Raw genomic sequence first — 72089 nt, 5'->3', positions numbered from 1 at the left:
CACACAACATACTTTTTACAAAATTAGTTGGTTCGAAATCACTTGTATAATTTGTTTCGACAGATTTAGCCTCTTGTTTTAGAATACTTAAAGTATTCACATAATCCAGAAATCAAATAAAAATATGGGTTATTGGGTTTCCCTTGACACCTACTAAGAAGGATTCAGTATGGATTATTGTGGATAGATTGACGAAGTCGACTCACTTGCTACCAGTTTGCATTGACTATTCTTTACATAAGCTAGCTAAGTTTTACATCTTCAGAATAGTAAGACTGCATGGGGTGCTTGTGTAAATTATTTCAGACCGAGATCTACGTTTCACATCTCAATTTTGGAAGAAAATTATGAGGCACTAGGTACTCGTTTGGATTTTAGTACGACATTCTATCCACAGACAGATGGACAGTTTGAGCGTATTATCCAGGTTTTTGTGGATATGTTCAGAAGTTATGTGATTAAGTTTTGAGGTAGTTGAAAGGAGCATTTACTATTAGCTGAATTCACTTGTAATAATAGTTTTCAGTCCAATATACAGACGGTACCTTACGAGGCTTTGTATGGTCGTAAGTGTCATAGTCTTTTATGTTGGACTAAGTTGAGGGAGAGAAAGATTTGGAGTCTAGAGTTAGTTCAAGAGACTGGGGGCATAGTCAGACTGATTCAGGAAATATTGAAAGTAGCTTCGCATAGGATGAAGTCTTATACATATATGAAGCGAAGGGAAGTTGAGTTTAGTGTCGGCGATCGGGTTTTCTTGAGAGTGTCTCTATAGGAAAATGTATTAAAGTTTAGAGAAAGGGCAAGTTGAGCCCTAGATTCATTGGACCCTATCAAATTTTTAATAGAATTGGATCGGTGGCTTACCAGCTTGAGCTGTGAAACACCCCTAACCTGTATCCGTCGCCAAAATATGGTTATAGAGCATTACCGGACTTATTTCATATTTAATCATGCATTTCACATAGATTTTCCAATTCCAAATATAAATCATTCACAACCATTCATAATGTCCCTAATACAAGCCTACGAGGCCTAAAACATGCTGTAGAAGTGGTTTGGGACTAAACCGATATCTCCGGAAATTTTTGGAACACTTAGAAAATTTTTCAAACTATAGGGGACACACGTCCGTGTCATAGGCCGTGTGGGCATTTGAAATGGGATCACATGGTCGCGTCTTAACCCGAGTCTGCCCCGTGTAACTTTCTGACTTGGGTACCAACCACACGCTCGTTTGACCAGTCCTTGTGCCCTTCAAAATGGTCTCACACACCCGTGTGCCAGGCTGTGTGCTAGGCCGTGCCAAACTTGTAGGGTATACTGACTTATGCCACATGGCCAAGTCACACACCCGTGTGCTGGGCTGTATGGAGCATACTAACTTAATTTCTAATTAAACACTAGGGGACACACGGCCTGTGTCACACACGGCGTGTGGACAAAAATAGGCTATTTACCAAGCCATTTTACTCACCCAAATTTTCATTCACCTACACAAATCAAATGGCACATAAAATGACATAAATAGGCATTCAATTTCATACCAAATTCACATTCTCAAATCATTAATATGGTTACTATCAATTATGCATCACTTTACCCAAAACCACAAGCATACCAATCTCAAATTTCAACCATTTGGTACTCCAAATACCAATTCACAACAAGCATTTATATAGCAATTATACGCAACATATCAAAAGTCCATTTGAACATATATATACATCACCAAGCATGCCAAAATAAGCCAAGTCACATAGTTATACACATAACTATCCACTCATCATTTACAAGCCAAATCAAATGGCTAAATCTATTACTAACATATACTAAAATGACCATAACTCCTATACATGCCATATAACCAGATACATAAGTTCAAAAGTACCAAAGTGATAGCTTGATAGTGTGATGAGATCCCCACCAACTCCCAATTTGAGCTAGCTTCGGTACTCACGAAAAAACACGAAAAAGTAAATAGAGTAAGCTATAAAGCTTAGTAAGCTCGTATAGTTAATAAGTAAAGCTTACCATTCATTCACCAACTCAAGTAGTATGATCATAAAATACAACAAAATCATTAAATCATAAGGTTAAAATATATTCAATCAAATAAATAATCATGAACTCACAACTTTCATAGGTTCAATGCTCATATAGTTTCCGTATATACCTGTACTAATACATATCTATTTCTCACCGTTTCATATATTCAATATACCCGTTGAACCATTCGAAATAATATCGAATACTCGAGAATCTCGCATCCTAAGTGCCAATACATAGCCGAAGTTATCTCAATCTCATATCTCATATAATGCTCACTCTCGTGCTATCAACGGGTCTGCTCACACAAGTAACGGTCATGACGTAGCTAAAAGGTGCTGCTCACACAAACTGACATGAATTCACAACACATGCCAGATAATTCAACCACTAGTAAGACGTATGGACCAACACCCAAATCACATAACCCCTAATGACATGTCATTTGTATCCTAATCTATTCCTAAGGTTCAACTGGGATTTCACATTGCCGAATCTTTATCGAACATATCCGTAAGGTCATATACTCAATTAATTCAATAATAAAACATTTAAAACATAATTATATAAATGTTATTAACATACAAACTTACCTCGATCGCAAAAAACGATGAAATGGATCGACTAGTCCAATATTTTATTTTTCCCCTAGTCTAGATCCGAACTTCGCTTTTCTTGATCTATATGTAATCAAAATTAACTTATTCAGTTATCAATTTATTCAATATAGCCCAAAAATCACGTTATGACAACTTTACACTTTTGCCCCTAATATTTCAACATCATTACAATTTAGTCCTTATCTTATAAAAATACAAATGCAAGCAATTAGGTCCCTACCCATGCTAGCCAAATTTCTGTTATTATCATAGCAGACCATATTTTTCATTTATTTCACATTTCTACCACAAATTTTACACATTTCTCAATTTAATCCCTAATTGACAATTTTACCAAAAATCACTTTACAAATGTTGTTTATCTAACAACAACCATACATTTTCAATCATCAAACATTAAAACAAAAATACATTCATTAATAGAAAAACCCTAAACCTTTAACAATTTTGCAAATTAGTCCCTGGGCTAGCTAGATTAAGTTAGAACGATCTTAAAAATATAGAAATCATTAAAAACCGAGTAAAAATCACTTACATGCATAAAGAGACTAGGCCGAATGCTTCAAGCTATTCTCATGGCTTTCTATGCCCTAATTTTGGCTAGAAAGGAGATGAATGAAATAAAATGGCCTTTTGTTTTATTAATTTATCATTTAATTAACTATTTACTTAATTAACCTTTATAATTAATTCAAATTACAATATTGCCAAGCCATTATCATCCACTAACACATGAATGGGCTATTTACCACTTAAGGGCCTCCACTTTAAGGTTCCATAGCTATTAGACACCTTTAGCTAATAGAACTCAAGTTTTACGCTTTACACGATTTAGTTTTTTTATCAAATTGAGCATTCAAATGATAAAATTTCTTAACGAAATTTTCACACAATCATACTATCATGCTGTAGACATTAAATAATAATAAAAGAAATATTTTGACCTAAAAAATATGAACCCAAAACCACTATTCTAATTTGACTAAAAACGGACTGTTACAACTCTCCCCCTTAGGAATTTTCGTCCCCGAAAATCTTACCAGAAAATAAGTTAGGGTACTGTTTTCTTATAGCTTCCTTGGGTTCCCACGTGGCTTCTTCAATACCGTGTCGTTGCCAATGTACTTTCAATAAAACTATGTTTTTATTTCTCAACTTTTTAATCTCTAGAGCGAGAATTCTGATCGGTTCTTCGCTATACGTCACATCAGGTTGAATTTCAATTTCTATCGGAGAAATTATGTGTGATGGATCTGATCTATATCGGCGCAACATCGACACATGAAATACATTGCGAATCTTTTCTAACTCTATGGTAAAGGTAGTTGATATGCCACTGGCCCTATTCTCTCAATAATCTCATACGACCTGATAAATCGTGGACTCAATTTTCTTTTGTGACCAAAATGAAGAATCTTTTTCCACGGAGATACTTTCAAAAATGTTTTTTCGTCGATTTGAAATTCAATGTCCTTACGTTTTAAATTCGCATACGATTTCTATCGATCTAAAGCTATTTTTAAACTGTAGCGAATTACTTTCACTTATCTTCGGCCTCTCTAACCAAATCAACCCCGTGAATCTTTTTCTCACTAAGTTCGGTCCAATACAATGGAGTTTGACATTTGCGACCATACAATGCTTCACACGATGTCATCTTTATGCTCGATTGAAAACTGTTGTTATACGCAAATTCAACCAACAGTAAATATTTCTCCCGGTTGCCTTCATACTCTAAAACATAGTAACGAAGCATATTTTCAAAAATCTAAATTACTCTCTCAGAATGACCGTCAATTTGAGGATGAAATGCAGTACTAAAGTGTAACTGCGTACCCAAAGCTTCTTGCAATTTCTTCCAAAATCACGACGTAAACATTAGATCTCTATCCAAAATAATAGAAACTGGCACCCCGTGCAATCTAACAATCTCAGAGATGTACAATTCAGCTAATCTATCAAGCGAATAGTCTGCACATACCGAAATGAAATGTGTAGATTTCTTCAATCTATCAACAACGACCCAGATAGCATCTTACTTTTTAGGAGACAGGGGTAATCTTGATACAAAATCCATCGTAACTCTATCCCACTTCCACTTTGGTATCATCACAGGCTGTAGGAGTCTCAAAGGCACTTGATGTTTGGCTTTGACCTGTTGACAAACTAAGCATCTCGACATAAACTCTAAAATGTCTCGTTTCATACCTGACCACCAGTACAACTGTTTTAAAATCATTTAACATTTTAGTATTCCCCAGATAAACAGATAAACAACCACTACGTGATTCGTGTATAATTTTCTGAATAAGCTCAGGATTCTTTGGTACACAAATTCTACCTCAAAACATTAAACAATCATCGGATCTGATCTGATACTTTGAATCAATATTCGATTTGTACTGCACTCTTTTAGCTTGAAATTCATTATCACACTTCTGAGCTTCACAAATTTGCTGAATAAATAACGGTTTAGCTTTTTGATACGTGATATTCGTGACAGGTTTTAAATATTTATAATGAAGGTAAGTGTACCTATTGAACAGTAGTATAGCTTTAGCAAGATCAGATTATCAAACCCAAAGGAACTAAAAGTACTAGTATCAACTTTCTTTTTATTATCTAGCCTAAAAAAATAAAAAGGGTTTTGTTTATCTAACTAATTAATTAAACTAAGAAATCACAGAAAAAAATTTGGGGAAAATACTTTTTTGAAAAATTCGATTGATTAAGACAATACCTAAGGAAAAATCCACCAAGACTTCACTTGTTATTTGACTCTGAATCGAACGATTTATTCATTCAACTTGTTCCGTAGAGATCCGTAAGTTATATTGTTATTTCTCTCGAGACTAACAATGTCTAACCCTAGATTGAATAATTGAAATCTCTTTCTAATTAACGCCCTAGGGTTGCATTAACTCGATCTATGAATCCCCTTATTGGGTTTCACCCTAATCCGGCAAAATCTTGTTACCCTATCTCTAGGCGCGCAACCAACTCCACTTAATTATGACAAATTTACTCTTAGACAGGGTCTATTCCTCCTCTGAATAAGAGCTTAACTTGAATCAATATCCTGGAATATCAAAACAAGAATTAAGAACACATAATTAAGAACAAGTCAAATATTTATCATACAATTCAGATAATAATAACAAGATTCGTCTTAGGTTTCATTCCCCTTAGGTATTTAGGGGTTTTAGTTCATACTAATGAAAGAACACATCTCAAAAAAATAAAAATAACAAAACATAAGAAAACTTAAAACTCCTGAGGGAATCTAAAGGGAGATCTTCAGTCTTAATGGTGAATCCGGCTTTTGAGATGGATCAATCGGCTTTCCTTGAGCAATTCCTTACTTCCTCCTATGCGTCCCCCTCTTCTCCTCTTCTAGGGTGTATTTATAGGCTTTGGAATGCCTAAGAGCCCTCAAAAGTGGCCTTTTCCGAATAGTACTCTGCTTGGGCTCGACAGGGACACGCCCGTGTGCGATTACTTCAGGCCGTGGTCAAGCCTGTTAAATAGGCACGAGCGTGTGGTCTACCTATGTGAGTCGTGCTTCGATTCTACCAAATTGACACGGCCTTGTGGTCTACCCGTGTGAGGAAGTCCAGGCCGTGTTGATTTCGTACGTTAGCCCATTTTTTCCATTTTTGGCCCGTTTCTCGTTCCTTTCACTCTCCTATGCTCACCTAAGTATAAAACATGAAATTAAGACATTAGGAGCATTGAATTCACCAAATTTAAGGAAAAATCATCCATAAAATGTGTTAAGCATAGGATAGAAATATGTATAAATTACGATTTATCAAATACCCCCACACTTAAGCATTTGCTTGTCCTCAAGCAAAATCCTCAACTCATAATCAAAATGAATTCTTCTCAACTTATAATTTCTATCGATAATATCTCAAAATAATCCATAGGTAATCATACATTGAAAATTCAACTGAAAGAACATCAAAGTTTCGAACATTCCAAGTTAAGCATTTTATCATGAAAACATAGGTGTCTCCCCTCATCTGAGTAATTACCTTTGATTCAAAATATCATAGAGTTTCACATCCTTACTAAAGATTCAATCAAATCACTCGAGGTGTTTAAGGACAATAAATGAAGCACTCAATAGTCAATAATGAAAAATCATTACCATAGGCTTACATAAAAATCAAATCTCCCACTATAAATTGAGATGAAACATCAATCAAAAGGTCTTTAGAGGGTTTTAACGTGGCTTTGGTTAGAGGGTGTGGTTACAAACTGAAAGAAAGGGTTAGAATCGAGATTGAATTGAAAAATTGCCTAACTAGAAAAAGGACTAGTCATCAATTGCGTACAACAGAGCTTTTTCTCAGAATATAGAATTTAACTTCTTTAGCTCAGAAGATCACTACTACTTATATGTATAAATGTATATATATTTTTTATTAAGAACAAGTCAAATTACAAAATAGAATAAAACATAGCTAAGCACTATTCCAACTCAAATCTCAACAAAAATAGGGATTAAATTAATTTAGGGGATTTCAACAATAATGAGTTATGGGTTAATATTGAGAGTAAATTAATGAATGAGTTGTTAGGCTCAAGGGGGTTCACTAAGGGTTAATTGTGAATGTAGGCTTTTATGGAGTGAGTGGGTTAAACCTAAATGCTTTTATCATTTTGACATATCAAATCAAATGGTGTGGTCTTGACATGCATAATCAAGCAAGTTCTAGAATAATTATTCAGTACTGACGCGCTCATAATGAAAGTGAGTGTGAAAGAAATAATAGATGTTCTAAAGGCTCAAAATCTCACAAAAATTATGGCTTTTTTATGTTTAAACTTGTGAATTCCAACTCTAGGTAATACCTAAACTTGGGGGAAACAACCTAAAAGTTTTTAATTCTTCAAAAATCAACTTATCATGCTTGATTCTCTAATGTCTTAAAGTTTAAACAATCAATGTATAAATGCCTATGTTTTAATTCAAGACATATCAATAAAAATCATAAATTAATTAAAATTCATTCTAATAGTGATATGAGTAATGCACGTGAGAATCAGACAATATTCAGGGGTTTCTTAATGGTGATATAAAAGAACCCCCACACTTAAGATGTACATTGCCTTCAATGTACAAAGATAGATTTATAATCATAAGATAGGGAGAGAAGTGAAATTTCCTGAATGATGAATAAATTCCTTCAACTGGCGTTTTGGAGAATAATGAGTGGAGGAGGATACTCCGGTGGTGGTAGAGTTTCATTAGTCCATAAGTCCTGTGCCAAAAGAATATTATATCTGGTGGTAGCTATGGTCATGGTTAGTAGGACATGACAGTCGTGGAGAACCTTTCTCGGTGGAGTTTTTAGTTCCTATGTGATGATGAGCTGAGGAGCTCCTTATAAACGTGACAGAATCAGGAACTTTTTAGGAAATATAAGGAAGCATAATTACTTGTAATGGAATAGCCAAAATTGATAATTGTAAAATAAAAATTTTAAAATCTAATAAAAATACGCTTAAAGAAAAATAAAAACTAGTTTTAAAATAAAATAAAAATAAGAACATAAAATAATAAATAAAAGTTTTTAAACATCTTCATCGCTAGATGGTTCATGAGGTGGGGGTGGCGATGAGATGTGGAAGTGCTGACAAATCTACTGTAGAGTAGCATCAATGTTATCGAAGCGTTGAAAACACTATTGCTCAAACCGGGTAAGGCGCTCAGAGATGTCAGCGTATGAAGCCACCGCATAAACTGGATGAGAAGGAGGTGGTGGTTGAGACGGTGGGTCCTCATGACGTGGAGGGACATCATCAAAAATGTCCTCAGGGTCTCCCTCCTCGGCAGATTGGGCAAGGCGATACTGAGGAGGGTGGGTTCCTCGGCGCTTTTCGATCATCCTCATACTAAGCATGCTTGAGATGCATTGTGGGGACATCTGGCCAATAAGAGTAAGGGAGGATGATTGGGCTGATGTGTTGAGGAGCCCGAAGTGCCGTGCCAGTCAAGTCACGTAGGGGCCAATGGAGATGACTCCCCTCCGATGCCGCCCCGTCTGGTGGCGAATGGTGAGGGCAATAAAGTAGGCGAGGTCGAGTACATGCCCATTTTCCATGCTCTATAGAAAGTATGCGTCGTATGTGTTGACGACGCCGGTGCTCTCTCGACGTCCTGTCAAAGTGTGTGGCAAGATGGCGTGTAGGTACCTGAAAGAGAGGGAGAGAGCCGATGCCTTGGAGCAGCTCAGGTCGCAGGTGGCTGAACTGGTGACCAAAGCGTACCAGCACTTCGAGGGAGAGTAGTGGATGTGGTGACAGAGTGTGTTGAGGTCGTTCTCATCCATGAACTTTTCTGTGTACAGGCCCAAAGCTATACCGAATTCGGGGACAGTAAATTGGCGGACTAAATCACCGAGACGGAACTGGACTGTTCCAGGATCATCAAAGTTGGTCATGACGTCTTGGACATGGAACGTCGAGCAAAGTTCAAGTGTGAACTCAAGGTACATTAGCTTGATGATCTCAAAGAAAAGGTCCCATGGATCGATTGTCAGGAATGCTCGTACATCGTTAGCCAACTGGACTTGTTCAAGCGCTATCCAGTCAATGCAGCGACCTACACCTAAAGGCCAGGCTCGTAGGATTTGGAATAGTTCCTTCTGATTGCCAGGTGAAAATTGGAGGTATGGATGGTGAATTTCAGCGGTAGGGCCCTAGGAAGACGCCCCTTTTTGCTTTTTCGAAGCAAAAATGGTAGTTTTCTTGCCACATAAGCTTGACATGGTATACCTGCAAGAAGAACAAAGAATATAACATAACTAACTAACTCAAGAAGTAATCATGAATATAGTTAAACTAACCAGTCTAACCAACAATACTCAGCAGTTTAATCTAAATGATAGAAGTTTATATAGCAATTGACATAATAAAAGCATGATTATTTTCAACATAAAATTACTGAACTAGACTTTTATGGGAACACACGAAAAGAATGAATGTATCAGAAAGCATTGACTAAAATGACAGAAAATAAATGTATAAGCATGACTATAGTGAGAACTATGAATATAAATAAAAAATATGCCAAATAAAACCATAAGAATCATAAAATTAGTAAAAAAGGATGAAGAAAATAGAGAGAAAAGAGTAAACAAACGCTAAAAAGATGAGAATGGGTGTCGAAAATAGAGTTGGAGGCGGCGCACGGGCGTGGCAGAGAGGCCGTATGGAGTTGCAGCAACTAGGGCTAGGGATTTTGGGTGAGGAATATGATGAATAGTGAAGGGTATTTATAGATTTTGGGACACACGGCCAGGGAACATGCCCGTGTTCCCCAATTTTAGCCCGTGTTTTTCGCGTGTTTTTTTTTTGAATTTGGGCGCGTCTGACATTTGGCCCACGCCCGTGTTCCTTGGGCATTTGGGTGCACACGGCTGTGGCACACGGCCGTGTCCTGCTTCGTTCGCTTTTCCCATGCCCGTGTATAAAGTTCCACACCCGTGTTAATTCGACAGGTTCGACCACAGGTTCTGGACACGGGCATGGCGGACGCCCGTGCTATTTTTTCAGGTTCAACCAGGTTCTAAGACACAAGCGTGTCGCACGCCCGTGTTGTTTTGGCATGATCACCCATGGCTATGTCGCACGGCCGTGGCCATTTATCGCAACCCATGTTTGGGAAAATCTTTGCCCTGTTTCCACACGGTATTAAACACGCCCGTGTGCTTGGCCGTGTGAGTATGGTAAACCTCTATTCAAGAGCTCCATTAGTAAGTTAGGTGTTTAAACACTTAAAATTTAAAGAAGTTAATACCATTAGTGCTTGGGTTGCCTCCTGAGAAGCGCTTATTTATAGTTTAAGCTTGACTTACCTCCCCATTGAATGGTCATGGTGGTTAGAGGAGTTTATACTCCTCATCTCTGCTATGAATCTCATGAAAATAAGGTTTTAGGCAGGTATTGTTTACCTTAAAAGTGCTGAATTTGGGATGACTTACCTCAAATGTACCAAATGGGAAAATGCTAAGTACCGTAAGAAGAATTTCTTCATTTGGTTTGGCAGCATCAATGTGAGGATCTGCGGTATCTAATGAAACTTTATCTCCAACCTTAAGTTAATTTGGTGAGGCATTGAGCTCGTTCTGGCGTAGTTTTGGTTAATTGTGTTTTCTCAGTTTAAATGTTAGCCATTCATCTAACTCCTCGATTTGTAACATTCGTTCTTCATGTGTAGATCCTTTGCTGTGGATTGAACATGGCTCATGTGTGTCCTCCGAACTTATTTCCTGCAAAATAGGTTACACCGTATGATCAGTCTTAGTAGAACAATTTGTACAATCACCTTCAATTTTCGATGTGTTGTTCGGGTTGCAAGCTTGAAGGGTGATTGTTTCGTCTCCTACACGAAGTGTGAGTTCACCTGTGCCAACGTCAATAATTGTTCTAGCAGTTGCTAAAAGGGCCTTCCCAAAATTAAAGGAACGTTACTATCCCCTTCTATGTCTAAAACAACAAAATCAACTGGGAATTTAAATTTGTCAATTTTAACGAGTACGTCTTCAATAATACCCCTAGGAAATCTGACAGTTTTATCTGCTAATTGAATGCTCATCCTAGTTTGTTTGGGTTTCCCTGACCTAGTTGCTTAAACAATTTGTAAGGCATAACATTGATACTACCCCCTAGATTAGCCAATGCATTATTAACATCTAAACTACCAATTAAACAAGGAATCGTAAAACTCCTTGGATCTTTTATTTTGTTGGGTAGCTTATTCTGAAGAATGGTTGAGAAAATCGTGTTCAGCTACACATGCGACCTTTCATCTAACTTTCGTTTATTTGCTAGAAGCTCCTTTAAAAATTTGACTGCGTTTGGCATCTGCGAAAGTGCTTCAATAAATGGTAAGTTAATATGTAGTTTCTTTAAAAGTTTAAAGAATTTACCAAATTGTTCATCTGAGCTATCTTTCCTTGTCGCATTGGGGTATGGCATAGGAGGTTTATATTCTAGACTTACCGATTTTTGTTCGTTTTGACCTACCTCATTCATACCTTCTCTTACCACTGGTTCTGGCCTTGGTTTTGCCACTAACCCTTCCTCATCTTGAATGGAAATTGTGTTGAGTTGCTCCCTTGGGTTAGATTCAGTGTTTGCTTGGCAAGCTATCTTGTGGTTATTTAGAAATCAACTTGGCGAGCTGTCCAATCTGAGTTTCGAGCCCCTGGATTGATGCTTGTTGATTTTTGAGTGCCGTCTTGGTATTCTAAAAATGAGTCTTTGACACCGAGATGAATTTGGCTAGCATCTCCTCAAGGTTTGGCTTTTTCTCCTACGGTATGGTGGTTGCTGAAAGCCTGAAGGGGGTGGTGGTTTCTGATTTCCTTGGCTTTCCCATGAAAATTTTGGGTGATTCCTCCAACCTGCATTGTAAGTATTGCTATAAGGATTGTTTTGAGATCGAGGATTATTACCTATGTAATTTAACTGCTCGCTCTCCATGTTGTGGCCATAAGGTGGGTATTCTGAATTGCTTGACCCACCTCCATTTGCTTCGCACTGAATTACTAGGTGAACCTGTCAAGAACTAAGAAAACCATCAATTGTCTTATTCAAGAGTTCAACTTGATTAGAGAGCATGGTGACCGAATCGACGTTGTAAACACCAGCTGTTTTTGTTGGCTTTGTCCTCATAACTTGCCACTGATAGTTATTCAGTGACATCTCCTCTATAAATCATAAGCATCTTCAGGTGTTTTATTATTGATGGTTCTGCCAGCAGCTGCGTCAACCATTTGTCGAGTCGAAGGATTCAGGCCATTATGAAAAGTTTGAACCTGTAGCCAGAGTGGTAACCCATGGTGAGGCCATCTTCGCAAAACGTCCTTATATCTCTCCCATGCATCGTAGAGTGTTTCTAAATCCATCTGCATAAAAGAAAAGATATCATTACGTAATTTAGCTGTTTTAGCCGGCTGAAAATATTTTAATAAGAACTTTCCGGTCATTTGTTCCCAAGTAGTGATTGACCCCCGCGGTAACGAATTCAACCACTATTTAGCTTTGTTTCTCAATGAAAAAAGGAATAACCGAAGGCAAATGGTGTCATCAGAAACGCCATTAATTTTAAATGTATCACATAGTTCTAAAAATTTTGCCATGTGAGCGTTGGGATCTTCGTCCTGCAAACCATCAAACTGATCAAATTGCTGTATCATTTGAATTGTGTTAGGTTTTAGTTCAAAAGTATTTGCAGCTACACCATGTCTAACTATGCTCAATTCAGTTCCTATTAAAGAAGGTTTAGCATAATCATACATAGTACGCAGAGCAGGATTCTGATTTACTGGATTAACAACAATCGCAAGAGGTATCAGGTTTTCTTGATTTTCAGCCATCTCCTTGGTTGTGGTTTGAATATCGTCCTCTTGCTCATTCTCTATGTATCTTAAGCTTCGCCTTATTTCTCTTTGGTTTCTGCGAACTGTGCGATCGATCTCACTATCAAAAAGTAATGGTCTTGACGGGTTTCTCCTAGTCATAAACTAGAAAAACCTATCAGAAGAAAATAAATGAAGAATTAGAAAAGAAAAAAATTAAATTGCAATAAAAGTAAAATGGATACAGTAATAAAAATCGAGTTTTCCTAATATCTTAGTTCCCCGGCAACAGTGCCAAAAACTTGATACGAGATATTCGTGACAGGTTTTAAATATTTATAAGGAATCGTTCTTGAAACTAACTATTATCACGATGAAGGCAAGTGTACCTATCGAACAGTAGTATAGCTTTAGCAAGACCAGATTATCGAACCCAAAGGAACTAAAAGTACTAGTATCAACTTTCTTTTTATTATCTAACCTAAAAAAATAAAAGGGTTTTGTTTATCTAACTAATTAATTGAACTAAGAAATCACAGAAAAGAAATTTGGGGAAAATACTTTTTTGGAAAATTCGATTGATTAAGACAATACCTGAGGAAAAATCCACCTAGACTTTACTTGTTATTTGACTCTGAATCGAACGATTTATTCATTCAACTTGTTTCCGTAGAGATCCCTAAGTTATATTATTATCTCTCTCGAGACTAACAACGTCTAACCCTAGATTGAATAATTGAAGTCTCTTTCTAATTAACGCCCTAAGGTTGCATTAATTCGATCTATGGATCCTTTTATTAGGTTTCACCCTAATCCGATAAAATCTTGTTACTCTATCTCTAGGCGCGCAACCAACTCCACTTAATTATGACAAATTTACTCTTAGACTGGGTCTATTCCTCCTCTGAATAAGAGCTTAACTTGAATCAATATCCTGGAATATCAAAACAAGAATTAAGAACACATAACTAAGAACTAGAGTCAAATATTTATCATACAATTCAGATAATAATAACAAGATCTGTCTTAGGTTTCATTCCCCTTAGGTATTTAGGGGTTTTAGTTCATACTAATGAAAGAACACATCTCAAAAGAATAAAAATAAAAAAATAAGAAAACCCAAAACTCCTGAGGGAATCTAAAAGGATATATTCAGTCTTGATGGTGAATCAAGCTTCTGAGATGGATCAATCGGCTTTTCTTGAGCAATTTCTTGCTTCCTCCTGTGTGTCCCCCCTCTTCTCCTCTTATAGGGTGTATTTATAGGTTTTGGAATGCCTAAGAGCCCTCAAAAGTGGCCTTTTTTGAATAGGACTCTGCTTGGGCTCGACAGGGACACGCCCGTGTGTGATTACTTTAGGCCGTGGTCAAGCCTGTTAAATAGGAACGGCCGTGTGGTCTACTTGTGTGAGTCGTGCTTCGATTCTGCCAAATTGACACGGCCGTGTGGTCTGCCCGTGTGAGGAAGTTTAGGCCGTATTGATTTCATACGTTGGCCCATTTTCTCCATTTTTGGCCCATTTCTCATTGTTTTCACTCTCCTATGCTCACCTAAGTATAAAATATGAAATTAAGGCATTAGGAGCATCGAATTCACCAAATTTAAGGAAAAATCATCCATGAAATGTGCTAAGCATGGGATAGAAATATGTATAAATGAAGGTTTATCACTTTTAACTCAGATAAAATCGAACTATCAGTAGACAAGTTTAACTATGTGTTCATCACCCTTAAAGCAAATAAAGTTTTTCTACTCGGAGCATCTGCGACTACATTCTCTTTTCTAGGATGATAATCAATCACTAACTCATAGTCTTTCAGCAACTTGAACCATCTTCGTTGTTGCAAATTCAAATCTTTCTGAGTCATTATATACTTCAAACTCTTGTGGTCGGTAAAGATATGGTACTTCTCACCGAATAAATGTTATCACCAAAATTTCAAAGCAAAAACAATAGTGGCCAATTCTAAATCGTGCGTCGGATAATTCTTTTCATGCGGTTTCAACTGTCTGGAAGCATAAGCTACCACTTTATCTTCTTGTATCAGAACACATCCCAAACCGTTCAATAACGCGTCGCTGAAAATCACAAACTCTTTACCCGACTCAGTCTGAACTAAAATTGGTGGTTCAGGTAACAACGATTTCAACTGTTCAAAACTCTGTTGGCATTTCTCAGACCACTCAAATTTCATATCTTTCTGTAGCAACCGAGTCATCAGTGTAGCAATCATCGAGAATCCTTTTACAAAATGCCAATAGTAGCCAGCTAATCCCAGAAAACTTCTAACTTCGGATAAGTTTCTTAGTGGTTTCTAGTCAACAACTGCTGAAATCTTACTCATATTAACTCGAATGCCTTCTGCTGAAACAATATGTCTCAAAAATCCAACCTCTCGGAGGCAAAACTCACATTTTCTAAATTTAATAAACAATTGCTTATCTCTCAATGTTTGTAACATAATCCTCAAATGTTCAGCATGCTCAGATTCATATTGGGAATAGATCAGAATGTCATCAATGAATACAATAATAAATCTGTCTAAATACGGTCTAAAGATTCAATTCATCAAATCCATAAAAACTATAAGAGCATTAGTTAGTCTGAAAGGCATAACAAGAAATTCATAATGCTCATGCCTTGTTTTGAACATAGTCTTCGGCACATCTGAATCTTTAACTCTAAACTGATAATAACCAGAACGTAAATCAATCTTTGAAAATAATGTTGCTCCTTTCAACTGATCACACAAATCATCAATTCTCGGCAAAAGATACTTATTCTTAATTGTAACCTTGTTGAGCTGATGATAGTCGATACACAATCTTATCGATCCATCTTTCTTCTTTAGAAACAGAACTAGTGCACCCCAAGGCAAAAAAATAAGTCATGCAAAACCTCTATCTGTTAACTCTTGCAACTGAGCTTTTAATTCTCTTAATTCGATCGAAGCCATTCTATACGGAGCTATTGATATTGATGATGTTCCTAGTACTAATTCAATAGTAAACTCTACTTCATTAATCGGTGGCAACCCAGGCAACTCTTCTAGAAACACATTATGATATTCACAAACCACTAGTACTGATTTAAGCTTCGATTCAAACACTTTTGTGTCCAGTACATATGCAAGGCAAGCATTGCAGCTCTTTCTCAGATATTTCTGAGCTAACATTGGCGATATTACAACTGGCAACTCACTCGACTCAACAGATTCAATTCGAAGAGTTTCATTATTCTAACATTTCAATTCAATAGTCTTTCGTCTACAATTCACAACAACATCATGCAGAGTCAACCAATCCATACCCAAAATTGCATCAAATTCATCAAATGGTAAAAGCATCAGATTTTCTGAAAAATAGTAACCCCGAGTCATCAAAGGACAATTCTTGTAAACTTTATCAACTAGAACATATTTGCCTAGGGGGTTCGATACTTTAATCAAAAATTCGGTAGACTCAACAGGTAAACTCTTACTAGACACTAAATTCATACAGATATATGAATGAGTCGATCCAAGATCAATCAAGGCAATTACATTAGTGTCATAGAGAGAAAATGTACTGGTGATAACATCTGGTGATAGCGCATCTTCGCAAGCACGAATAGCGTAAGCTCTGGCTAGTGCTCTAGCCTTAGATCTCACTGCAGAATCCTTTGTTGTTCCTTTGCTACTATTCACATTTCCCGTATTTCTATGTGGTCTCCTTTTAGCAGCTGTGTTGCTTGGTCTTGCATTCTGAAATTTATCTTTCTTGGTTAAATCAGGACAATCCCGAATAAAGTGATCTAGCGAGCCACATTTGAAACAAGCTTTATTATTCATCCAGCAGTCTCTAAAATGATGTCTTCCGCATTATTGACACTAGGGTTTGTTGGTTCTAACATTACCAACACTCGGTACTGAAGTGGCTTGAGCTTTAGGACTTGTATATTGCTTCCCATGATTGCTATTAGAATAACCCATTGAAGCATTCGAAGGATTATACGAATCCCGTGATTTCTTTGACTTAGAGTGATATGGTTTACTCATCGACCTCTTTCTCGAATATCTAGCCTCGAAGTCAACTTTTCTCTTTTCTTTGCCAAGTTCTTCGGCTTTACAAGCTCTGTCGACTAACACCACAAATTCTTTCAGTTTCAGAACCCCGACTAAAAGTCTAATGTCTTCGTTCAACCCATCTTCAAATCTCTTAAAAATAATTGCCTTAGTAGAAACACATTCTCGAGCATATTTACTGAGTCTCATAAATTCTCTTTAGTATTCGGTCATAGACATTTGACCCTTTTTCAGTTCTAGAAATTCTTTGTGCTTTTGGTCGATAAACCACTGGCTTATGTATTTCTTTTTGAACTCAGTCTGGAAGAATTCCCATGTGACTCTTTCTCTCAGTACCACAGATATCAAAGTATTCCACCACTGATATGCAGTGTCTCTCGGAAGTGATACAGTGCATTTTACACATTTAGTTGGCGTGCAAGATAATTCATCAAATACTCAAATTGTATTCTCAAGCCAAAACGCAGATCTCTCTATATCGTCATCAACGGTAGCTCTAAACTCTTCAGCCCCGTACTTTCAGATTTTATCCACACATAGCTTACTCAAACGTAAAGGTTCGAAACCTTGAAGAGCTATAGGAATCGGTTAGGGAATAAGTGGGGGTGGAGGTTGCTGAGCAGCTGGATTTGTTCGGACAAACTCAGTGAACCACTCTTTTATCATTTAGAAAAAGGCTTCCTCAGCCTCTCCTCCCAGACTACCAAATACGGGTCTCGACTCAGATTGCGATACTCTGTGAATAAAGGCTGATGCATTACCCTCAACATCATCAGCCACTGCTTGATTAGGATCATTTACTATATGAAAACACAGTTTAAACTGTCAGGAGATATCACACTATCACAGGTTATATATGACACTTATAGTTGGACTCTCACATATGTTATGTTAGTCCTAGAATCGAATAAACTATAGCTTTGATACCAATAAAGGTAATACCCCTAATCCGTATCCGTCACTAAAACAGGGTTACAGAGCATTACCGGACTAATTTCATAATCAATCATACATTTCACGTACATTTTCCAATTCCAAATATAATTCATTCACAAACATTCATAATGTCCCTAATACGAGCCTACGAGGCCCAAAACGTGCTACAAAAGTGGTTCGGGACTAAATCGATATCTCAGGAAATTTTTGGAACACTTAAAAATTTTTCAAAATACAGGGGACACACGCCCGTGTGGCCCGACTGTGTGTCTCACACTACCAAAGACATGCTTGTGTCACAGGCCATGTGGACATTCAAAACGGGATCATATGGCCGTGTTCCTACCGGTGTCTGACCCTATGTAACTCTCTAACTTGGGTCAGATAGCCAACCACACGCCCGGTGCCCTTCGAAATGGCCTCACACGCCCGTGTGCCAAGTCGTGTGCTAGGCCATGCCAAACTTGTAGGGTATACTGACTTATGCCACACGGCCAAGTCGCACGCCTGTGTGTTGAGCCGTGTGGAGCATACTGACTTAATTTCTAGTTAAACACCAGGGGACACACAGCTGTGCACTTGACCGTATGTTACAGACGGTTGAGGCACACGCCCGTGTCTCTATTCGTGTGGTCAAAAATAGGCTATTTACCAAGTCATTTTACTCACCCAAATTTTGATTCACCTACACAAATCAAATGGCACATAACATGGCATAAATAGGCATTCAAATCAACCTTAACCAAGCCTCATTCATGCTAAATTCATACCATTAATCATAAGATACACAAGTATCACAATAAGCTATTCAATTTCATACCAAATTCACATTCTCAAATCATCAATATGGTCACTATCAATTATGCATCACTTTGCCTAAAACCACAAGCATACCAATCTTAAATTTCAACCATTTGGTACTCTAAATACCAATTCACAACAATCATTTATTAGCAATTATACACAACATATCAAAAGGCCATTTGCACATATATATACATCACCAACCTTGCCAAAATAAGCCAAGTCACATGGTTATACACATAACTATTCACTCATCATTTACAAGCCAAATTAAATGGCTAAATCCATTGCTAACATATACCAAAATGACCATAACTCCTATACATGTCATATAACCAGATACATAAGTTCAAAAGTACCAAAGTGATAACTTGATAGTGTGAGGAGATCTCCGACGACTCTCAATCCGAGCTAGCTTCAGTATTTACTATAAAAACACGGAAAAGTAAATAGACTAAGCTATAAAGCTTAGTAAGCTCGTATAGTTAATAAGTAAACCTTACCATTGATTTGCCAACTCAAGTAGTATGATCATAGTATACAACAAAATCATTAAATCATAAGTTTAAAATATATTCAATCAAATAAATATTCATGAATTCACAACTTTCAAAGGTTCAATGCTTATATAGTTTCCATACATACCTGTACTGATACATATCTTTTTCTCACTGTTTCATATATTCGATATACTCGTTGAACCTTTCGAAATAATATCGATACTCGGGAATCTCGCACCCTAAGTGCCAATACATAGCCGAAGCTATCTCAATCTCATATCTCATATAATGCTCATTCTCGAGCTATCAATGGGTCTACTCACACAAGCTGACGGTCATGACGTAGCTACACAGTGCTGCTCACACAAACTGACGTGAATCTGCAACACATGCCAGATAACTCAGCCACCAGTAAGATGTATGGACTAACACCGAAATCACATAACCCCTAATGACATGTCATTTGTATCTTAATCTATTCCTAAGGTTCAACTGGGATTTTACATTGCCTAATCTTCGTCGAACATATCCATAAGGTCGTATACTCAATTAATTCAATAATAAAACATTTAAAGCACAATTATATAAATGCTTATTAACATATGAACTTGCCTTGATCGTAAAAATGATGAAATGGATCGACTAGTCCAATATTTTATTTTTCCCCTGGTCTAGATCTGAACTTCACTTTTCTTGATCTATATGTAATAAAAATTAACTTATTAAATTATCAATTAATTCAATTTAGCCCAAAAATCACATTACAATAACTTTACACTTTTGCCTCTAATATTTCTACATCTTTACAATTTAGTCGTTATTTCATAAAAATACAAATTCAAGTAATTAGGTCCCTATCCCTGCTACCCAAATTTCTATTATTATCATAGTAGCCCATAATTTTCATTTATTTCACATTTCTACCAAAAATTTTACACATTTCTCAATTTAAACCCTAATTGACAATTTTACTAAAAATCATTTTACAAATGTTGTTTCTCTAACAACAACCATACATTTTCAATCATCAAACATCAAAAAAACATATACATTTATCAATGGAAAAACCTTAAACCTTTAACAATTTTTCAAATTAGTCTTTGGGCTAGCTAGATTAAGTTACAACGATATCAAAAACATAGAAATCATTAAAAACCGAGTAAAAAATCACTTACATGCACAAAGGGACTAGGCTAAATGCTTCAAGCTATTCTCATGGCTTCTCTATGCCCTAATTTCATCTAGGAAGGAGATGAATGAAATAAAATGGCCTTTTGTTTTATTAATTTATCATTTAATTACCTATTTACTTAGTTAACCTTTATAATTAATTCAAATTAAAAATTGCCAAGCCATTATTATCCAATAACACATTAATGGGATATTTACCACATAAGGACCTCCAATTTAAGGTTCCATAGCTATTAGACACGTTTAGCTAATAGAACTCAAGTTTTACACTTTACGCGATTTAGTCCTTTTTATCAAGTTGAGCATTCAAATGATAAAATTTCTTAACGAAATTTTCACACAATCATACTATCATGCTCTAGACATTAAAATAATAATAAAATAAATATTTCAACCTTAGACTTGTGATCCTAAAAGCACTGTTCTGATTTGACTAAAAACAGGCTGTTACAAGTTGCCTCCCAAGCTGGATCGTATTCATGATTTGTTGCACGTATAATTGTTGAGATGGTACCAATCAGACCATTCTCATATTATCTTGATTGAAGAGATTTAGGTTAGACCAGACTTGTCATTTGAGGAGGAGTCTGTACAGATTTTGGACAAAGAGGTAAAGGTTCTTAGAAGAAAATAGATACCATTTGTTAAAGTTCTTTGGCAGAACCATGTCATTGAAAAAGCCACTTGGGAGTCGGAGGAGTCAATTCATCAACAGTATCTTCATCTATCGAATCAGGTAAATTTTGAGGTTAAAATTTCTTTTAAGGGGGAGAGTTGTCACACCCGAATTTCTAATTAAAAATGTTGTAAAATTATAATAAGGTTGAGTAATTGGCTTGATGATTAAGAGTTAGTAAAGTTCTCCTTGAGACCAAGTTCAGTTCCCTCACTCGAATAATTTTTATTTATTGGATTTTTGTCCAGAAACCCTAGCAGTACTGCCTATTGCTGTTGACCTAGGTATAAATGCTATTTTATTTTTGTTCTTTCAGTTTTTCCCTCATTTTTCCCATTGCTTTGTCTTGCCCTCCTCTTCCACCCTATCTTCTCTCAATTTTTCCTTCCTTTACACTACTGTTGTCGCCCATAAACCTAGTTTTTCTTCCTTTTTTTGTGTCACCTCCTCTATCTTCCTCCAATTGTTAGTCGCTGTTGTTTTCACCATTGTTTCCTCTTCTTTTGTTTCGATTTTTACTGCTGCCAATTTAAACATCCTTATCATCCCATTGTTTTTTTTTTCCCCTTCCATTGCTGCACATTGAAGCTTTGGTTGCTACTTTCTTCTTTCTTGCATTGTTGCCTTTCTAAGTCTTCTTCTCTTCGAATTTCTTTCATTTTTACTATTGGTTTTTACATTGTCCTTAGTTGAACCCTCCTTGATATTTTTAGGGGTTTTTCGACTCTATGATCACCAAACATCACATATCTAGTAAACAAGTGAAGTGTAAGTCTGATTTTAGTGAGATCTTGTAACACCCCAAACCCGGCCTAGACGTTACGAACGAATTTGAAAAAATTACATTAGTTTGTTTAAAATCCTAGAAGTCTTAATTCCACTTTAGAAACCATAAGTTCTGAAAATATTAACTTTAAGCAAAACACATACATTGTTTTTGGAAAATTACGCACAGAACATATTTATTTTACAAAAAAAAAACCTAATTTGATCTCGTTTGAAAACTTGTAATTTCAATACGTGTTTTGAAATTATAAATATGGCAAAGCTCTTACATATTTTAGAAAGAAAAACTTTAACTTTTATACTTTTATATCACAGTAAAAGCATTAAGTCATGTAGCAGTGAATTTTAATTTTGAAAATCGATTTTGAATCTGATAAATCATACGTTATCATCGTTTTATGTTAAAAATACCAAAATTCAACAGAAATGAATAGAAACCATAGAAAAATTACAAACCAAAAGAGAAAAAATAAACTAATCATAAATTGATTTATTTACTTAACTAGAAAATCTATCCGAGCTCACGCACGCCGTCCGGTCCTAATTCTGAAGACACCTAAAACGTATTAAACAAACGAGTGAGCTAGAAGCCCAAGGTGTAACACATCCAAGCAACAAATCAGAAACACATACACAACCAGATACTTTTTCATATATAGATTTAGACATGTTCTCATATACAAAATTAGATGTATACTCATTGTCGAAACCATTTTTTATTTTGAAGAAAACGGGAATCGACTTTTAAAACAAAGTGTGGAGTCGCCATCAACCTTTTTTGTTTCAGTGTGATTGGATCACCTAATAAAATATTTTATTTCATTTAAATCCATTTTGGTCTACGTAAATTTAAAAATGGGTTCGAAAGCCGGTTACATATAAGGAAGGGTTAGCACCCTCACTACGCCCAAAGATTGGTACCATATTGATTGCATTCTTTTCCTATGTTTAAGATTTTAGAAAAATTTTGAAATATGGTTTATGTTAAAACATTTGAGTGATTCAAGTTGGTTGTCAAAACTCTCTCGCTTCAAAGGTATACAGCATCACACCCAACACGATAGGGCACGATTCTTTATACCTTTGAAAACATGATTGATTTTTGACTTCTAAAAGCTTATGCATTGAAAATTACAAAAGGATGTCCAATTATTTAGTCGAACAAAGAATCGAAACCCAGCACGGTAGGGCACGATTCTTCGAATTTCTAAATATTGAACATTGCCTTATTTGAATTTTTTTTAAATGAAACATTGTAAACTAGCTCAAAACGTCAATTTTACTTGTAATAAAATGAAATAAATTGATTTTAAAGGGTTAGAAATTATAATGCAACATTTGTAAACCAAAAAAATAAATATGGGGTAATACGCATGCATAAAGTACAGTACTTGGTGACTAAAGATACTATAACCCTATTTAACCGATCAAATCAAACAAGTAAATATAACAAATCTAAGAAAAACATAACCCACTTTCCAAGCATGGATAGAGGACAATTGATATAACAATACAAAAAAAATAAAAATAAAAATAAAAATAATATACAACAATAATATATAACCTAATATAACACAGTTAATACCAAAAATACAAAAGAAAATGGAAATTAGATAAGGCAATTTCAAAATAATGATGAACTAATGAACACATAACATATATAATATATGAATTGATGAATTGATAAATTTGAAATAATTTGTATAAAAAAACTAGGGATATATATATACAATCATTAAAATGAATATTATAGAATGAAGACATTTGAATCAAATAATATGCAAAGTGTTAAAAACATTTGTTTAAAACTGACAATATACACGCAATAAAGGAGAATTTAAATAGTATATAAAATATGAAAGGATAGTAAAAATACATAATAAGATATAATCTTAGGAAATAAATTATACACATAATAGATTTACAAAACATATATATATATAAATAGATTTAGAAGCAAATATTTGTAAAAATAGCATGGAATTAATATTGCGTATAAGATTAAATTAATTTTATCATAAATTGTATATGTAATAGATTTTAAAAACATAATTATGTATAGAAATAAATTTAAAAGATGTATACAGATCAAACATATGTACCAATATATACGTATATATAATAATAATTTAAATAATACATAAGATATGTAGGATTTTCCTTTAAATATCAAAGATATAATAAAATATATGAATAGATTTAAAAGAAATTGTATGTATAAAATAACATAAGATTATTAATATACATAGAATAAAATTAACTTTATTATGAATTATATATATAATAATGTATAAAAACATTTATATAAAATATTATACAAAAATGTTAAAATGATATGATATGAAAATTTTACAATAATAACTTTAAAAAACAAAATACAATTATCAAAGTAACTCAAAATACAAAAATAAGTAAACAAGAATTTTAAAAAATGAATGTGAAATGAATCTTAAAAAATGACGGAAAAAACTTAATTAAAATAAAAGGGATAATTTACAAATGAAATAAACTTTTGAAATTAAAATGAGGACCAACGCGCAATGCATACAAATGCGCAGGGACTAAAACTTTAAAAATTTCAGATAAAAAAACGCAGTGTTTAGGCGCGGGCTAAAATCCAAAAGCACACAAATTTCGGGAAAATTTAAAAAAAATAGATAAGGTGAAAATAGGAGCCAATTGAAATGCGGCGCCAAGGGGAAGGACTAGCCATGGAAATTTCCCATTTGAAGCGCAAAGGCGCGGATCTGGGTCCTGGAACGGGTCGACGCGCGAATCCCCCTCCCCTAAACGGCGTCGTTTTTAAATCAACTATTAAAACCTCTTTTCACTTATTTCCTTCTTTAAACATAGCAAATCATTTAATTAAAATGAACCAAAACTTTGAATTCTACTAGGGTTTCATTTAGTAGCCGCCGAGCCACCATCTAATTTGATGGTCGATGGTGCACAAGCAGTGACCAGATCTTGCCAATGAAGGCCACGCCCATGGAGATCTAGTAAGCTACTCTTTCTCCTTTTCTTCTTTGGGAAAAAAAACTTTAAATCCAATATTATTCTTTTGAAAAAATGTAGCAAAATTCGAAGGAAAACGCTTCAACACCATTCGACCCTCGCCTGTATCGCCATACTTCTGAGATATTTGTGCTCTTATCGGTGTTGTTTCAGGTATTTTTCCATTTTTCTCATGCGAAATATTGCAAGCAAATCGAAAGAAAGGAAAGAATAAAAAAAATAGAATATGAAATCACCTTTTGATAACTTTTTGATTCTCCTTTTTTGGTATTCAATATGCGTATTTCAGTGTGCGTAAGGATTGATAGTACAAAAGGTGGCTTTTTATAGCCGGAAAAATAAGAATTAAAAAATACAAAAAAATCTATTTTCCTTTTTTTTTGCTATTTTTCCATTGTATTTTGGCTATTGCTTCTCGTGTATTCTGTTACTGTGTTTGTTTTTCCTTCTCGCAGGTTCCGTTGACGTAGATGTACAGACTGTACAAGGACGCACTTGGGGTGTACGGAGGAAGAGGCCGTGGAGGCCGTGCGTGAGAGCCATTCGTGGGAACTCGATCCGCTGCTGCTCTAGCATATTCTAGAAACCTTTAGGGTTTCTGGTGCCTTCAAGCTATTGGGCTCTTTTGGGCTGTTTATGAATTGGGCTAGGTTTTGGGTGTAATGGGACTTTGGGTTAGGGTCTTGGTGTATGTTTAGGTTTAATTTAATTTAGGCCCAAACTCTTGTAAATGGACATTGAACCAATAAACAATTTGGTTTATTTATTTTTGTTTGATTTTATTATTTTATTATTTTTTGTTTTTTTGGTTTTTTATAGACCCGAGCAGATTGGGCCTATTATAGCTGCCCCTCTTTGCTCATTGTCATGTAACGAGAATAGAGAAAAGACTTTAAAAGGACCAATTTGGCCCGGTTTTGTTGAATCTTGCCTTTTTTGTCACTCTTCTTCTTCAAGTAGTCTCAGTCAATCCCACCATCCTCAGGGATATACTCCACTAAAAATGATCAACTTCGATCTATTCCACTGTTTTCTCAAGGAGATAAAATCTATAATCATCAGTCTGCTTCATTGCTATCTCAAAAAGGCTAGTGTTAACATCTGCTCCATTGCCGATACATGAATATAATATTCACCATATTCGATCTGCTCCACTACTGCTTAGGGAGATAGATTTTCAATCTTCAGTTTGCTTCCTTGCTACCTCAGGAAAATAAGACTACAATCGCCAACCTGCTCTCTTGCTACCTCAGAGAGATAAGGCTAATGGCTAAAATCTGCTCCATTGGTGATACATGCAGATAAGATTCGCCATCTTTGATCTGCTCCACCACTGTTTAGGGAGATAAGATCTTCAATATTCAGTCTACTTTCTTGCTACCTCAGAAAGATAAAACTCAATCTTCAACCTGCTCTCTTGCTACCTTAAAGAGATGAGGCTAGTGGCTTAAATCTGCTCCATTTCCGACACATGAAGATAAGATTCTCCATCGTCGATCTGCTCTGCTGCAACTTCAGGGAGATAAGATCTTCAATGTTCAGTCTGCTTCCTTACTACCTCAGAAAGATAAGACTCAATCTTCAACCTGCTCTCTTGCTACCTCAGAGAGATAAGGCAAGTGGCTAAAACCTGCTCCATTGCCGATACATGGAGATAAGATTTGCCATCTTCGATCTGCTCTTCTACTGTTTAGGGAGATAAGATCTTTAATCTTCAGTCTGCTTCCTTGCTACCTTAGGAAGATAAGACTCAATATTCAACCCACTCTCTTGCTACCTCAGAGAGATAAGGCTTGTGGCTAAAATCTGCTCCATTGCTGATACATGGAGATAAGATTTGTCATCTTTGGTCTACTCCACTGCAACTTCAGGGAGATAAGGCTTGGGGCTTAAATCTGCTCCATTGCCGATACATGGAGATGAGAATCGCCTCTTTCAATCTGCTCCGCTACTACTTAGGGAGATAAGATCTGTCTTTACCAATGTCGCTACACTATCTTCTGGTGAACATATCCTGTAGATTCAATTTCATATGCACACGCTTATGCCAAATGATTAGGATGCTATGATTGAAATGAATCCAATAATCCTAACTAATATGAATGATATATGCAAAAATGAGAATGATTCCATTTAAAATTGAAGGTATCATCCCTCGTTGTGCATTAGTATGCTGTCACTGACGTATTCGTTCAATCTCTTGACAGAGTATCCCAAAGAAACAATCATATTCTGCTCAGCAAGCTTACCTCGTTGTAATTCCAACGTCCCTTCCACTATCCTTTCTGAGACAAAACATTACAACTCATAGTTGAATCTGTTCAATCTGCCACCTCACTCTTCAGGTGCCATAGACAAATGCTTATGTTTGATATTTGTGCAAATACAAAATATCATTTCCCTTTTCTCGAGAATAACTCCTTTTTATATTGATCATTTTTGTATCACCAACGCTTTATCTTGTCCTCTTGCTCAATAATCATTTGGACAAAAATCGAAAGAGGTGATTTATTCAAGTATGTCCTTGAGCTTTGGTGCCTTCTAAAAAATAATCCTGTTTCAGATTCCTGTATTATCTATAAACTTCTAGAGTAATATGCAAAACTTCTATTGTGAAACATTACTAGTTCATTCATCATTATTTCAATACAACATGCTTGCAATCAAATCGTAATAATGGATAAGAATGGAATTGAATTTGAGAATGTATATCTTGAAAAAGAAAGATTATTTCAAATATAGCTTAATTTATTAGAAATAAAATGAAGACTAGGTACCCTTGATATTGCCAACTAAGTTTCTCTGTATGAACTTCTTGAATACCAATTTAAACTTGATATGTGTTTAGGAGATCAGAAGTACTCTGTCAATGCCCCAAGATGCAACATACCCTTTCCTTGCTAATTTAGATATAGCAAGATCATTGCCTTCCCACTTTAGATCAACATTTGAGCCACCCTTTTCGGGTTTTCAATTCAAATCCCATTTGGTCTCAAGGTGCCCTTTGCGGGTTTTCACCTTGGCCTCTCATTTTTTATTTTTTATTTTTCTTTTTTTTTCATTTTTATTGAGTCTTAAAGCGCCCTTTGTGGGTTTTTAATTTGGCTCTTTATCTTTTTTATTAGATCTCAAAGTGCTCTTTGCGAGTTTTCACTTTGGCCTTTTATATTTTTTATTAGGTCTTAAAGCGCCCTTTGCGAGTTTTCACTTTGGCCCTTTTTTTCTTTTTTTTTAAGAAAGTTTCAAAATGCCCTTTGCGGGTTTTCACTTTAACTTCTTCCCCTCACTAGGTGTAGTACTTTTTGACTGAATCCTAGTTCACTAGATTAGACAAGTTTTTTCCATCCATTTCAGCCAAGGTTAATGCTCCTCTGGAGAAAGCTTTCTTTACCACAGAAGGCCCCTCCCAATTTGGCATCCATTTTCCTTTGAAATCTTTTTATATAGGAAGAATCTTTTTCAAAACCAAATCTCCCTCAGGAAACTCTCTTGGGTGAACCTTTTTGTCATAAGCCCGCATCATTCTTTTTTGATACATCTGACCATGATGGATAGCCCTTAGTCTCTTTTTCTTAATTAAATTCAACTGATCATATCAAGACTGTATCTATTTTGCTTCATCTAACTTCAATTCTGACAAAACTCGAAGAGAAGGTATCTCCACCTCAATGGGTAGAACTGCTTCCATGCCATAAACCAATGAGAAAGGCGTTGCCCCAGTAGAAGTTTTGACAGATGTTCGATAAGCATAGAGGGCAAATGACAACTTCTCATGCCAATCTCCATAAGTTTCAGTCATTTTTCCCACAATCTTCTTGATATTTTTATTGGCTGCATCCACTGCCCCATTCATTTTTGGGCGATATGGTGATGAACTATGATGTTTGATCTTACATTGACTGTAGACCTCTGCTATTGTGCTGTTGTTCAAATTTAATGCATTATCAGATATGATCCTCTCAGGCATCCCATATCGACATATGATTTCCTTCTTTAAAAATTCGCTGACTGTCGATTTAGTTACATTGGCATATAAAGCAACCTCCACCTACTTGGTAAAATAATCAATGACCACAAAGATGAAACGATGCCCATTTGATGCCTTCGGTGAGATTGGACCTATGACATCCATGCCCCACATGGAGAGCGGCCATGGGGAAGTCATAACATGCAAAGGTAAGGGAGGTACATGAATCTTATCACTATAAATTTGACATTTGTGACATCTCTTGGCATAATTGATGCAGTCTCCTTCCATGGTTGACCAATAATATCCAAACCTCATAATTTGTCTGGCCATTGTGAACCCATTGGCATGCGTTCCACAAACCCCTTCATGCACTTCTTCCAAGATTTTCTTGGACTCCACAGCATCCACACAACTCAAAAGTACCTGATCCTTTCTTCTTTTGTACAAGATCTCTCCATCTAAAACATAATCATAGGCAAGCCTTCTCAACGTCCTTTTGTCATTCTCCGTGGCTTGATCTGGATATTCACGATTTCTCAGATATCGCAATATATCCTGATACCAAGGATGATCATCTCTCTCTTCTTCCTCTATATTATAACAATAAGATGGGGCCTCACAAATACTCATCTGAATGGGCTTCACATCTTCTTGTCTGCTTACTTTGATCATGGAAGCTAAAGTAGCCAAAGCATCTGCCATCTGGTTTTCATTGCGCGGGAGATAATTGAAGGTAATATCATCAAATTGTTCAACTAACCCTAACACCAACCTTCTGTAATTGATTAATTTGGAATCTCTTGTCTCCCATTCACCTCAAAGTTGGTAAATTACCAGCGCAGAATCTCCATATACTTCCATTGACTTGATCTTGCACTGTATAGCTGCTCGGAGTCCCATGATACATGCTTCATACTCTACCATATTATTCGTGCAATCAAAATCCAATTTACATGTGAATGGATAATGATCTCCCCCCGGGGACACCAAGACCGCTCCAATCCCATTACCCACAGCGTTCGAGGCTCCATCAAAATTTAATTTCCAAGAGTAATCTTTTGTAGTGTCCTCTTCAGTAGCTGCTACATACACTATCTCTTCATTGGGGAAATCAAAATTCAAGGGCTCATAATCTTCAAAAGCTCGACAAGCCAGAAAATTTGCAATTGCACTCCCTTTCATTGCTTTTTGACTCACGTAGATTATGTCAAATTCAAAAAGCAGAATTTGTCACCTAGCCATTCTCCCATTCAAGGCATTTGACTCCATCATATACTTCAGAGGATCCAACTTTGAGATTAACCAAGTTGTATGGTACAACATGTATTGCCTCAACCTCCGAGCTGTCCAAACCAAAGCACAACACAATTTTTCAATTGGCGAATATCTCAATTCACGCTCAATGAATTTCTTACTGAGGTAATAAATCGCCCTTTCTTTTCTTCCTGATTCATCATGTTGACCAAGCACACATCCCATAGAATTACCAAACACGGTTAAATACAGAATCAAAGGCTTGTCTGAGCTTGGAGGTGATAACATTGGAGGACTCAACAAATAACTTTTAACTTTATCAAAAGCTCTCTGGCACTCATCATCCCATTCTCCTAGGTTATGCTTTTTAAGAAGACGAAATATGCGGTCGCATTTCTCTGTTAATTGAGAAATAAACCGAGCAATGTAGTTTAGTCTTCCCAGGAAGCCTCGAACTTCTTTTTGAGTGCATGGTGGAGACAACTCTTGTATAGCTCGGACTTTGTCTGAATCAATCTCAATTTCTCTCTCACTGACTACAAAGCCTAATAGCTTTCCCGATCTATCCCCGAAAGTACACTTGGTTGGATTAAGCTTTAACTGAAACTTTCTCAATCTCATGAACAACTTTCTCAACACTTGGATGTGTTCCTTTTCAATTTGAGATTTGGCTATCATATCATTAACATAAACTTCAATCTCCTTGTGCATCATATCATGGAATAAGGTCACCATGGCCCTTTGATATGTCGCTCCAACATTCTTTAGTCTGAACGACATGACTTTATAACAGAATGTACCCCATAAAGTTATGAAAGCAATCTTTCCCATATTTTCAGGATGCATCTTGATCTGATTATACCCCGAGAAGCCATCCATGAAGGAAAACAATGAGTAGCTAGCCGTAACACCCCTTACCCATACCTGAGGCCGAGATAAGGTACGAGGAGTTACCGGACAAACATACAAACATTAAACTAAAATACGGGCCATAAAATTTCATTCATATTTCAAAACGTTCATTCACTTACACATAGTCCCTTATTTAAGTCTACGAAGCCCAAAACATACTTTAGAAATGGTTCGGGACTAAACTGAGAACTTACGAAAATCTTGGAAATTTCATGCTTTAAGGCTGCACATGCCTGTGTCCCAAAGTCGTGTTTCTGCCTGTGTGCAATATACCTAGGCTATTTTCTAAGCTTTGGTCAACCTTAATCTCTTACACACTTATACAAAATCAAAAGCATATAACATGGTATTCATTTAATGATTAAATATTCTCAATTAAACCACAAACATAGCATTTGTATGTCATCATACATGTGTCTCTCATACTCATTTTACCTTGTTTATTATAGTACCACTTATACATTTATACCAAGATTATCATCTTACCAAATATCTTCAGCTTAATCATCAAGCATTCATATTTAAAAATAGATCATATATTTATAAAATACCACAATTCAGATGTGCAAAATAACATGTTTTCCTGAAACATTTCAATTCAACTCCATATCCAACAAGCATTACATTGAGACTAGTCATATCTATATATACATGTCATGATACATATCATTCTCTTTCTGTTTTCTTATAAACACATATCATTTATTTCATTATATCAATATTTCATATACCATAGTTTCCATGTATTCCACATATATTTATTTTCCTCCTCCTCCTCTCCATTCCACATCCTTAATGTATATAGCATTCTTGTAAGTACAATTTCACAATTTACTAATAAATACTCACATCAAACTATCCACACGAGTCATAGTCACTTACTTATTTATAATTCAAGCTACAGAGCTCCAAATTAAGATCTGTAAATTTCCCCTAAAACTAGACTCACATATCTTTCCACCATAAAATTTTCATAATTTTTGGTTTAGCCAATTAGTACAGTTTATTAATTAAACTTTCCCCCATTTCACTTTCTGACAGTTCTGACCTCTCTTCACTAAAAATTAATTATCTCACAGTATAGAACTCGGATAATGTTCTTGTTGATTTATCTTGAAAATAGACTCATTAGGGATTTTAAAAAAATATAATTTTAAGCCTCTAATTATTTTTATCCAAATTTTTTTGATTTTCCAAAGTCAGAATAGGGGATCACGTAATCATTCTGAACCAGTCTCACAAAAACATAAATATCTCAAAATATAGAACTCATTTTCTTGCTCTGTTTCTTTTATATGAAAATAGACGCATTAAGCTTTATTTTTATATCTCATTCAGTCTCTGATTCAACTTCTACTATTTTTCGTGAGTTTTGAAAATCACATCACTGCTACTATCCAAAACAGTATTATTGCTGATTCACTCTTTCACACTTTCTTTGTATTAACCTCATTTTAACATACATATCACAAATCATTTTCACCACATTTCATACAACACAAGTATAGGCCCATGATCACAAGGTCACCATGAAATCATCCTCATGTATAACTTACTTGTTTATAACCTTACCACATCCTGGTCACTTAATGAACACATCATTCACATAACTAAGTTCTTGCAGTTATTCATCACAAAACTCGCAAAGCAATACATAGAGAGTCTCCTGTTGAACACTTCGGATCAATCCTCGATACTTGGTGGTTTCAGCACATAGCTCCACCCATCATATAGTTCGGCTCTCTTGTACACATGGTGAACACTCAGTACCAACCATGTGACCTAGCCAATTTATCTCGTAGCTCTCTTGTCTACATGGTGTCCTTCACCTGGAACCACGCATGCGACCTAGCTACATATATCCCGTAGCTCTCTTGTCTACATGGTGTACACATAGTATCACCCATGCGACCTAGCTACATCATAATGTCTTGTAACTCTCTTGTACACATGATGTGCACTCAGCACCATACATGTGACCTAGCTACATACTATCTATATCATCCAATCTTTCCAAAGGTTCAACCGGGATTTCTCTCTCTTTTCCAACAATTTCACTAATGAAGTAATTATCCACAAACATATTTCCAATATTATTATAAAATATCATAATACAAGTAATATTGATGTATTACTTACATATAAACTTACATCTCATTTAATATCAAGGCAATAACATTAACTTACACATTGCCTTATTAAAAATCATATGAACTTACAATTTCCCATAATATCCATAATCATAGAAACCACATTTATGTATGATAATTCAATGCACTTCATGTACCATAGACATATTTTTAAATCAATTCATAAACTTGGCACCATAATCATTTAATTTAACATAATTCAATTAATTCACTAAATTTAACTTTCAAATATAAATTACAGCATTATTGCTGTATTATTATCATACCAACTTAGATACTTTCAACACCTCGGAAATTATAATAAATATATCAATTTTAGATTGAAACATGCATAAATTAATGCTTATTATACATATGAACTTACCTCAATACTAAAATGACCATTTTACCAACTCTCCCAATTTTCAATTTTTCTCTCATTCTAGGTTCAAATCTCATTTTTCGGGATCTAAAACATCATATTTTACTTATTTAATTAATGTACTATTCAAAATAGTCCTTAACTCAAACTTTTGAAAAATTACAATTTTGCCCCTAAACTTTTGCATATTTACACTTTTGCCCTTAGGCTCGCGAATTAAACTTCATCCCTTATTCTTATGTTTTATGACATGCTGATCACTTTTCCCTTCTATGGCAACATCAAATTCTCACTCTAACATATACTTATTACTATTAGGTATTTTTACCGGTTAAGCCCTTTTACTCATTTTCACTCAAAACCGAGTAGCACAAGCTATCTAACATAATTTAAAACCTCATATTCTATCATAAAACAGCAAAATAAACACATTTTACCTTTGGGTATTTTTCCAAATATGAACCCTAGCTTAAATTATTGCTAGAATAAGCTTAATCAAATTACCGGGATTCCAAAAACGTAAAGAACTTGAAAAACGGGGTTAGAACGGACTTACTATTGAGCTTGAAAAGATTTAAAACCCTAGCCATGGCTTCCCCCATGTTAATTTCGGCCTCCATGAAAAAGATGAGTCAATTTTGGCTTTATTTTCCCTTTTTATTTCTTTTAATTACCAAATGACCAAAATGCCCTTCCTTACTAAACTTTCAAAAATTTCATCCATGTCCAATTTTTTTCCATCACTTAGAAATTGGTAAAATTTCTATTTAAGACCTCTTAATTAATATTTCAAAGCAATTTCATACTAGAAACTTCTAGAATACAAGTTTTGCAACTTATTCAATTTAGTCCCTAACTTCAAATTGAGCACTTTATGCATAGAATTTCTTCACGAAATTTTCACACAATCATGCAATCATATCATAGACCTCAAAATAATCATAAAATAATTATTTCTATCTCGAATTTTGTGGTCCCAAAACCTCTGTTCCAACTAGACCCAATTTTGGGCTATTACACTAGCCGTATTGTCCACTAGCGTATCAATGTGAGGTAAGGGGAAATTATCCTTTGGGCTAGCCTTACTTAGATCTCTATAATCCACACACATTCGCACCTTTTTGTCCTTCTTAGGAACAGGCACAATGTTGGCTACCCATTCTGAGTACTTGATCACCTGAAGGAATCCCGCATCAAATTGCTTTTTGACTTCCTCTTTTATCTTTAAGACAATATCTGGCCTCATTCTTCGAAGTTTCTACTGTACTGGCTTGCAATCTTCTCTTATGGGAAGGCGATGTACTACAATATCAGTGCTTAAACTAGGCATATCCTGGTATGACCATGCAAAAACATCCTTGAATTCCTAAAGCAACCCAACAAGGTCTCGCTTTGTTTCTTCAGTTATGCATGTTCTGATTTTTACAACTTTCCCCTCTTCTAGAGTCACCATGTCCACTGCTTCTTTATGAGGTGAAATTTGCTTTTCCTCTTGTTTTACCATCCTTAACAAGTCCAAAGATAAATCACAATCTCTGTCATCTTCAAAGTCCTGAGATCCCTCTAAACACATGTCTTATTCAAATAGTAATTCTGAGTCAGTACCAGCGTCACTCGTGATATTGATATCTAGGAACCTATTATAGGTACAGAAAATATACAAAGAATGAATGAATTTGATAATTATTCTCTGTATGGTATGTTTTTGAATGAAATAAAAGAATGATTGAAGAAAGTCCAGAAAAGAATCAGGATAATTATTTAAATGAAAAAAATAACACAATTACTTGTGGAAAGAATAAAAAATGTTTACGCAAAATGATAGCAAAAATGTATTTCATTGAAGTAATGATGTTTGAACATGAGCCTATTTCATAAAGAAAGCCTTTTTGCCTCTTAGCTTAAAACAACAAGTTTGTTTTGAACATTACTCCGAGTGAGCTCTAAAAACTACAGGAATATCTTCTGTAGTCCAATTGTCTAGAACACTCCCAGGCTCATATGGACGAATATCTGACGAAATCGTTGAACATGGCATTGATGTGCACATTTCCCAATACTCCTTCCATGTTTTCTTTCTCTAGCATCCCTCGTTTAGGATAAATGATTGCTTCCGATACAAAAGTCCTGGGAATGTAAGGTATTAACATAGGTTACCATTTAATTTCTCCACCACTCACTCGTGCTCTTCTTCTTTTCTGCCTTCTTTCCAATTCCCCTTTTCCTTTGTCTTACATCTGGTTTGAATCCCAAACCAAAGCGATCATGTTTGTCTTCCAACATTAAAACCTCAATTCTTTCCTGGAGACATCTCCTAAGTCCGTTCTCTGGTAAAGCTCCACGTCCTACCATCAACCGTAAACCCATCATCGTAGTTTTAGACATTTTCGGCTCCAGAATTCTACTTCCCTAAATGATGAATGTGGCATTTATAAACTCCAAAGATAAAAAAGAACACTCAATTGCTTCATCATCTGTTTCTACATATGGCGCATCACTGCTTACAACTGTGATAATATCTTCTTCAGTATTTATCGTCACCAACCGTCCTTCTAATACTACCTTTAACTTTTGATGTAATGACGAAGGCACTGCCTCTGCCGAATGTATCCAAGGTCTCCCTAACAGGCAGTTGTAAGAGGGCTTAATATCCATCACTAAGAAATCTACTTCATATGTAGTTAAGCCAATCAACAAAGGTATTTCTATTCTTCCCATGACTCTCCTTTCCCCATCAAATGCTCGCACTATATTCTGACATCCCTTCATGTGCGAGCTATCCACAGGTAACCTGTTTAATATGGACAAGGGCAATACATTCAATGCCAACCCATTGTCAACCAGAACCCCTGGCAATGTGTATCCTTTACACCTGGAGGTTATATGTAAAGCTTTGGCAGATCCCCTACCTCCTGGTGGTATCTCATCATCATTAAAAAAGATGAAATTGTCTGCACTTTCATTCGTCGCGTACGTCTCGTTCAGCACTTTCATTAATGCACTTCGGTGTACCTCTAAGCTTAGAAGCAAAGCCAATATGGATATGTGGGTTCGTTATTTATGCAATTGTTCTACCACACTATACTTGCTATATTTCAGAAATTTCAAGAATTCCTTAGCTTCCTTTTCTTTTACTGGTTCATTAACAGGCACCCCAGGTTCGACCACCTTTCCCCTTTCCTATTCAACCGTCATATCTTTTCCTTTTATAGGCTCTGTTCTGGCATTTTTCAAATCATATCGTCTTCCACTGCTCGTGTGAGAACCTATATTTTGATCCTCCTTTAACGGGCTGACCAAACTCTCATTTCCCAGGACTGTCACATTACAATCATAATTTTAAGGGACCTTTTTTGTTATCTGAATTATGATCTTCAGTGTCATCTGAATTCCTGCCTCATTCTTAGGGCCCGAAATAATAACCACAGGATAATTAAATTTCATAGATTCTGACGCGCACATATACTCCTTCTCATTAACCTCTTCATAAAATTTTATTTCCTTGTTGTCCATCAGGCCCTGGATAACAGCTCTGAACTCTTCACATTCATGAATTACGTGTTCCTCTTCATGTTGAAACTCACAATAATTCTCTATCTCATCATCACTTCCTTCTGAACTCGAAGTAACTAATCCCCTTCTTGCCATCTCCTTCCAAACCCATTTCAAAAGAGTTTTTACTTCTAAAACATCCACCTTGGTTCTTTCTCCCATACCTCCATCTATTGCATTTACCCCGCTACCAGTATGATTAGGTAGTGGAATTTCTGTACTGGGTGCATTATTGAACTTCAAAATGCCCATCTAAATAAATCTTTCGACCAACTTCTTAAAAGTAGTGCAATTTTCTATCGAATGCCCTATAATCCCTGCATGAAACTCACATTGAGCATTGTCATCGTACCATTGAGGGAACGGAGGTTGTAACGGCTTTAGATAAAAAGGTGCCACCACATGTGCATCAAACAAACTTTGATATAATTCTTTATATGTCATGGGGATTGGCGTAAATTGAAGCTTCTCATTGTTTTGCTTTGTTCCAGATTCCTGTCTTGATGAACCCTGACCAGCAGTTATCGCCTTTGGTTGACTTATAGTAACAGACTTTGAATACCCCATGTTTGCATTGTTCACCTCATTTTCCTTTTTCTACAGGGCAGACCTTTTAACACTTTCTCCTACATCTATCCTTCCATTTCTTATAGCATTCTCAATCATTTCTCCCGTCATTACCACATCCGCAAAACTCCTTGTGGCACTTCCTAACATGTGAGTTATGAATGGAGCTTTTAAAGTATTAATAAAGAGCATTGTAGTTTCCTTCTCCAAAAGCAACGGCTGAACCTGGATGGCTACTTCCCTCCATCTTTGTGCATATTGCTTGAAACTTTCATTTGGTTTCTTGTCCATATTTTGTAGAGTAATTCTATCAGGGGTCATATCTGTTACATGGTTGTACTGCTTCATGAATGCTTGTGCCAGATCTCTCCACAAACTAATTCTGTTTCGACTTAACTGATTGTACCATTTAGCTACTACCCCTACCAAACTGTCTTGGAAGCAATTCAACAATTGATCGTTATTAACATACCCAGTCATTCTTCTCCAAAACATAGTGATATGAGCTTCAGGATAGCTCATTCCATTGTACTTCTCAAATTCTAGCATCTTGAACTTGTATGGAAGTACTAAGTCTGGGACCAAACTCAGATCTTTTACATCAACTCTGGTATGTCTATCAACACCTTCCATTGCCCTGACCTTTTCCTCCAGCGATTTATACCACTCCTCCAACTGTTTCTGTGATTTTGTCCTTGCATTTTCCTCTTTCGTAACTTCATCCACATCAGGCACCATTAGATTATTCGAGTTATTACCAGGATTAAAACCTGAGCCAGCTTGAAAATTCATTGATATTGAAACTCCAGCCTGAAACTACTGAGGCCTGATCGTAACAGATGGTTTCTGCAAATTAATCACAGGTTGTGTCTGTACATGTGTAAGAATGAAGCCAGGAGGATACTGAGGGTTTTCATTATTTTCCCCAACATTATCCATAGGACATTTTCCTTTATCCATCCTTCCCACCAGTAATTGGGACAATTGGTTCATCATATCTCTTTGGGACTCCATCATTTGTTCCTTCATCTCTTGCTGAATCTTAGCTAGCTGCTCTTGCATCTGTGACTGCATTTGTTCTTGCATATCTCTTTGCATTTGCTCTAACTTCTCAAGCCTTTTGTCCATTGACTTGGTCTTTTTCCTTGTACCATAAGGATGCGTATTTCATGTGTTTTTGTTGGTTTCCAGATTACTAAAATAATTTTTAATTAATTAGAATCTTTTTATGGCCTTTAATGTATATGATGTAATGTAATGCAAATGCATGAATGCAAATGACGTATCAATTCTAATTCAATTCCATTTAAAAAACTTTACTAGAAAATAAAATTATTTACATAAAACTGAGTTATAAATAAGACTTTGCCCTAATGCTCAGAGCCTTAATCTTCCTAAGCAACGAAGCTAGTTCTTGTCCCCTATCTGACTCCAACTCATATTTCACACTTAATATGTCTGCTTGTACCGCTAAAGACTGCAAGTAATTAGCTACTTCTTGAATTTGTGTTACGGCTTCTCCCATAATATAATCTCTGCTTCTAACTTGATCTTAAGAATGATGAAGCTGTCCCTTCCATTGTTCTTTGTTTGCTTCCAAGAACTCGATCCTCATTTCACAATTTTGCAATGCTGCCTCTAATTCTTCTATTTTCCCTTTCATCTTTTCAATCTTGCTTAATCTTGCTCTTAACTCTATCACAAAATTGCAATTCCGGTATCGACATAGAGATCTCTCAAGTTTCGCTACTCTAGCCCTTAATTCGTCTTGTTAATTTTTACTCTCTGACAGACTTTTCTCCAAAACCTCATTTCAAGCTTGAGCCTCTAGAAACCTCTTTTCCCATTGATCAGCCATAGCTTTCTCCTCTCGAACGTCCTGATGCCATTGCTTTGAAGTTTTACCTAACCCAGCAGTCCTCATCGACAGATCAGCTTCTTATAATCTGTTTTCAAACTTTCCAAATTTTTCTCCACCTCAATCTTCCTTTTCCTTAACTTTTCTGCCTCTGACTTCTGAACCTCCACATCCATTCTCATGTGCATCTTTTCTTCCTTCAACTGCTCAATCCTTTTCCCAAGCTCAGAACACTTCTTCCCAAAATCTTACTTTATAATTTCTAGCTCTGACGGGGCAACTTGTAATTGTTCCTCCATTGGCCGGGTGCCTTCTAAACTTGGTTTAAAAATATTATCATTAACCCTTTTCCTAAACCATCCATTGTATTCAGGTATCGTCATAGAACCAATAGCGAACCTCTTCATCTAGTGAGTTTGCTTCCAAGCATCAGATAGTTCTCGAACTTTCTTCTTATAGTGGTCACCTTTATATGGGAATTCACACTGAACCAGCCCGTAAGTCGTGGGTATAAACTGCCTAGATTTATACTGTCTTAATGCAAGCAAAGAAGTATATCCTGTGGCTCCCCAAATTCCTGACAATGGTACCCAGTCAAAGTTCCCACATCGATACAGGATCTCATCAAGAACCATCCAAAAAGCTCTCCACTCTATATCATCCTCCTTGAGATTTTGAAAAATTTCCATCCATTTCTCCTCTGAAATATCATCTCTCATTGGCATAGCTGCCTCCTCCTTTAATGGGGAATAACTTTCAGAGAAGACCCGGTAGGAAACCTTGTTCACTTTCCAAAAATGCCCATTAAACCAAACCATCAAAAGCTGTGCACATCCAATAAATCGACCTTCGCCTGTCCTCCGACACATGCTCAAGGATCTGAATGTCTCAGCCAGTATTGCAGGTACAGGTGTGATTCCCTTCTCAAGACAATCGAATAAGTCAGTGACTGCCTCATCCACATGCCTTAAAGCCTTAGAAAAAATCACCAATCCAAAGATGCTTAAGGCAAAGATATCGACCCTCTTCCTTTCATCCGGATGTGTTAAAACCAAATTTCTCAAATTCTCCCAAGGTGTGACAGCCCAAAATTGACCCTAGTCTGGAAGTGGTTTCGGGACCCCTAAACCGAGTCACCGAAATGTTTGAATGTGATATTTATTGTCTAGAATATGTAATTATGAATGTGTGAAAATTTCAAGCTTCGATTTAGTCGATTGCATGTGAATTTAGTCAATAGGACTTATGTGCGACATTTTTGAAATGTGATAGGTCGAAGCATAAGGACCCATTAGTGCATGAAATAAAAAGGGGGGACTTGCATGTCAAATTCCTCTCCTAATTAGTAGTGGCCGGCCATGACAAGCATGGTAGACCAAGTGTGATGGGCAAGACATGTCATAGACATGTTGTGTTGGTGCATCATGGGTGGAAAAAAAATAAAATAAGGAGCATGGGCATAAAATAATGAAAGGGAATATGATGAAAACAAAAAAAAGTGTGTGGTTGTTTCCCCCCCATTGCCGTGAGTTAAAGAAAAGAAAAGAGAAAATTTTGTTCATCCTTTTTCATCTTCATTTGGCCGAAAATTCTAAGGAAGGAGGAAGGAGTTCTTGCTTCATGTTTGGTTTGGAAGAGGATTAGGAGGAGGTTTGGCCATACTTGTATCTAGATCAAGGTATGTTTGAGGTTGTGCCATGAGATTCATGCATGTTTTTAGTTGCTAGCTTGAGTTCTAATTAGCCCATGGTTCAAATCTTTGCTATGTCATGGGGATGATATTCGGCCTAGGTAGATTTTGTGTTAATGCCATTGCATGCTAAATATGAAGCTTGTTAATGATGCATGTGATGGTGGATTGATGATTCTTGAATCTTCTTTTTAGCATTTTTGAGTGAGCACATATGTGCATTGGTTGCTAGATGGAGAAGAATCGGCTAGCAAGTTGTGTGCTAAGGCCGAATATAATTTTTGTATATTAATGAGTAATGCATGTGTTAAATTGATGGAAAGGGAGAGGATGCTTTACTAGTGTATATATGTGTGTATTAGCCAAGTTTTGAACTTGAAACAAAAGGGTGTTTAGTCAATACAAGTGACCATACTTGTAGAATGTATTAAGTGTTGAAATCGGCCCCAACATAGACATGCATATTCGGCCATAGGAAGGAGATTGGTGTTGCATGTATTCGGTTAGAGGCAAGCATATTGATGCTTTTGTCTTGGCTTAGAAAATTCGGCCAAGGGGGAAAAATTAGCTAAAATGTTGAGTTTGATTCATGATTCCGTACATATGTGACTTTAATGTCTAATGTATAAATATGGGCTAAGTGCCTTGTGTTCCTCTTTTCGATGCTCAAATGATTAAATCAATTTATTTGTTTAATTAAGCTCAAGAGCAGAGGGGAACTAAATCCGATAAAGGGAAGGAAAAAGTGGTCGAATAGCTATCGGAATCGTTCGACAACACCCGAGGTAAGTTCTTGAGTAAAAGAGCTTAAATTATGATTTGATTAGATCATGTTTTAAGCAAACCAAAATCATGCTCTTTGTGTGTGGCTATTGAGCCGAAATTGCAAGAATGATAAATGTCTTGTGTTTGAGTTTTGCTAACGAAAACGAAATACGAATGTGCCATGATTTATTGTTAAATGTGCATGGTTATTTGAATGATGTCCGGGCTAAGTCCCGAAGGCTTTGTGCTAAGTGACCATATCCGGACTAAGATCCGAAGGCATTTGTGCGAGATACTAATTTCGGGCTAAGCCCGAAGGCATTTGCGCGAGTTACTAAATCCGGGTTAGGTCCCGAAGGCAATTATGCGAGTTACTATAACCGGGCTATGTCCCGAAGGCATTTGAACGAGTAGCTATATCCGGTTAAATTCCGAAGGTACGTGATTTGGGAATGAATGATCTTGCTGTAAAAATTTCAGTAAATACTCTAGAAACATCCCAACATTGAGGTATGTTTCGTATGTGCTTGAATTTAGTTGAGCCCTTACAAATAAGTATTCGCTCAGTTGATAAACGAGCTACCGGCCTTTGGCTAAGTTGATCTTTTGTGTATGTACATAAGGGTTGGTAATGTGAAGCAAGTATGATATCGAAAATTTGTGCATATGAAATTATCCGTTTAGCTATATGAATGCTATACTTTTGCTGTGCTGGAATTCCTTGCTCAAAACTTACTAAGCATAAATTGCTTACTCCGTTTCTTTGATCCTCTGTTTTATAGATTTTGGTTCTCCAGCTATCAGACTCGGGATTTTGAAGTCGAAGTCGCCCACACTATCAAAGCCCCCCCCTTTTGGTACAATTTTGGTTGAACTTCGAAATGGCATGTATAGGACTACCGTTTGTTGTGGGTCATGGACCCTTTGGACTTGTATAATTTTGGATAGCCATGCGAAAATGGCTTATATATGTTTGAGTATAATGTTATAATCATTTGGTATGGATAAGGTTATTGAGAGGTGTGGATATGCTTGACAAGGATTGGCCATGGGAATGGTTAATCACTATCATAAATTGTGCTATTTATGCAAAAAGGGCTAGTTGAATCATGGAAACTATGAAATAGGTAAAGTCTACCTTAAAGGCAGATGCTGACAGCAGCAGTGATGTAGATTTGGAAAATCACTAAAAATAGTAGGAATGGAATTAAATAGTGAATAAATTATGTAAACTAACCTTGATGAATCTATTTTCATAGCAAAGTAACGAAACAATCATACGGACAGTATGTTAAGAGATATTCAGGTTCTTGTGAGACAGGGCCAGAACGGTTTCTGGATTTCCTGTTCCTACTTTGGAAATTCATTACAAATTAACCAGAGACAATTAGGAGTCAAGCCATATATGTATAGATTCCTCTCTGAGTCTAGTTTCTATAGAAACAAACGGCATCAGTATTGAAGCCCTGTACAGGGAGATATCCAAGTCGTAATGCGCAAAGGTCAGTGTAGTCGATCCTTGTAACATGGGAGAATTTGACTAATAAACTGTACTAATTGGCCCAACCAAAAATTCTATAAAAAAATATGTAGATGGGCATATGAGTCTAGTTTAGGGAAAATTTACGGAACTGGATTCCGAGTTTCTGAACACAAGATATGATTTTTAAAGCGACTAGTACGCAGATTGGCAGTGTCTGGGAAATTTTTTTTAAGCCTGTTAACACCTCGTGTTCGACTCCGGTGACGGTCTCGGGTTCGGGGTGTTACACAAGGAATACATTTACTATCTCCTTTTTGTTGAATTCGAGTAGTGACCCAAGGCTCGTTCATCCCCGAAATATTCATCAATTTCTTCGCAAAAGTTAGACCATTAAAAACCTTAGCATAAGCTTTTCTGACTTGAACTTTTGGACACCTCAGCAGAGTAGTATATTCCTCCATGGTAAGCACCAAATCCACTTCCCCAAAAGTGAAACAATTGTAAGCAAAATTCCAAAATGGAGCCATAACTCAGAACAGATGCTTGTCCACCTTAATATCGAGCAAGTAAGCTATATCACCATAGCTCTAATAGAATAACTATTTGGTTCCCTCATCCCAACGAGCCCATATATCTCTCAACTCCTGCAACTCATTCTACGTTACATTGATGCGAGTGAATTTTTGCAACTCTGATGTATATCCTTCTGCCAGGCTATCCCCTTTCTCTAATTGTAACTTCTCTGGCCATGCACGGACGGCCGCATTATCCTCAACTTTATCAAAAAATTCATTCTCCATGTTAAATCTTCTAACTTAGTAATCGAATACGAATCAACACCTCATTTAGTATGCAATGTTATGCAAAACACAATCAAAACAAAACACAACAAGTCAGTATCAGATATTAATAATAAAATACAAGCAAAAACAAAAAATAATCAAAACATAGATATGGGCAACTACTAAGGCTTAACACAGCTCTACCTAAGGATAGCTCTTAAGGTTCACTATATGTGATTCGGTTCTAAAGAAAAGGTACCTGAACCAGCAGATTCCTCAATCCTCACCCATTATAGGCTCATATGGATCGAGTTCGGTTCAGGGGAATACATTTCCTTATGACCATGCGGAGATGAAAATCTCACGAAATCATAGGTATGGATGTATCCCAGAAGCAATCCACTAGCCCATGCGGAGGTGAAAACCTCACGGAGGCATAGTTTCTCACTTCCACTTAAAGGTATAACCACAACGGTCATGCAATGCAATGCAATATTATTCTACAAGACTTGGACCATAATAATCATGCAAACAAATGCAACAAAGAATCATGATTTTCAAATTAAAATTCCAATTTAGACAAAAGGACAACAAATAATCAATTTTATGGTTTGACTCTCTTGTTCAATCCCTAGTGGAGTCGTCAAGCTGTCGAAACCATTTTTTATTTTGAAGAAAAATGGGAATCGACTTTTAAAACAAAGTGCAGAGTCGCCACCAACCTTTTTTGTTTCAGTGTGATTGGATCACCTAATAAAATATTTTATTTCATTTAAATCCATTTTGGTCTACATAAATTTAAAAATGGGTTCGGGGGCCGGTTACGTATGAGGAAGGGTTAGCACCCTCACTATGCCCAAAGATTGGTACCATATTGATTACATGCTTTCCTTATGTTTAAGATTTTAGAAAAATTTTGAAATATGGTTTATGTTAAAACGTTTGAGTGATTTAAGTTGGTCGTCAAAACTCTCTTGCTTCAAAGGTATACAGCATCACACCCAGTACGATAGGACACGATTCTTTATACCTTTGAAAACACGATTGATTTTTTACTTCCAAAAGCTTATGCATTGAAAATTACAAAAGGGTTTCCAATTATTTAGTCCAACGAAGAATCAAAACCTAGCACGGTAGGGCACGATTCTTCGAATTCCTAAATATTGAACATTGCCTTATTTGAATTTTTTTTAAATGAAACATTATAAACTAGCTCAAAACGTCTTAATTTTACTTGTAATAAAATGAAATAAATTGATTTTAAAGAGTTAAAAATTATAATGCAATATTTGTAAACATAAAAAAATAAATAAGGGGTAATACGCATGCATAAAGTACAGTACTTGGTGACTAAAAATACAATAACCCTATTTAGTCGATCAAATCAAACAATTAAATATAACAAATCTAAGAAAAAACATAACCCACTTTCCAAGCATGGATGGAGGACAATTGATATAACAATACAACAAAATAAAAATAAAAATAATATACAAAAATAATATATAACCTAATATAACACAGTCAATACCAAATATACAAAAGAAAAGGGAAATTAGATAAGGCAATTTCAAAATAATGATGAACTAATGAACACATAACATATATAATATATGAATTGATGAATTGATAAATTTGAAATAATTTGTATAAAAAAACTAGGGATATATATATACAATCATTAAAATGAATATTATAGAATGAAGACATTTGAATCAAATAATATGCAAAGTGTTAAAAACATTTGTTTAAAACTGACAATATACACGCAATAAAGGAGAATTTAAATAATATATAAAATATGAAAGGATAGTAAAAATACATAATAAGATATAATCTTAGGAAATAAATTATACACATAATAGATTTACAAAACATATATATATAAATAGATTTAGAAGCAAATATTTGTAAAAATAGCATGGAATTAATATTGCGTATAAAATTAAATTAATTTTATCATAAATTGTATATGTAATAGATTTTAAAAACATAATTATGTATAGAAATAAATTTAAAAGATGTATACAAATCAAACATATGTACCAATATATACGTATATATAATAATTTAAATAATACATAAGATATGTAGGATTTTCCTTTAAATATCAAAGATATAATTAAATATATGAATAGATTTAAAAGAAATTATATGTATAAAATAACATAAGATTATTAATATACATAGAATAAAATTAACTTTATTATGAATTATATATATATAATAATGTATAAAAACATTTATATAAAATATTATACAAAAATGTTAAAATGATATGATATGAAAATTTTACAAGAATGACTTTAAAAAACAAAATACAATTATTAAAGTAACTCAAAATACAAAAATAAGTAAACAAGAATTTTAAAAAAATGAATGTGAAATGAATCTTAAAAAAAATGATGGAAAAAACTTAATTAAAAGGGATAATTTACAAATGAAATAAACTTTTGAAATTAAAATGAGGACCAACGCGCAATGCGTACAAATGCACAGGACTAAAACTATAAATAATTCAGATAAAAAAATGCAGTGTTTAGGGGCGGGCTAAAATGCAAAAGCACACAAATTTCGGGAAAAATTTAAAAAAAATACATAAGGCGCAAATAGGAGCCAATTGAAATGCGGCGCCAAGGGGAAGGACTAGCCATGGAAATTTCCCATTTGAAGCGCAAAGGCGCAGATCCGGGTCCTGGAACGGGTCGACGCGCGGATCCCCCCTCCCCTAAACGGCGTCGTTTTTAAATCAGCTATTAAAACCTCTTTTCACTTATTTCCTTCTTTAAACATAGCAAATCCTTTAATTAAAATGAATCAAAACTTTGAATTCTGCTAGAGTTTCATTTAGCAGCCACCGAACCACCATCTAATTTGATGGTCTATGGTGCACAAGCAGTGACCAGATCTTGCCAACGAAGGCCACCCCATGGAGATCTGGTAAGCTACTATTTCTCCTTTTCTTCTTTGGGAAAAAAATTTAAATCCAATATTATTCTTTTAAAAAAACGTAGCAAATTTCGAAGGAAAATGCTTCCACACCATTCGAGCCTCACGCATGTCTCCATACTTCTAAGATATTTAGGCTCTCATCGGTATCGTTTCAGGTATTTTTCCATTCTTCTCATGTGAAAGTGATCGTGTGATTTCGTGATAGGTTTTAAATATTTATAATTAATAGTTCTTGAAACTAACTATTATCGGGATGTAGGCAAGTGTACCTATCGAACAGTAGTATAGTTTTAGCAAGACTAGATTGTCGAACCCAAAGGAACTAAAAGTACTAGTAATGATTGTTTTTTTAATATCTAGCCTAAGAATAATGGGGTTTTGTTTTAACTAACTAATTATCTAAACTAAGAACTCACAGAGAATAGAATTGGGGAATTGCTTTTGGGAAAATCGATTGAATTAAGACAATACCTAAGGAAAAATCCACCTAGACTGTACTTGTTATCTGGCTCCGAATCGGACGATTTATTCATTTAACTTGTACCGTAGAAATCCTTAAGTTATGTTATTATCCTTATTCAAGACTAATAACGTCTAATCCCTATATTGAATAATCGATATTTTTCTCTAATTAACACTCTAGGGTTGCATTAACTCGATCTATGGATCCTCTTACTAGGTTTCACCTTAATCTGGCAAAATCTTGTCACCCTATGTCTAGGCGCGCAATCAACTCTGCTTAATTATGACAAATGTACTCTTAGACAGGGTCTATTCCTCCTCTGAATAAGAGCTTGTCTTGAATTAGTATCCTGGGATATCAAAACAAGAATTAAGAGCACATACTTAAGAACAAGTTAAATATTTATCATACAATTCAGAAAATAATAACAAGATTCGTCTTAGTTTTCATTCCCCTTAGGTATTTAGGGAATTTAGTTCATAACTAAATAAGAAAACATCTCAGAATAATAAAGAATACAAAACATAAAGAAAACCCAAAACTCCTGAAGGGGAATTGAGGAGAGATCTTCAATCTTGATGATGAGTCCGGCTTCTGAGATGAATCAACCGGCTTTCTTGGAATAATTCCTTACTCCCTATTCTGTGTGTCTTCTTTTCTCCTCTTCTAGGGTGTATTTATAGGCTTTGGAATGCCTAAGAGCCCTCAAAATTAGCCTTTTCTGAATTGGACTCAACTTGGGCTCGGCAGGGACACGCCCATGTAACACGCCCGAGTAACACGCCCGTGTGCGATTACTTCAGGCCGTGCTCAAGCCTGCCAAATTGACACGGCCATGTGGTCTTCTCGAGTGAGGAGGTCTAGGCCGTGTTAAATTTCGTACTTTGGCCCATTTTTTCGTTTTTGGCCCATTTCTCGTTCCTTTCGCTCTCCTATGCTCTCCTAAGTATAAAACATGAAATTAAAGCATTAGGAGCATCAAATTCACCAATTCTAATAGGAAATCATCCATAAAATGTGTTAAACATGGGGTAAAAATATGTATAAATTACGGTTTATCAAATACCCACACACTTAAGAATTTGCTTGTCCTCAAGCAAAATTCTCAACTCATAATCAAAATAAATTCTTCTCAACTTATAATTTCTATCGATAATATCTCAAAATAATCCATAGGTAATCATACATTGAGAATTCAACTAAAAGAACATAAAAGTTTCAAACATTCCAAGTTGACTATTAAATTATGCAAACATAGGTGTCTCTCCTTATCTGAGTAATTACCTTTGATTCAGAATGTCACAGAGTTTCACATCCTCATTGAAGATTCACTCAAATCAGTCGAGGTGTTTAAGGACAATAAATGATGCACTCAATAGTCAATAATGAAAAGTTATTACCATAGGCTTGCATGAAAATCAAATCTCCACCACTATAATTTAAGATGATACATCAATCAAAAGGTCTTTAGAGGGTTGTAGTGAGGATTGGTTAGAGGGTGTGGTCACAAGCTGAAAGAAAGGATTAGAATCAAGATTGAATTGAAAAATTGTCTAACTAGAAAAAAAATTGATATCACTTGCATACAACAGAGCCTCTTCTCAAAATATGGAATTACCAATGTGTATACATAGTTTTTTTTTAAGAACAAGTTAAATAACATAGGCTAACTTATTACAAACAAGACATAGCTAAGCAATTTCTTCAACTCAAATCTCAACAAAAATAGAGATCAAATTAATTTAGGGGATTTCAACAATAATGGGTTAAAGGTCAATATTGAGGTTAATACAAGGAATGGCTTGTTAGGCTCAAAAGGGTTTACTAAGGGTTAATTGTGGAGGTAGGCTTTTCATGGCATGAGTGGGTTAATCCTAAGTGCCTTAATCAATTTTTCATATCAAATCAAACGATGTGGTCTCGACATGCATAATCAAGCAAGTTCTAGAATAACAGTTCAATACTGATGCACCCAAAGCAATAATAAAAGTGAGCATGACAAAATTAATAAATGCTCAAAAGACTCAAAAATCTCACAAAAATTATGACTTTTTGATGTTTAGACTCATGAATTCCAATTCAAAGTAATACCTAGACTTGGGAAAACAACCTATAATTTTAAATTCATAAAAATCAACTTATCATGCTTGATTCTCTAATGTCTTAAAGTTTAAACAATCAATGCATAAATCCTTATGTTTTAATTTAAGACATATCAATCAAAGTCATAAATCAATTAAAATTTATCGTAAATATGATATGAGAGCTTTTCAAGAGAATAATGTGATTATTCAGGGATTTTTCTGATAATAAAATGAATGCCCCCCCACACTTAAGATGTACATTACCCTCAATGTACAAAGATAGGTATTATATAATATAAAAATAAGATAGGGAGAGAAGTGAAACTTCCTGTATGATGAATTCCTCAAACTAGAGTTTTGGAGAGTAATAGGTTCGAAAGTGGAGGAGGATACTCCGGCGGTCGTAAAGGTTCATTAGTCCATAAGTCCTGCGCCAAAAGAATATTATATCTACTGGTAGCTATGGTCGTGGTCGATCAGGACATGGCAGTCATGGAGAACCTTTCTCGGTGGAGTTTTTAGTTCCGATGCGATGATGAGCTTAAGAGCTCTTATTTAACTGTGATAAAATCAGGAACTTTTTAGGGGATATTAGGAGGAATAATTACTCGTAAAGAAATAACTGAATTTGATAATTAAAAACAAAATTCTAAAATCTAATAAAAATAAAAAGTAGTTTTAATAAAAATAAAAAAAACATAAAATAATAAATAAATATTGTTAAACATCTTCATCGTTGGATGGTTCGCGAGGTGGGACTAGCAGTGAGATGTGGAGGTGCTGACAAATTTGCTGTAGAGTAGCATCAATGTTGTCAAATCGTTGAAAACACTACTGCTCTAACCGGGTGAGGCGCTCAGAGATGTTAGCATATGAAGCCGCCGCATGAATTGGACGAGAGGGTGGTAGTGGTTAAGTCGGTAGGTCCTTGTGCTACGAAAGGACATCATCAAGAATGTCCTCATAGGCCTCCTCCTTGGTAGATTGGGCGAGACGATATTGAGGAGGGTAGGTTCCTCGGTGCCTCTCGATCATCCTCATGCTAAGGATGCTCGAGATACCTTGTGGAGACATCTGGCCGATGAGGGTGAAGGATGATTCTTAGGCCGCAGTGTTAAGGACCCCGAAGTGTCACGCTAGTCGAGTCACGTAAGGGCCAATGGAGATGACCCCCTTCCGATGCCGTTCCGTCTGGTGCTGAATCATAAGGGCGATGAAATAGGCAAGGTCGGTGACGTGCCCGTGCGACATACACCATAAGAAGTAGGCGTCGTGAGTGTTGACGACGCTAGTGCTCTCTCGCCTCCCTGTAATCGTGTGAACTAAAATGGCGTGTAAGTACCTCAGGGATGGTGGGAGAACTTATGCCTTGGAGTGGCTAGGATTATAGGAGGCTGCACCAGGGGCCAAAGTATGCTAGCACTTCGAGGGAGAAAAATGTATGCGGTGAGTGAGAGCATGTAGTTCATTTTCCTCCTTGAACTCATCCGTATATAAGCCTAGTGTAGCACCGAACTCTGGGATGCTTAGCTGGCGGACTAACCCACTTAGGCGAAACTGGACTGTGCCGGGATCATCGTAGTTCGTCATTACGGTCTGGAGATGGAATGTTGAGCATAGTTCCATTGTGAGCTCGAGATACGTCAGCTCGATAATCCCAAAGAATAGCTCCCAAGGGTCGGTGGTTAGGAGGGCCCGAATCGCATCAGCCAACTGAACTTATTCTACATCGGCCCAGTCGATACAACGGCTTGCAATTAAAGATCGAGCCCGAAGTATTTGGAAAAGTTCTTCTTGGGGCCCTCGCGGGAACTGCAGGAGAGGGTGACGAATTTTTGTTGTTGGACCCACGGAAGATGACGCTCCTTTCCTCTTCTTCGAGGTAGGTACGGTGGTTTTCTTTCCTCGTGAAGATGACATGGTACCTGTGATTTAGATTTATCAAGTCATCTTAATGAGTGGTTAATTAATAATATATAAAAGGAATGCGACTAAATTCAAAAAGGAAAACGCATAAATATATTCAGCCACAACTACTAAATTCAATTAAAACAATAAGTTCAATGACCCATTTCTTTGTGGCATTAGCATGGTGATATAAGTAAAAATGGCAAAGAATGGGATGCAAAATACTATATGAATGAAAAAAAAATGCCAACACAATATGCATGATTATTTCAACTATCCTAGCCATAAATATTCATTTCTAACTAATTAAATGTAGTGAAGGAATCATGTAATGAGTAAGATTTTAAACATAAGAAAGATGATAACTTGGTTGATAAATGAAATTTATGTGATTATCAATATGGAAATAACATGAAAAATATAGATTAATATAAATCAGTCAAATAAAAGGAAAAGGAGTAAACAAAAGCTAAAAGGAAGAGATTGGGCGTCGAGAACAGAGTTGGAGGCGGTGCACTGGCATGGCAGGGAGGCCGTGTGGAGTTGCAGCGGCTAGGGTTAGGGTTCTTGAATGGGGAAGAAAGTGAATTGTAAAACCCCTAGCCCGTGTCCGATCGCCGGTATAGGCTATGAGGTATGACCAATCTAAATATTTAATTTCAAACACATAATCTACCCACACAAGTATAAATCAAACTGAATACATACAGATTTATAAGTCATAAGTGCCATTTTCATACGGCCAAGATATTTACAATTTCAAAACATATTTTTGTCAACAGTCCAACCTATACATGCCATATCGAGTCCAAAATATAACTGTACCAAAAAGATCGATAGTATGAAGAACTGCTGACGATCCCTGAGTCGATAGCCAAAATCAACAATCTATAAAACAAAGAAATAAGAAACAGAGTAAGCTTTCGAGGCTTAGTAAGTTTTAAGCAATTCATACTATTAAGGCTTATCATTAAAATTGAACATTGAGTATCACAAAACTTGTATTCTAATTGTAATTCACTTGACCAAATATACACCAGTACATTAGTTACAAAACCCCTTGGCCGAATATGTGTGTATGAATATACAAGACTTCTTGTACATATTTCACTATTTACATAGATTATACTAATACCTTTAATCACATTCTTTCATATGGTGACTTACATTAACCAATTATATTATTGTCTTATCCTCAGATACCGAATTCATTCACACACACACATATATATAGTGCCGTGATGCTATTAAATCACTAAAAAAATCAATTCAAAAATAAGCACATAACATGAACCTTAACATGTAAAACATATAATACTTACACAACGATGTTTACCACTGATATTCGAAGTTGAAATCTTATTTAACTTACTGGTATCGGTTCTGTCAAATCTTAGAGCTCGGAATACATTACTAGCGTAAGCCTGTGGGTCTTTAACCCGGATATTTTTCCAGCACGTAGCCTGCGGACCTCAAGTCCGGATATATTTCTAGCATATAGCCTGCGGATCTCATGTCCGGATATATTTCTAGCGTATAGCCTGCAGATCTCATGTCCGGATATTTTTCCAGCATATAGCCTGCGGACCTCATGTCCGGATATTTTTAATCTCATACACATTTGATCATAACACATGTCAGTCACCTTATCACTTAATAGTTGCATATTACATTCGAATATAAACTCGATACACACATCATCATTCACATTTCAGCTCAATGGTTATATCTCATATCACTCATTCTATTCATCATTTAATCCTAAATTCAAAGTGGCCATCAAACTATAAGTCATATACATGCATTATATATTTTACATCTTAATTCAAGTGCAACCCAAAGATCACAATTTACCTACTATACTCTTATAGTGGCATCGTCAATTATATACTAAAGGAAACTACTTAAAACTTACCTCGGATATATTTGAACGGTTGCGAAATGGCTACTCGGTTACTTTCGCTTTTCCCTTATTCGAAATTTCCCCCTATGCTCTTCAGCTTTAATTCAACAAATAAATTGGTTTAATCATTTCGAACATCAAAGGCAATTTAAAGCTCTTATCCCTTATACTCAATATTGAAACCCAACTATATAACTAATTATATTAACACATCACCTTAAGTATATATTTTTAACTAACATACACCCATTTCACATACCAATTAACCATGAATAGAAATACATATATATCACCAATATTCTAATTACTTATTCGATCATATAGGGTAACTTCAATGCATTCTATATATACAATTTGCCATACACATACTGCCTACTTAACAAACCGAAATTACTATGACATATATCCCATTATAAACATCTCATATATATTGTATCATAATTGAATATTCCTTAGCATAAATGCATGTATTAACACTTTTGTAAAATATAACAACTATTTCCATATATAAATTTTTACTCATGCCAAGACCATAATCGAAACAACCATAAGAATCACCCAATCACCAACTATTTTAACACACCTAACTACTCAAAATCAACCTTTCATACACTCATATCTAATATCATAGGTAATGCCGAATGTTCAAATTCAACTAAATTTAAAGATTTAACCTATTCTTCAAAACTTCAAATACAAGGTAATTAACACATATACTCATTTTATTCAAAATTATACCCTTAATTCATATACAATGCCGAACCTTTTATTACTTAATTCTCTATTTATTTATTCAATCATCCAAACGACATTTGCTCCCCATTTGACATTTAAAAACAACATCACTCAAGGATATTCTTAACTCAAATTCGGTAATTACACTAGTACGCAAAATGGTTAAATTATTATTCTTCATTCATCCAAACTACTTACAAGTACGTTAACTAGAAGACAACCATGTATTTTATTTTATTCCCACCATGACCGAAAGCTCAAATTCTCCCAAAACTAAAAATTTTAACATGGGTTGAAATAAGAACTTGATAACTAACTTAAAAACAGCTAAAATTTTAAGAACTACTAAAAATTCTTTCCTTGATTTAAGCCTATGGTAACCGAATGAAGTTTTCTCCCCTTTCCTCTCTTACATTTCGGCCAAGAAGAACAAAGGTGAAGCTTTGCTTTCATCACCCATTTTCTTTTTATTAATTCATTACTAAATTAAAATTATAAAGCCATTATAATTAAATAATACATATATCCTATATAACATATCATCATGGCCGGTCACTACCTAAATAAAATGAATATTTGAGACATGCAAGTCCATCCTCTTTGTCACATGCATTAATAGGCCACTTAAGATTAACCTATTACATTTCAAAATTTTCTCACATAAATCCTATTTAATAATTTCACATACAATTGACCAAATTAAAACATGAAACTTTCACACGTGCATGTACACATACAGTAAGCATAGATTATAACGGTTAATTATTTTTATGACTCGGTTTTGTGGTCCCGAAACCACTTTCTGACTAGGGCCAAATTAGGGCTGTCACATAAATAGTGCAGGGTATTTATAGATTTTGGGGCACACGGACATGGCACATGCTTGCGTTCCCCAATTTCAGCCCATGTGATTCGCGAATTTTGAATTTGGGCGGGTCTGACATTTAGTACACTCGCGTGTTCCTTGGGCGTGTGGGGCACACGGTCGTGTCGCATGACCGTGTCTGGTGTTGTTCGCTTCTCCCACGCCCGTGTCAATCTAATAGGTTCGACCACGGGTGCTAGACACGGAAGTGTCACACGCTCGTACTATTTTAATAGTTTCGCCCACTGTTTTTCCACACGGACGTGTCGCACGCCCGTGTTGTTTTGGTAGGCTCGACCACGGCCATGTCGCATGGCCGTGGCATTTTATCGTAGCCCGTGTTGGGGAAATTTTTTGCCCTATTTTCACACGGCCCTAAGCACGCCCGTGTGCTTGGCCGTGTCTCTATGGAAAACCTGTATTCAAGAGCTCTGTTAGTAAGTTAGATGTTGAAGACTAAATTTTTAATAAAGTTAATACAGTTAGTGCTCGGGTTGCCTCCCGAGAAGCACTTATTTATAGTCTAAGCTCGACTTACCTCTCCATTGAATGGTCATGGTGGTTTGAGGAGTTTATACTCCTCATTCCTGCTATCGATCTTATCAAAATAGGGTTTTAAACGGGTGTTGTTTACCTTGAAAGTGCCGAATTTGGAATGACTCACCTCGATCGTACTGAATGGAAAAAACTAAGTACCGTAAGAGGGATTTCTTCATCCTTTCTGGCAGTGAAAATGTGAGGATCTATGGCATCTAATAAGACTTTATTGCCAACCTTGAGTTGATTTTGAAAGGTATAGAGCTCATTTTGGCTCAGTTTTGGTTTATCGTGTGTTCTTGGTTTATGTGTTAGCCATTCATCTAGCTCCTCTATTTGTAGTCTTCGTTCCTCATGAGTAGGTCCTCTACTATTGCTTGAAAGTGACTCATGTGCTTCTTTTAGACTCATTTTCTGCAAAGTAGGTTGCACCATATTGTTAGTTTTAGTAGAATGGTTTAAATGATAACCTTCAATTCCTAATGTGTTGCCAGAATTGTGAGCTTGAAGGGTGATTGTTTCGTCTTCCACTCGGAGTGTGAGTTCACCTGTGCCAACATCAATGATTGTTTTAGCAGTTGCTAAAAAGGGCCTTCCTAGAATTAAGGGAGTGTTGCTATCCTCTTCTATGTCTAGAACCATAAAGTCAACAGGAAATATAAATTTATCGATTTTAACTAGCATATCTTCAATAATACCCCTAGGGAATCTTATAGTTTTATCTGCTAATTGAATGCTCATCCTAGTCTATTTGGGTTTCCTGAGACCTAGTTGCTTAAACATTTTGTAGGGCATGACGTTGATACTAGCCCCTAGATCAGCTAATGCATAATTAACATCTAAACTACCAATTAAGCAAGGAATCGTAAAACTCCCTGGGTCTTTTAGTTTGTTGGGTAGTTTATTTTTGAGAATGGCCGAGCAAACTGCGTTCAGCTCCACATGCGACGCCTCGTCCAACTTCTGCTTATTTGCTAAAAGCTCCTTTAAAAATTTCATCGTGTTTTCCATCTGCGATAGAGCTTCAATAAACGGTAAGTTAATATGTAATTTTTTTAAGAGTTCAAGGAATTTACCAAATTGTTCATCTGAGCGGTCTTTCCTTGTCGCATTGGGGTATGGCACACGAGGTTTATATTCGACGGTCACTGGTTTGTTTTTATTATAATCTACCTCACCTTTACCTTTGCTTACCACTGTTTCTTGCCTTAGTTCTGGCTCAGTCTCAACGACTCCTTCGGCATCTTGAATATTAATTGCGTTGAGCTATTCCCTTGAGTTGGGTTCAGTATTACTTGGCAAGCAACCTTGTGGTCGTTTGGAGATTAGTTTGGAAAGCTGGCCTATCTGAGTTTCGAGCCCTTGAACCGACGCTTGTTGATTTTTAAGTGTTGCCTCGGTGTTCTGAAAACGAGTTTCTGACACTGATATAAACTTTGAGGGCATCTCTTCAAGGTTTGGCTTCTTTTCCTATTGATAGGGTGTCTGTTGGTAGCCCGGAGGATGTTGTGGTCTTTGATTTCCTTCACCGCCCTACGAGAAATTGGGGTGGTTCCTCCAACCTGCATTATAAGTGTTACTATATGGATTGTTTTGAGGTCGAGGATTATTACCCATGTAATTTAATTGCAGTTATCCATGTTGTGGCCATAAGGTTGGTATTCCGAATGGTCTGTTCCACCTCCACTTGCTTCGCACTGCATTACTGGGTGAACCTGTGAAGAACTAAGAAAACCATCAATTTTTTTATTCAAGTGTTCTATTTGATTAGAGAGCATAGTGACCGAATCGACGTTATAAACACTGGCTGTTTTCATTGGCTTTGTCCTCATGACTTGCCACTAATAGTTATTCAATGATATCTCTTTTATGAACTCATAAGCATCTTCAGGTGTTTTATTATTGATGGTTCCGCCAGCAGCTGCGTCAACCCATTTGCTGAGTCGAAGGATGCAGGCCGTTATGGAATGTTTGAACCTAAAGCCAAAGCAGTAACCCATGGTGGGGGCACCTCCTCAAAAGGTCCTTGTATCTCTCCCATGCATCGTAGAGTGTTTCTAAATCCATCTGCACAAAAGAAGAGATATCATTACGTAATTTAGCCGTTTTAGCCGGAAAAAAATATTTTAATAGAAATTTTTCGATATTTGTTCCCAAGTAGTGATTGACCCTTGGGGTAACGAGTTCAACCACTGTTTAGCTTTGTTCCTTAATGAAAAGGGAAACAACCGAAGACGTATGACATCATCAGAAATGCCATTGATTTTAAATGTATCGCATAGTTCTAGGAAGTTTGCTAAGTGAGCGTTGGGATCTTTATCCTACAAACCGTCAAATTGAACAAATTGTTGTATCATTTGAATAGTGTTAGGTTTCAGTTCAAAAGTATTTGCAGTTACAGCAGGTCTAACTATGCTCGACTCAGTTCCTGTTAGAGAAGGTTTAGCATAATCATACATAGTGCGTAGAGCAGGATTTTGATTAACTGTAATTGTAGGAGGTAGCCGATTGCCTTGGTTTTCAGCCATCTCTTTGGTTGAGGGTTGAGTATCATCTTCTTATTTGTTCTCTGTGTATCTTAAGCTTCGCCTTATTTCACTTTGGTTTCTGCAAACCGTGCGATCAATTTCTTCGTAAAAAAGTAGTGACCCTGACGGGTTTGTTCTAGTCATAAACTATGAAAACCTGCCAAGAGAAGGAAAAAGTAAATTAATAAGTAATAATAATAATATAAAATTAAATTGCAAGAAAAATAAATGGCTAAAGTAAAAAAAAATTGAGCGTTCCTAATATCTTAGTTCCACGGCAACGGTGCCAAAAACTTGATCGCGTGATTTCGTGATAGGTTTTAAATATTTATAATTAATCGTTCTTGAAACTAACTATTATCGCGATGTAGGAAAGTGTACCTATCGAACAGTAGTATAGTTTTAGCAAGACCAGATTGTCGAACCCAAAGGAACTAAAAGTACTAGTAATGACTGTCTTTTTATTATCTAGCCTAAGAATAATGGGGTTTTGTTTTAACTAATTAATTATCTAAACTAAGAACTTACAGAGAATAGAATTGGGGAATTGCTTTTGGGAAAATCGATTGAATCAAGACAATTCGTAAGGAAAAATCCACCTAGACTGTACTTGTTATTCTGGCTCCGAATCGGATGATTTATTCATTTAACTTGTACCATAGAAATCCCTAAGTTATGTTATTATCCCTATTCAGGACTAATAATGTCTAATCTCTAGATTGAATAACCGAGACTTTTCTCTAATTAACACTCTAGGGTTGCATTAACTCGATCTATGGATCCCCTTATTAGGTTTCACCCTAATCCGACAAAATCTTGTCACCCTATGTCTAGGCGCGCAATCAACTCCGGTTAATTATGACAAATGTACTCTTAGACAGGGTCTATTCCTCCTCAGAATAAGAGCTTATCTTGAATCAGTATCCTGGGATATGAAAACAAGAATTAAGAACACATAATTAAGAACAAGTTAAATATTTATCATACAATTTAGAAAATAATAACAAGATTCATCTTAGGTTTCATTCTCCTTAGGTATTTAGGGAATTTAGTTCATAAATAAATAAGAAAACATCTCAGAATAATAAAGAATACAAAACATAAAGAAAACTCAAAACTCCTGAAGGGGAATTGAGGAGAGATCTTCAGTCTTGATGATGAATCAGGCTTCTGAGATGAATCAATCGGCTTTCTTGGAGTAATTCCTTACTCCCTATTCTGCGTGTCTTTTTTTCTCCTCTTCTAGGGTGTATTTATAGGCTTTGGAATGCATAAAAGCCCTCAAAATTAGCCTTTTCTGAATTGGACTCAACTTGGGCTCGACAGGGACATGCCCGTGTGCGATTACTTCAGGCCGTGCTCGAGCCTGCCAAATTGACACGGCCATGTGGTCTGCCCGTGTAAGGAGGTCCAGGCCGTGTTGATTTCGTACTTTGGCTCATTTTCTCTGTTTTTGGACCGTTTCTCGTTCCTTTCGCTCTTATATGCTCTCCTAAGTATAAAACATGAAATTAAAGCATTAAGAGCATCGAATTCACCAATTCTAATAGGAAATCATCTATAAAATGTGTTAAACATGTGGGAAAAATATGTATAAATTACGGTTTATCAAAAAGATTGCAAGCAAATCGAAAGAAAGGAAAGAATAAAAAGACAGAATATGAAATCACCTTTTGATAACTTTTTGATTCTCCTTTTTTGGTATTCAATATGCATATTTCAGTGTGCGTAAGGTTTGATAGTACAAACGGTGGCTTTTTATAGCCGGAAAAATAAGAATTAAAAATTACAAAAAAAATCTATTTTTCTTTTTTTTTGCTATTTTTCCATTGTATTTCGGCTACTACTTCTCATGTATTCTGTTGCTGTGTTTGTTTTTCCTTCTCGCAGGTTCCGTTGATGTGGATGTACAGACTGTACAAGGGCACACCTGGGGTGTATGGAGGAAGAGACTGTGGAGGCCGTGCGTGAAAGCTATTCATGGGAACCCGATCCGCTGCTGCTCTAGCATATTCCAGAAACCTCTAAGGTTTCTGGTGCCTTCAAGCTATTGGGCTCTTTTGGGCCGTTTATGAATTGGGATAGGTTTTGGGTGTAATGGGACTTTGGATTAGGGTCTTGGCGTATGTTTGGGTTTAATTTAATTTAGGCCCTAACTCTTGTAAATGGACATTGAGCCAATAAAAAATTTGGTTTATTTATTTCTGTTTGATTTTATTATTTTTTGTTTTTCTGGTTTTTTGTAGACCCAGGCAGATTGGGCCTATTACACTCATAATCAAATGTAGATGCATATATGAATTAATCTATAGATGCAGACATTAATCCTACCCTCATCCATTACACACCAACTTTGTCCAACCAATCACACCAATTAGGACTACAATAGTCCATCCATCCCATCACACCTGGTCATGGTGGTATGTCATTCATATAAGTGCAACTTGGCTGCCAAACAAAAATGTTGCAATAAACTGCCAGAGTCATAATATGTGGTCAAGCCACTATAATTGCAATCAAACTGCCAGAATAAATATTGCGGATACACCACCAGAAGGTGTAATAATACTGCCAGAATCACACTTCCTCCATCACATATCATATCCCACCCCAATGCACATGCAAATATTAAAGACATCAAATGCACATATCTCATATATATTTATCACATCAGAACATATTAATAGAATTATTAGATCACAGACCATATATGAATTTCACATTTTAGACATTCCAGGAATTGAAACACAAATAATATCCCTATCACATACATAGCAAAATATCATATTTCACATTTTAGAGTCATTTTTAAGCCAAACAGACCCCACGGAGGTCTAATTATGAATTTCAAAGTCAAACAGGCCTAGGTGAATTTTTAGAAAGTAGGCCACGTAACCCAACTGGCCAAGCCCGTGTGGTCCACACGGTCTAACACACACTCATGTGGGCCACATGACCCAAATAACCCAAATCATGTGACTTACATAGCTTGGTACATGGCCGTGTGGTGTCAACTGTCACAATTTTGGTTTTCACCGATTATTGTTTTCTTGTGTTTTCGTTACACACTTGGTCAATCTCGATGCTAACACCACAGATGTAAATCCAGCACCCTTAAAGGTAGAGAATTAAACGCACTTACGAAGCCAGAGGATCATTCCTCTCATGATTCACACCTAACCAAATCCAAATTCAATTAAACAAAAATCTCTACAACGAGCCTACACTTACTTCAGATAAAACATTTAAGGAAATTAAACAAGGAATACTCACAATTTAAGTGTTAAACTAAACCGAAGCGCTTAATCACACATAATCCACACGAAAAGAAAATGAAGTGAATTGTCAGCAAGAACAACCCAAAGTCAAAACGACGGTAAAGTGACAGAACAATGGTTGTTAACTAAACGAGAACAGAGTGCAAATGAAGGAAAATCGAAAAGGATACTAAGAATTTTTGTCAAAAAATGAAGATACGTGAAATCACAAAATGGAAAAAAAATGGAACATGGGAGAAAATGGAAAATGTGTACAGTTGCAGAAGAGGAACTTTTTTAGGGAAAATAATTTTAATAATTTTTTTAAAACCAACTATATACCCACTAACTCCCACTAAGCCACCTATATCCCCACTAGCTCCCACTAAATCTGATTAGTTATCCTTATCAGATTTTCCCTAGAGTTTAAAACAAAAAATAATTTTCACTTATGCACAACAAGATTCGAACTTAAAACCCTTGGGTAAACTGAAGCCTTACGACTAAACCAACAGGCTCATTCTTGACACCACTTGAGCAGAAAATAATATATAAGCTACAAGATCAAAGATAGGGGTTTAGGCAAAAATAACAAAAATTCAAGGGAAATGATTTGAACCCGGAACCTTTCACACACTACTCACATCTCTTAACCACTAAACTAAACTAAATCACTTGATAAAATTTTCACAATCTTAACTCAAAAATCGGGGTGTGACCACTCCTGGTTTTACGAATCCAATTTCTTCTAACCCGATTTTTGAGATGTCACAAATATAACGTTGTTTCCACTTCTTTTATTTTGGCCAACTGTGTTTAATGCCATTATAACACCCCAGATCTGGCAGGTCAAAAGTTTTGACGTATAGCTGTAAATACTTGTTTAACGTAGTGTTATCCACTCAAATGATTGCTTTGGCGTATACGTGTGGGCGTATAGTATCTGCTACAACATAAGAAAGTAAGAACTTGACTTCATGATATTCTACTATATTAATGACAAGTTCGTGTTAAAAGATAAAGGGTAAGTACGGAATAAGTATTCGTCAAAGGCATATTACGCATGATTTGTCTGGAATACTGTGCTAGTTAGATTTTAAGTAACTTGATTAGAAATCAACGAGATAGCCAAGCTGTGTAATGATGATTACATGGTATTTATTAATATTTGTATCAGAAACGGTAGGCCATGTAACACCCCTAACCATATCCGTCGCCAGAATGGGGTTATGTGGTATTACCGAAAAAGATACAACTTTCATACATTCACATAATCACTCAGATCATATTCGAAGGCATACATTTGTAACTTCAGTTTAACAATTCTTGAATCATGACTTATAAGCTTATAACATAAACTGCATTAACATATCTTCTAAAGAAATCAATATTAGTTTTATTACTATAGCTTTATGCGCATAGTACATAAAAACATGAACCATTTTGCATGCCTAATATCTAAGTCATTATATTAAATTATTAAGCCAAAAGACAAATTAAATCTTTACTAAAACATAACCAAACACACCCAATTCATACGACCACAAAATGAATTATGGTCTACTCATTCTTTTATAATATACTTAATCATTAATACACAAAGCACAAAACAATTTTATTAAATTCGCATATAACCATTTAGTTATCTTATAGCATGAATTACTATTCATATGGTCAATTTCCAATGCAATAGCCGAATATTAAAACATTCTAAATACATATGCTTTATTTAATGTCTATTTTCATTTTACTCTATTACTTTACACACATGTAACATTTCATATAACCAAACCAATATGTCAATCATAATTTGCATTTCACATCAAACACATCACAAATTTGTATATATACATATAACATAGCAAACACTTGTCTAATGCTATAAAGTATCAAAGCCAAATCTAAACATGTTAATATCGCCTTTCTTGCAATGTATCAAAGGTCATACAGAAGACCAATTCATTGAATACAAATTTGGTTATGCACATATATATATAGCCAAAATTTATATTCAATTCATAATTTACCATATATTCAACTTAAATACTTGCATTTCCAACCTAAATGACCATTCCATAATCAATAACTCATTTTGCATTTTTACCTACTCAATTAACCACATATCTATGACAAATCAATAAACAATTATCACATTTCACATAATAATCCATTTTCAATCTCGATTGCCAAGTACATCCATCCATGATATCAAGCATATCTCATGTATATTATATATCATTAAAATACACATTACCTTTGAACATGATCAAGCCACAACCACTCATTAAGCATATTACTCAACCATATATCCAACCATAATTTCACCTATATGCCATAACCGAATATACTTTAATACCAAATCACATAATAACACCTTAACAAAGCATATCAACAAAGTTCACATATATTTATCTATGTATAAACCATAGCCAAATCACCAAAACCACAACCAAACATAACCATAATTTGATCAGACCTTGAAACTGAACTTAACAAAATAAACAAGCTATTTTCGCATGGTTTGTATATATATACACATACTAAAATCAAACATATCCAAATATAATCTAGCCTATACATGCCATAGGTTCAAAATTTAGCTTATAAAAAAATCGAAAACAGTTGATAGTGTATTAGGCTTTGCTGACGATCCCCGAGCTCGTAACTAGTCTTCAGAATCTATAAAACAGAGGCAAACATACACACAGAGTAAGCTATCATAGCTTAGTAAGTCATAAGCAAATAAATTACTAAATTATACATGTCTTATACATAATTTCGCATTTCATTAAAATATCATTTGTATTTAATTATCACATAATTCAATGCACAATTAACCTTTAGTATAAACATGTATTTCACACTTTTACTATTTCATACATATATCATTAGGCCGAAACAACCTATACTCAATCAAATATACATAATTAAGATTGTATCTCATGAATCATCTCATGTATATTTATAATTTGTAGTCATAAGGCTGAATATAACCATTCATATATGTTTGTACATAGATCACAAATATGATATCACTTATGGATAACATTTGACCGAATATACTTTTCATATACACATATATTTTCATTTGTATCATATATAATTTGTATCACATATCAAATAGTCAACTTACCTTATTTTCAAATAGGCAATTTAACTATCACATACCTGATCACTTTAGCTCGACTACACATTCGATCATAACTTATCATTTCTCGTTGAACCATTTGGAATTGAATAGGATATTCAGATAATCAAACATATCGTACAATGCCAATGCCCTAGACATGGTCCTACATGTAATCACATATCGATGCCACTATCCCAGACAGGATCTTACACGAATCAAATACGATGCCGATGTCCCAGACATGGTCTTACACGTAATCACATATCGATGCCAACGTCCCAGACGTGGTCTTACATGAGAACACATATCGGAAATCCTATGTCATGACATATGTATCCTAGCTATTCCTAAGGTTCGTACGGGGCTTTCGGACTCCATAACTCGGTCGAATCGAATTCGTAAACATAGCTCCCAAGCATATTCATATTCGGGTACCACATATATACTTTCAAATAGTTCATTTTAGCGTATAAAACTCATATTATTTAAAATTAACAACATCTATTTGCTTTTAAACTTACCTTGGACAACGATAATCGAAACGGGACAAATATTCAATAACTTTGGTTTTCCCCCAATCCAAATTTGATTTCTTTAGTTCTTGATCTAAACATATTCAAATTAAACTCATTCAAACATAGTTCCATTCAATTTAGTCCAAAAACACATAAATGGGTAAATTACCATTTTACCCTAACATTTTACACTTTTTACAATTTAGTCCAAATTGCACAAAACACAAAACATTTAAAATTTGCACACACCATGTAACACCCTTCGCCCGTATCCCTCGTCGGAACAGGGTTCGAGCTGCTACCAGATTTAAACTCATCCATTTATATAAAACCAGACCGTAAAAATTTTTGATCAATTTTAAACTTTTCATACACACGTATATTATCCTTTAATCGGGCTTACAAGGCCCAAAATATTCATGAGGCATTATTAAATATTTACCAATATCTTAGTCTTGTATCATTTACTTACTCAACTTTACAACCCTATACATGCCATAGACTCGAAACGCTAAGATTTATTTACGCCGATAGCGTAGACTTGACAATGTGATAATATCTCTGACGGCCTCCAACCCAAGCTAACCTGGCAACCCTAGGGAACATGGGAAAGAAAAGGGGAGTAAGCTTTACGCTTAGTAAGTTCATAAGAAAACAATAAGCAACTCATTAACAAGTTTTATCAATGTTTACAACATAATCACAAATTCACTACAAGTTGTCTTCCTGAGCAATAGTCACTAAATTATTTATAACTGGAGCTAAAAAACTCCAAATCAATTTCCGTTAATTTTTCCTGAAAATAGACTCATATATATTCCATCCATAAAATTTTCAGAATTTTAGGTTTGGCCAATCAATACCAGATTTTTCTTAAAGTTTTCCCTGTTTCACTATTTGACTAATCTGACCACTCTTCACTACGAAACAAATTTCTCATTGTACAGAATTCAAAATATGTTCTATTTGATTTCATTTGAAACTAGACTCATTAAGGAGTCTAAGCATATAAATTTTATCTTATAACCATTTTTTTACAAATTATAATGATTTTCTAAAAACAGAACAGGGGACCTCGAAGTCATTTGACTCTATCCCACGCCACTTCAAATATCTCATTATCATCAATTCTTTTGCTTACACGGTTTCTTTTATAAGAAACTAGACTCATTAAGATTTAATTACATAATTTATTCAGCTTCTAACTCAACTCCAACAATTTATGGTGATTTTCCAAAATCACATTACTGCTGCTGTCCCAAGCAGATTTATTACAAATTTACTCTTTCACACATTCTTTGCATTCACATTATTTAAACATGTATATCACCAATCAATTTCATCACATATCTATAATTTCACTCAAGCATAATCTCAATACAATACATCATGCTCAATGATTCGCACACAACTGTTCAAATTAGCAATTATAAGATGATTCCGCACATAGTCCACCCTTATCGATAATTTACGATGGTTTTGCCCTTACTCACATATATGACATAGGCATTTTCACCTATGCTTCTCATTTCACACTCATGATTCAATTCCAATCGATCTAACATGCATAAGAATATATCACATACCTGGCCAACTTAATGCATTGAACAAAGTCAATTGCCGATTTAACACAAGGTCTCATAGTCTTAGACTTTTATCAAATCACCGGCATTTAGCCTGCTAGGTTTTAAACCCGATAATATTATTCACCAGCTTAAAGCTTGCTAGGCTCAAAGCCCAAATATCACCATTATAAAGTCGTCTCATAAACAATTCATATAATATAGCATGTATACCTGTTCACTTTGCTCTATTTAATCATTCAATCACAATTTATAATTTCCCTTTGAATCATTCGATATTTTGCACACTAAGTGTCATTCTCAATATCTCGCACACTAAGTGCCATTCTCAATATTTCGTACACTAAGTGCCATTCTCAATATTTCGTACACTAAGTACCATATTTGATTGCCCCGCACACTAAGTGCCACATTTTATCGATATGTCATCAAACGTTAAAATATTCACGTATATACAATTTATACGATATTAAAGCATTAGAAACATAAATTTAACAATGCTTATTGCATACGAACTTACCTCGTTCGCGGTAACGATAAATTAGATCGACGAATCCGATACTTAGTTTTTCCCTCGATATAGACTCGTACGAGGCTTAACTTGATCTAATCAATCAAATTCAACTATTACAATTCATATTCTATTCATTTTAACTCAATTTCATATTTTGGTAAAATTACTATTTTACCCCTAAAGTTTTACTTTTATTCAATTTAGTCACTGAGCTAAAAAAATGCAAATTAACTATTTTTAACCATAATTAAGTTTAACTGAATATTCATGGTATTAAAACAGCCCATAAATTACTTTATGGTAAAATTACATTTTTGCCCCTGATATTTCAACTTCTTTACAATTTAGTCCCTAAGCTCGAAAAATTAAATTCATTCAATTTTTGGCCAAACTCATGCCTAGACAAATTTACTACCACTTCATAACAGCCCATATTTCATTTATTCACACTTTCAACCACATAATTTCAATAATTCACAATTTAATCTAAAATTGACATTTTTACCAAAATTCACTTTACAAAACATGTATATCCAACAACAATAATTTATTTTCCATCATCAACTATCAAAATGCTCATGCACTCAACAATGGCAACATTCAAATACTTTAACAGTTTTGAAATCAGAGATACGGGCTAGCTAGAATACGAAGCAACGATCTCAAAAACATAAAAATTATCAAAAACCGAACACAAAACATACCTAAATCACTTCATGCAAATGCCGAAACTAAGGAAGCTTCAATGGCTTTCTTTTCTCCTCCATATTCGGCCAAGAGATAAAATTTGCATGGCCATTTTATGTTTTATTTTTATTTAATACATTTTAATATTCCATTTACCTTTTTGTCCTTTATAATAATACATAATTTCATATATGCCAAACCACCAATCTCCACTATCATAAAGTAATGGTTTAATTGATAAATAGGGACTTATACTTTAGTAAATCATGGAAAATAAACACTTAAACAATTAGAATGTAACTTTTGCATTTTACGCGATTTAGTTCTTTTTACTTAATTAACTATCGAAACGATAAAATTTTTCAACGAAACTTTAATACCATCTTTTTGCCACTCTGTAAATATTTATAAAAATATTTACAACTCGGTTTATATAAATGAGGTCCCGATACCTCATTTCCTAAACCCACTTGACCTTAGGGTCATACCACTTGAACTTAATAAATCACTTATAAAACAAATATCACAATATCAAAAACATTTTTAAAATCACAATTAACTCGTAAATATTAAATATAATATTTACAAACCTACTCGTCGGATTTGGTGGCCCCGAGACCACTGTTCCGATTAACCCTAAAAATGGGTTGTTACACACCATGCTTAGGCCGAATGTTACCCATGCTCAACAAGTCCACACATTTCATTTATTTCACATTTTAGTCCCTCAATTTATTATTTTTGCAATTTAGCTCTAATTACTCAAATTCATCAAAAATTCCAATACAAAATACATTAATCCAAAACATATCTTTCATAATTCATCATCTAACATCACAAAGCTCAATTATTCATCAATGGCATAACTCAAAATATTCATCAAAATCAGAAATTCAAACATGGGGCTTTGTACAGTACACTGCAACGCTCTCAAAAACGTAAAAATTATCAAAAACCGAGCTAGTTACATACCTTAATCAAGCAAAACCTTGGCTGAAACTTTGAAAACCTTATTTCTTTCTATTTTGTTTAAAATTTGGTCATGCAAATAAAAGATGAATGCATGATATTTTATTGTATGTTTTATTATGTTAACATATTTACCATTTTACATTTTTAACCTTTATTAATTAATATGTAACCATTATAAAATAATGTCACAACCATCCATCACCTTTAATTATGGTCTAATTACAACTTAAACACTTCAAATTATAAATACAACCACAATTCGGTCATTACAAATTAAACCATCAAATTTTCATTTTACGCGATTATGCCCTTTTATTGAATCGGGCACTCAAACGATAAAATTTTTTAATGAAATTTTCACACACATAAATTCACACATAATAAACATAGAAAATAAATTTTAAATATTTTTTCTGACTTGAATTCGTGGTCTCGAAACCACCGTTCCTAATAGGGTCTAAATCGGGCTATTGCAGGCCATTAAGAAGGCAAGTTCTAAAACATATAACACTTGTTAAACTCCACTAAGTAAGTTAAGTTATATATATGTGAGAGATGAGTTCTAAAAAAGTTCTTCTTTCTTCTTCCTCTTCCTTAAGTGTTATTTATTGATAGTTTCCTTAAGTCTGAATGTATCTTGCATCGATGATTTAGAAGCTATGGTTTTTTTTTGTTATCAATGGTTATTTCGCATCAGGGTAAGTTTTTCAGCTCTACAAGTTAAGTCTTGAATGAGTAAATCTATAATTAGTATTTGAATAGTGAGACTATAAGTCTAAAGTTTCTGCATGGGATTGTTAATAATGGAAATTATAATTTGTTTGTACAAGGGTAGTAATAGTGAAATTATGTTATTAAGTAGAGGTTGTTGCTGGTTCGAGATGAATATCTGAATCTTTAAACTGCTGAATGTAAGGATCAGGTGAGTGCCTATTCTGACTATTGCATGTATATTGTTTATACCAAAGCTTATCTATAAGAAAATGATCAAACTCTGAATTTAAAACCATAAAAAGTATAGTATGAAAATGATATATATGCGACTATATGAATGATTATTAAAGAGAATCTATGAGTGTATGAATGTTTGCTGAGAATAATATGTATACATGGTATATAATCTGATAAATTCAAGTATGTGATAAGTGGTTTATGACTACTATGATGTTGAAGTATGCTTGTATATGTCTATCTGAAATGTATGCCATGAGATGTGTGATCTTTATGGTGCATGTTAGGGTATTACAATGCTGGGCTTATACTGTGTCAGTGCATGAAGAGTTTGTAAAGTGAGTCTGTGTATGGTCACTGCGGTGTTATCTGACAAAGCTTGTCAAGACAGAAAATACGAACTCCAATATGAAACTCTGAAAGAAAATTCCATGGCCATGACATACTCTGAAAAAGAACTAATGAATGGTGATTACCAAACCTCACGTAATGTGGGTTTAACACGACAGCTAAAGAACTACCTTCGTGGCATACTTTGAAAGAACTATTTTTGTAGGAAATTTTGAATGAACTGTATATGTAGAGTATGTTAATGGATTTCCTCTGTGGAGAGTTTTGTATTAAGCTGAATAGCGTATTCAGTATGGCTCTTAAGTGTATTCAATAGTATCAGCATGGCATAGGGTATCTATTGATTATATGATACAACACCATGTAAGGTTAAGAATTGACTGAAGGTAAGGAATTGAAGAGTTGTAGAAAGGTAAAAAATAATTTGACAATTAGAATTATTTTGAATAAAGGTTAAATTCTGAATGTTCAAAGAAGGTACTCACCAACTATGCATGTGTTGATAAGAATATTGATGTTATGTTCATCCTGGTATTGGAATGTACATGACACGATAGTCTGGATGCACTAGTTATTGAAAGGAAATTGGTATGGTTATGTGAATATTAAGATTAAAAGATATGAATGAAGAATTTGAGTCATCAATGGGAAATAGAAATGGGTTCAAAGTAAAGTATGATAGTTAGTATTTACAAAAAGATTAGATTGTGGAAAGCATTCACCAAAAGCAAGTCAAACGTCAAATGATAGTAAGATAGACATCATGAATCACCAGCTACATTGTGCTTGTATCAGCTAAGTTAAAAGGTGTTTTTCTCGCTAAGTTCTTAAGAACTTACCTATATGTATGTTTGTTTTAAGTTAGTATGCTGAAAGACTACATTAAGAGGGACGATGCTAGGACCACGCAAATGAGGTGGCGCATCGGGTTATTATGCATACATAACATGTTTGGTGGTGTATAAAAATAAATAGTATTGTATATGAGTCTATATTTAGGATAATTGTAATTAGATATGATATAAGATAATAATTTTGGTAATTAAATTTCTCTACTTAACATTATATATGTATATATATCTTTAATGTTTATGTGGTCATAACAATTTGTAAATTATTCAGAGTTGTAAATTTATGTCTGTTCTAGTGTGGTAACTCCCAAGATCCGATGAATCGGATCGAGTTAAGGGCATTACAGCCATAGTCAATCTTTTTATGCTGATTTTGTGTATCATTTTTGTTGAAGGAATGAATCTAGACATCCTGGTTCAGCAATGGCAATAGAAGTTTTTCGTATCTCCAGTGTTAGCCAGAACAATATCTAAATAAGATTGTCTAGATCTAATTTGTAGAAGTTGTGGTTTACGTTAGTGCATTAGATTCGTGTAAATCAGGTGCAGGTTTGATCTTTGTGTGTATTAGTATTTAAAAAATGATATAATATACGCATGTGGTAAATATTTTATGCTGCTTTTGGGCATGGCCGAAAGGCCGATGACAGTTTAGAGGTATATTGAGATTGGTAAGTAGTAAGATGTAATGGCTGAAAGTTAGGGACTAAAATTATGATTGATTGTGTCATATTTTAGTTGTATGATGTGTAATATTAAAGTACATTGATAATTGATATTGTTTATTGTTTGCTTGTAAAAGCATGTCATTAATTAAGATTGTTAATATTGAAAGCATTAAAACATGTCACTGTTACCGACAAATTTAATGCATATAAACATGTCACTGAATTGAGATTGATATTGAAAAGCATGATTTGCTTCATTGAAAGTATGCTATA

General features: G+C 35.3%; 2 non-coding genes across 2 annotated transcripts; both read left to right on the top strand.

Annotated features, from left to right (window-relative positions):
• Nucleotides 1-12518: 12518 nt before the first annotated feature.
• On the top strand, nucleotides 12519-12625 carry LOC121216331 (small nucleolar RNA R71). The gene has a single exon (XR_005912496.1). It is a non-coding gene; the product is annotated as a small nucleolar RNA R71 (small nucleolar RNA).
• Nucleotides 12626-57802: 45177 nt separating this feature from the next.
• Nucleotides 57803-57909, top strand: LOC121217409 (small nucleolar RNA R71). Its single transcript, XR_005913515.1, has one exon. It is a non-coding gene; the product is annotated as a small nucleolar RNA R71 (small nucleolar RNA).
• The last annotated feature ends 14180 nt before the right edge of the window (nucleotides 57910-72089 follow it).

Source organism: Gossypium hirsutum, chromosome A02 (assembly GCF_007990345.1).
Source record: "Gossypium hirsutum isolate 1008001.06 chromosome A02, Gossypium_hirsutum_v2.1, whole genome shotgun sequence".
Classification (NCBI taxonomy): Eukaryota; Viridiplantae; Streptophyta; class Magnoliopsida; order Malvales; family Malvaceae; genus Gossypium; species Gossypium hirsutum.
The sequence above is the reverse complement of the archived record's forward strand: the minus strand, read 5'-3'. Positions and strand labels throughout refer to the sequence as shown.